At 48.2% G+C, this 71,589-nt stretch overlaps 1 protein-coding gene and 1 pseudogene across 1 annotated transcript; one reads left to right on the top strand and one right to left on the bottom strand.

Annotated features, from left to right (window-relative positions):
• Positions 1–31,008: 31,008 nt before the first annotated feature.
• On the bottom strand, positions 31,009–32,227 carry LOC134761641 (FUN14 domain-containing protein 1-like; annotated as a pseudogene).
• Positions 32,228–34,212: 1,985 nt separating this feature from the next.
• On the top strand, positions 34,213–63,588 carry PXDC1 (PX domain containing 1). The gene is made up of 5 exons (XM_002816374.6): positions 34,213–34,889; positions 48,060–48,151; positions 49,012–49,129; positions 58,550–58,661; positions 62,470–63,588. Exons 1-5 carry the CDS (start codon positions 34,634–34,636, stop codon positions 62,585–62,587), a joined length of 696 nt encoding a protein of 231 aa, XP_002816420.1. The 5' UTR covers positions 34,213–34,633; the 3' UTR covers positions 62,588–63,588.
• The last annotated feature ends 8,001 nt before the right edge of the window (positions 63,589–71,589 follow it).

Genomic DNA, 71,589 nt, shown 5'->3' with positions numbered 1-71,589 from the left:
CCGCAGCCTTATTTGATCACATCCATTGTGCCATACAGAAATTACTCCATTTTTCTTCTACATCTTCCTTCTATATAGTTTTGTCTATAAAAAGCTAATGGTAATGTCAGGCCACTGTCCTTTGGAGGGATGAGGAAGCTCTTCTCACACACAGCTCAGAAAATGATTTACAGCAAAGACCCACCTTGGAGGCCCCTCAGTATACATTTGTGCTGATGCAAGCTGCGCTTGGGAGCCATTTCGATGGGTAAAAATGCTCGTTTCTAGTGTTTCCAAGACACCATGAACCAGATTGCCTCGTGGTGAAAAGGGCGGAGTAAATATCCCCAGATGAACGGTTTTTAAATAATCGTGTAGGGAGATTTGCTGTAGGGAGATTGAATAGCCCAGCTCTTGGGGCAAACTGGAGATATGAACCATTTGCAGGCAGGCAAATGTTTACTAGGTTTAAAGAGCAGGAGGTGCAGCTAAACAGCTAGAGAAACACTTGTGTGATATTCCCACTGTAGGAATGCTTCCCTAAAGGAATGATATCTGGGATCATTGATAAAACTGGGAAATTAAAGAGTAAGTTTCATCCATTTATTTGCTATACGGCCTTGATGACAATGCCTCACTTTGCTCATCTGTAGAGTTTGAGTAATAGTAGTATACCCACCCCTGAGGGGTACAATCGGATCATGCACACAGGACTTTCTTGGCACCGGTGCAGGGCACACAGGGCACATCGGAAGGGCTTGGTAAATACCAGCTGTTAATAGTGTATCATTTAATGACTTCCTCATGATTGGTCCCTCCAAATGTGTGAGAGTGACACCTGCTTCATCCCTTCCCTGGAGATGCTGTCTGTCTCCAATCACTGAGCCCCTGCATGTCCGGGAGGTTGGAGAATCCACAGAAATCCTATCCAAGAGGCCTCTTCATTGCTGTGACTCTGATTGTGCTGCCTTGGGGCCTGAGGTCTCTCCTAAGTCACAGACCTGCATCCAGCTCCCTGTGTCAGCCTTCACCCCAGTGTCCCCAGAGACCTCAACATCCACATATGCCACACTGCCATCGTCATTTTTTCTCCCCAGTCTCTGCCTATCCCTGTGGTCTCTGTCAGAGAACGGCGCCCTGGCTTCCCAGCACCCTGGCAGGAAAGCTGCATGCACATTGCTTCTACTTACTCTCCCTTTCTCTCTCCCTTGCTTTTCTCTCACCAGCAGGTCACTGGGTTGCCAGGGGTTCTGATTCCTCCCACCTGCCTCTTTTAGACTCCCCACCCAGAGCCCTTTAACACTGACTGCCAGTCCGGGTGCTGGTATAAGAAGCTGGGACTCTGCACACTCTGTGGTCCACGGCTCCTGCAGGGTGGGGCTGATGTCACCTTCACAGGACTTCCACCCAAGGTTGCAGCCTTGAGAGGCTTCCTCCTTTCCCGGCCTGCTCCCCACTCTCTCACAGGTAGGTCTCCCCAAGATTAATTCCTTGATAAAGCTCTTGCATGTGAATATATGTTTCAGGGTCTACTTCTGGTGCACCCGACCTCAGGCACCTCACACTCCGAGTAGACAAGTCTACATGACATCAGGTCAGTGCCCTCTGTTCTATCTCCACTCCATGAGATCCGCCCCTCTGAAATGTTCTTCCTTGCTTTTCTCGCTGCTGGGCCTACCGATACTCAAGGCCCCTTCCAATGGTGCACCCCAGGAAACCTCTCCCGGTCGGCTCACCCTCCCTCTGGCTTCAGCTGAGTGCAACTGGGCCGTGTGCTGTCCACGACCTGAGGCCCTGGGTGTATGGTCTGCACTCAGCACCGACCCTGCCATGTCAGGGAGGGAAGGCATGAGTATCCCTCCACCCTACTTGTGTACACAGGTAAGAGCATGTCAATTTACTTTACATCTTCTCTTTGTCAAGCTCCTGGATCATTCCAGTTGCTCAGCAAACCTTTTTTTTCAGCCCTGATAAGAGTCAGGGCTGAAATTTCCCATGTCCCACCCAGTAAGGCCATGGAGACACTGAAAACACTGGTGCGTTCATGCGGGTTGGCACTGTAACCTTGCCACCCGGCCCCTCCCCAGCCCCCCTAGATCTCTCCATGAGCCCACTTTTAAAGGGTGACCTTGTCACAGCAGAGAGCTTGGGTACCTGCCCGAGCATCTCAGCAAATGGCCAGTCCAATCCTTCTGTGCACGTGCCTGGCACGTTGTTAAATATTTTGTGGCATAAGTTCTATTTTTGTTGATAGTTTCAGGTAAGAACAAACAGAAGCAGACAGCATCATTACCGCGGAGGTCCCCAGGGCCGGCGCACAGCGACCCGTGCCTCTTGGTCCTTTCCTCACCAAATCAGCCCTGGCGCCCTGGCAGATGAGATTCAGATGCTCAGCACCCCCACAGCAACAGTGAGGCAGCTCTGGCAATAAGCAAAAATGGTGGGCGGCAGCCTTCTGGAGTGCGCCGGGTCCGTGACAGTAGGGAAAGAAAGCTTTCTACCTAACACCTCCTCTCCTCCAGGACAGTTTGAACAAGTGTGGTCTGGACCCAGAGCATTGGAAGGAGTCTGCTGCCAGCCAAAGGGCAAGCTGTTGCCCCTACTGAGCAGCCCTACAGAGAGGCTGGTACATCACATGAAGCATTTTTCCAGGTCATGCCAAAGTTGAGATCTTTTTCCAAGCAGGGCACAAAGGATTTCTACTTAGTGCTTTAAGAAGGAAATCATCGCTGTTTACCTTCAAATGCAGACACCCTGAGTAATTTCAGGCTGGTTTGGACACGCAGACTTTGAAGCAGAGCACAGTAAAACAGTTGATAGAATTAATCAGGATATGAATCAGTGCAATTTGTTAGATACTGCAATATTGGCTTTTATGCTAATTTTTAAATGGCAGAGGCCATCAGGGGCTGGTGGGGACCAGTGTTCAGTGTCCTGTTGCTAGGAAGAGAGGGATAACATCACAGTCTGCAGTCCTGGGCAGATGCATTTTGGGGCCTTATATTGGTCGTGCAAATCTCAGCAGGTTTGGCAGGACAGGACGGCTACTGTCGTCCCCAGCTGTGGAAAGTTAAAGAGATCAAGGAGGCTGAGTGCGGTGGTTCACACCTGTAATCTCAGCACTTTGGGAGGCTGAGGCGGGTGGATCACCTGAGGTCAAGAGTTTGAGACCAGCCTGACCAATATGGTGAAACCCTGTCTCTACTAAAAATACAAAAATTAGCCAGGCATGGTGGGGCACACCTGTAATCCCAGCTACTCGGGAGGCTGAGGCAGGAGAATTGCTCGAACCCAGGAAGTGGAGGATGCAGTGAGCCAAGATTGTGCCACAGCACTCCAGCCTGGGCAACAAGAGCAAAACTCCGTCAAAAAAAAAAGATAGCTCTTATTATTTTGAGATACGTCCCATCAATTCCTAATTTATTGAGAGTTTTTAGCATGAAGGGTTGTTGAATTTTGTCAAAGGCCTTTTCTGCATCTATTGAGATAATCATGTGGTTTTTGTCTTTCATTCTGTTTATATGCTGGATTACATTTATTGATTTGCGTATATTGAACCAGCCTTGCATCCCAGGGATGAAGCCCACTTGATCATGGTGGATAAGCTTTTTGATGTGCTGCTGGATTCTGTTTGCCAGTATTTTATTGAGGATTTTTGCATCAATGTTCATCAAGGATATTGGTCTAAAATTCTCTTTTTTTGTTGTGTCTCTGCCAGGCTTTGGTATCAGGATGATGCTGGCCTCATAAAATGAGTTAGGGAGGATTCGCTCTTTTTCTATTGATTGGAATAGTTTCAGAAGGAATGGTACCAGCTCCTCCTTGTACCTCTGGTAGAATTCGGCTGTGAACCCATCTGGTCCTGGACTTTTTTTGGTTGGTAAGCTATTGATTATTGCCACTATTTCAGCTCCTGTTATTGGTCTATTCAGAGATTCAACTTCTTCTTGGTTTAGTCTTGGGAGGGTGTATGTGTTGAGGAATTTATCCATTTCTTCTAGATTTTCTAGTTTATTTGCATAGAGGTGTTTGTAATATTCTCTGATGGTAGTTTGTATTTCTGTGGGATCGGTGGCGATATCCCCTTTATCATTTTTTATTGCATCTATTTGATTCTTCTCTCTTTTTTCTTTATTAATCTTGCTAGCGGTCTATCAATTTTGTTGATCCTTTCAAAAAACCAGCTCCTGGATTCATTTATTTTTTGAAGGGTTTTTTGTGTCTCTATTTCCTTCAGTTCTGCTCTGATTTTAGTTATTTCTTGCCTTCTGCTAGCTTTTGAATGTGTTTGCTCTTGCTTTTCTAGTTCTTTTAATTGTGATGTTAGGGTGTCAATTTTGGATCTTTCCTGCTTTCTCTTGTGGGCATTTAGTGCTATAAATTTCCCTCTACACACTGCTTTGAATGCATCCCAGAGATTCTGGTATGTTGTGTCTTGGTTCTCGTTGGTTTCAAAGAACATCTTTATTTCTGCCTTCATTTCGTTATGTACCCAGTAGTCATTCAGGAGCAGGTTGTTCAGTTTCCACGTAGTTGAGCGGTTTTGAGTGAGATTCTTAATCCTGAGTTCTAGCTTGATTGCACTGTGATCTGAGAGACAGTTTGTTACAATTTCTGTTCTTTTACATTTATTGAGGAGAGCTTTACTTCCAAGTATATGGACGTATCTCAAAATAATAAGAGCTATTTATGACAAACCCACAGCCAATATCATACTGAATGGGCAAAAACTGGAAGCATTCCCTTTGAAAACTGGCACAAGACAGGGATGCCCTCTCTCACCACTTCTATTCAACATAGTGTTGGAAGTTCTGGCCAGGGCAATTAGGCAGGAGAAGGAAATCAAGGGTATTCAATTAGGAAAAGAGGAAGTCAAATTGTCCCTGTTTGCAGATGACATGATAGTATATCTAGAAAACCCCATTGTCTCAGCCCAAAATCTCCTTAAGCTGATAAGCAACTTCAGCAAAGTCTCAGGATACAAAATCAATGTGCAAAAATCACAAGCATTCTTATACATCAATAACAGACAAACAGAGAGCCAAATCATGAGTGAACTCCCATTCACAATTGCTTCAAAGAGAATAAAATACCTAGGAATCCAACTTACAAGGGATGTGAAAGACCTCTTCAAAGAGAACTACAAACCACTGCTCAAGGAAATAAAAGAGGATACAAACAAATGGAAGAACATTCCATGCTCATGGGTAGGAAGAATCAATATCATGAAAATGGCCATCCTTCCCAAGGTAATTTACAGATTCAATGCCATCCCCATCAAGCTACCAATGACTTTCTTCACAGAATTGGAAAAAACTACTTTAAAGTTCATATGGAACCAAAAAAGAGCCCGCATCACCAAGTCAATCGTAAGCCAAAAGAACAAAGCTGGAGGCATCACACTACCTGACTTCAAACTATACTACAAGGCTACAGTAACCAAAACAGCATGGTACTGGTACCAAAACAGAGATATAGATCAATGGAACAGAACAGAGCCATCAGAAATAATGCCACATATCTACAAGTATCTGATCTTTGACAAACCTGACAAAAACAAGAAATGGGGAAAGGATTCCCTATTTAGTGCTGGGAAAACTGGCTAGCCATATGTAGAAAGCTGAAACTGGATCCCTTCCTTACACCGTATACAAAAATCAATTCAAGATGGATTAAAGACTTAAATGTTAGCCCTAAAACCATAAAAACCCTAGAAGAAAACCTAGGCATTACCATTCAGGACATAGGCATGGGCAAGGACTTCATGTCTAAAACACCAAAAGCAATGGCAACAAAAGCCAAAATTGACAAATGGGATCTAATTAAACTCAAGAGCTTCTGCACAGCAAAAGAAACTACCATCAGAGTGAACAGGCAACCTACAAAATGGGAGAAAATTTTTGCAACCTGCTCATCTGACAAAGGGCTAATATCCAGAATCTACAATGAACTCAAACAAATTTACAAGAAAAAAACAAACAACCCCATCAAAAAGTGGGCGAAGGACATGAACAGACACTTCTCAAAAGAAGACATTTATGCAGCCAAAAGACACATGAAAAAATGCTCACCATCACTGGCCATCAGAGAAATGCAAATCAAAACCACAATGAGATACCATCTCACACCAGTTAGAATGGCAATCATTAAAAAGTCAGGAAACAACAGGTGCTGGAGAGGATGTGGAGAAATAGGAACACTTTTACACTGTTGGTGGGACTGTAAACTAGTTCAACCCTTGTGGAAGTCAGTGTGGCGATTCCTCAGGGATCTAGAACTAGAAATTCCATTCGACCCAGCCATCCCATTACTGGGTATATACCCAAAGGACTATAAATCATGCTGCTATAAAGACACATGCACACATATGTTTATTGCGGCATTATTCACAATAGCAAAGACTTGGAACCAACCCAAATGTCCAACAATGATAGACTGGATTAAGAAAATGTGGCACATATACACCATGGAATACTATGCAGCCATAAAAAATGATGAGTTCATGTCCTTTGTAGGGACATGGATGAAATTGGAAATCATCATTCTCAGTAAACTATCGCAAGAACAAAAAACCAAACACTGCATATTCTCACTCATAGGTGGGAATTGAACAATGAGAACACATGGACACAGGAAGGGGAACATCACACTTCGGGGACTGTTGTGGGGTGGGGGGAGGGGGGAGGGATAGCATTGGGAGATATACCTAATGCTAGATGACGAGTTGGTGGGTGCAGCGCACCAGCATGGCACATGTATACATATGTAACTTACCTGCACATTGTGCACATGTACCATAAAACCTAAAGTATAATAATAATAATAATAAAAGAAAAAAAAGATAAATTATTCTTGGCTGAATAAAGAATAAAACTCTATATACACACACACACACACACACACACACACACACACTTTATGAGAGGCACATGCTCTGAAATTGTGTAAAAATAGTATTAATAAATTGATGTGAATGTGGCTTCAAAAGTAGATGAGTTCAGTTATGAGTTGGAATTTTCTTCCTGTTGGCTGAAGTGGGTTAACTTAAACAAACACCGCTCTTGCAGTGAAGAAAGACCTGCATTTCCATCACAGGTAGGCAGCCTTGGATGAGATGAACAAACACTTGGCACATGTCAAGTCTATCAGCATTTAGTCATACATGTAGTTACACATCCTTGCTGATTTCATCTTATTTTGTTTTCCTGGAAGGGACCTTGAGCTGCTGCATGAAAATTACACGTTAGTGGTGGGAAAAAGAAAACAACAACACAAAAGTGGCTTTTCTTGACTAGCTGTCAGTAGTGGGAGGGGTGCTGCGGAGTCGGAAACCATTTCTCCTGTGGCTGGCAGTTGCCACTTACGGATCTACTTATTTGGAGGAGAAAAGAGTTGACACAAAAGGCTCTCTCTGAAATTCTGTGCATAGAACAAAGCGGCACATGGCGAGATGTAGAATTCCATTAGAGGACGGCCCCAGCCCTCGCTGTCCTTCACAACGACCACCCCACAGGCGCATGAATAGAAGCGTCAGCCACCCACAGCCTCAGTGCCCGGCAGCGTGTCTCCAGGAAGGAAAGGCCCGGGCACAATGCATTTCTCTCAGGTTTGGCTCAGCTTCCCTGGGGGATTTGCACCATCACAGAGAAACCTGTCTCCTCTAGGGACCCACAGTTGGGGAGGCCACTCCATGCTGTCACCCCTTCCTGTGACTCTGAAACATTTCTTCCTCCCACTCATTTCTCCTAGATGATATTTTAACTAGTATTTTCTTGATATTTTAAATAAACAATTAAATAAATTCTTGAGTTTCAAGTTCCCCTGAGCAAAAATATTCAGTGCCTCAAACTCAGCAGAGGCAAAAAACAAACTCACTGATGTCTCCAGCATCCCCTCCTGCACTCCCTACTTGGGTCAGAGGTGTCAGCACAGCGGCGAGTCAATCTCACAGCCCCTGCCTTTGGGCTTCTCCCAGGTCCCTGCATCTTCCTGTTCCCTGTCCTGGCCCCTCTCCTCTGTTTCCATTGCCATGCCCTGAGTACACAGCCTCTGCCGGCTCTCCTGCGCCAGCCAGAGACTGTCCCCAGAGGTGCCTCCTCCACACCACCAGGTGTCCACCAGGACAGGTCTGACCCTGCTACCCCCACCCACCCCAACAGAGGGTGGGTGTGCACACACACATTCAACACACACACAACATACACACCCAACACACACACACAATTCACACAGAATACACCCAACACACACCATACCCAGCAAGACACACACCAACACACAACACACACACAACACACAACACAGCCAACACACACAACACACACCCAACACACACCCACAACACACACATGCAACACACACAACTCACACACAGTACACCCAACAAACACACTCTATACCCAACAGCACATACCCCAACACACAACACATGCACACAACACAGCTAACACACACAAACCCAATCAATACATCACACAATACACACCCAACAAACAGCCACGACACACACACACCTCACACACAACGCATACCCAATACACACACAACACACACACAACACACCCAACACATCCAACACACACACCCAACACACACACATCACACAACTCGCAACACATACCCAATACACACACAACACACACATAACACATCCAACACACACAACACATACCCAACACACATACGCAACAAACACAACACAGCCAACACACACAACACACACATCCAACACACACTCAACACACATCACACAACACAACCAATACAAACAACACACATTGCACAATACATACCCAACACACACCCAACACACATTCACAACACACACCTAACACACACCCAACACACATACCCAACACACACAATACACACCCAACACCCACACCATACACGTACCCAACACATATACACACAACACATATGCAACATACATCCAATACACAACAAACACATCACCCACATACATACCTCACACCCCAACATGCACATCCTAATACACACACCACACACCAACAGGACATCACACACAAAACACACACATACCCAACACACACAATACACCCAACACACACCTGCAACATACACACCCCACTACACACACAACACACATTTCCCAATATACACAAGACACAATACACTCAACAAACACAGCACATATACCCAACACACACATAACAGATACATTCCCAACACACACAATACCCACAATACACCCAACAAACACACACCATACCCAATAACACACAACACACACAACACACATGACATATATAAGACACATACAACAGTACACCCATCATATTCAACATACATCTGTAATCTCAGCACTTAGGGAGGCTGAGACAGGTGGATCACACACAACCAACACACAGACAACACACACATACATACATACATACACACACACACACACACACACATGCCCCTCATGATGTTCAGAATAACACCTCTAAGCCATCCCAGCCTGATGTACAAAGCCCGCCACAGCCCAACCCTCTCCAAAGATGACACATTTAGGGACTATTTGAAATAAACTATCGCTTGCAGTCAGAAGACGTTTTCAGTGGAATATTTTGTGGTTGTGTTTATCTGTTCTGTAGGCAACAACAAAACATATACACACACACATATATACACACATACATACACACATACACACACGCATATACGCACATACATATATACAAACACACATATATATGCATATACACACATACAGATATACATGCACATACATATACACACATACACACAAATACACACACACATACACATATACACACACGTATGAAGTATAATACATCTGTGTAGGGAGAGAAGGGGAAATTGTTCAAAGGCGGGCTGTCTGCCCTTATAACTATGGAGTGGAGGAAGCGGTGAGGTTCCCATGGACTCTAGACACTGATGTAGTAGATCTACTAGCTCGCAGTCACCATCTTGGTTATAACTCATCACAGCAGCTGTAATCCCTGATTTATCTATCTGTGACTGAATGAAGATTCTTCCAGGGCAGGGGTCACGTCTTCATCTGCGTGTACTGGCTGGTCAGTACAGGGTGTGAACTGGGCTTGAAACCCCTATAATCTATAAGGAACCAGGATCTGAGGGCTCTCCTGTACTGGGGAATGGAATGGGGAGTGGCACAGGGTTGTGGTCCTTAGTAATTTGGGTGTGAACCTCCATAAACCTGCATTCGCAAATAGCTCCTAAAAGTAAGTTGCGGTAAGCTTCCAAAACCCTTCAGGCAGAATGCTTTTTGGATATGGGGGTGCTCCTTAAGCCAATCCGCAGCAGTGTGGACTTCTTGGAGACATTGAAGCAGGGGCAGGCCTAGGGGAGATGGCTGGAATCTTGTGATGGGATTTACAGTCTTAGAAAGGCCTGATTGTCCCCAAAATATCTTCCTCTACTAAACTTGTCATCACATCTGAAATCCTCCCTCTGGTTGTGGCTGTGGTTCTCAACCCTAGCTGCACCTTAGACTCACCTGCAAAGCTCAAGCCGGATACTCGAAGCTTCCACCAAATATTCGAGTTCCATGGTCTGCGGTAGGACCTGGGCATCAGTTCTTTAAAAGCTCTCCAGACGATTCTAAGGGGTGGTCAGGATTGAGACCCCCCGCTCAATGACACGCCAGGAGCCACAGAGCGGTGGGTCCTCTTTATGTTTCTCCACCAGCATTCATGAGATTGTTTCAAGAGAGTTCCTATTACTGAGCTGCCAATGGTACCTGCTTCCATTTTCATTTTAAAATAATAAATATATGCAATAATTATTTCAAGATTGTCTCCTTAGAGCTTGCTACCTCTAAGTACTCACGAGTGAGGCCCTGTGGCCCTCAGCAGACGAAGGCTCAGATTTTGCCATTCAGTTTGCTGAGTACAGCCAGGTGGAGTACTTCTCATAGCCACAGAATTTTATTTTATTTTATTTATTTATTTTTTTTAAGACACAGGGTCTCATCTGGTCTTGAACTCCTGGCTTCAAGTGATCATCCTGGCTCAGCCTCCAGACATTATTCTTAGCCTTAGTTTTATATGGATTAATTTATACCCAAAATGGACATTGGCTAAATAAATAACTCACTTGAAATACCGACATTTATGAAGAAAATAATGATTATGTTATTTTCCGATTATATTAAGTATTCCTCAAATATTTTACCAATTACATTCACTGAATTGAAGCTCTTAAAGGACATCAGTCTCTGGTATCTCAAAATCTTGTCTAAAAGAGAAAATATAGTGATTCTTCTATCCAATTGCTTTTCTGTTTATTAAAAATAAAACCCAACAAAAGAGACATCTCTCCTACCATTTTCAGACAAAATATAAAAATTTTAGAGAACTGAGTTCATGATCCATTCTTGATGCCCTAAGGATGATTCACTTCAAGCTGCATTTTACCATTTGTTGTTTGCTCAAATCAAACACAATATAACAGGTCATTTTAAGAATGGTTTGTCAATAAATTGTGCTTTCTCATGTGAAAGTGGGGCATGGTGGCTCAGGCCTGTAATCCCAGCACTTTGGGAGGCTAAGGTGGAAGCATCACTTGACCCTAGGAGTTGGAGGCCAGCCTGGGCAACGTAGCGAGACAACAAAAAAATTAAAAACAAAAATTAGCCATATGTGGTTGTAGCTACTCAAGAGGCTGAGGCAGGAGGATACCTTGAGCCCAGGAGTTTGAGGCTGCAGTGAGCTATGCTCGCACCACTACACTCCAGCCTGGGTGACAGAGCCAGACCCTGTCTTAAAAAAAAAAAAAAAAAAAAAAAGAGGCCAGGCACGGTGGCTCACACCTGTAATCCCAGCACTTTGGGAGGCTGAGGCAGGTGGATCACTTGAGGTCAGGAGTTCAAGACCAGCCTGGCCAACATGGTGAAACCCCGTCTCTACTAAAAATACAAAATTAGCTGGGCATGGTGGCTCATGCCTGTAATCCCAGCTACTCGGTAGGCTGAGGCAGGAGAATTTCTGGAACCCAGGCGGCAGAGATTGCAGTGAGCTGTGATCACACCACTGCACTCCAGCCTGGTAGACAAAGCGAGACTCTGTCTCAAAAAAAAAAAAGAAAAAGAAAAAATAATGTCAAATTTGTCAGAATCAAAATGGAGTCACTTGTGTCAAACCCTGACAACATGGAGGTGGGAAAACCCATGAAGGAAGGGTTTTCATGCACAATTGTCTGATAACAAAAAGTATCACAAAAAAAAAAAAAAAAAAAAACCTGCCCAAATCAGGCCACTGCAACCTTACACAAAAAATAACTTCTGGGAGGAAATCTGCCCAGCAACTGCCTTGGACTGATGCCACCCTTGTTATTGAACCCTGTAGCCAAGGATAACTGTTTCAACACAACTTATGTAACCCTCATTTTGCTTTTAAAAGCACTTGTTTTCCCGTGCCTGTCTGAATATGCCCATAGTTTATCATGGCACACATATTCAGCACTGCGATGCCCATTCCTAAATAAACTCATTGTCTTTGGAGAAACTTCCTGTTTGTTATTCAGACTCACACTCATGTAAAAATTAAACTATGTCAAATAGCACAAGCCACTCACTAAAGTGAGAATGCATCAAATTATGATCATTAATATTACATTCAAAACACTTTGGAAGACATCTTTTAATACACTGATCTAAAATAAGATACTAACATTAAGGTGTGCTCAATGGCACGTAAAAATACTTCCATCTTAAAGGAAAGTTTTCATATCATACATTACATGAAAGAGGTTCACAGCCCACTTTCGGGAAACAGCGTCTTTTCTTTAACTCGATTATTAGAAACACACAGTATCTTGTTCAACAGAGACTTCAGGTTCCCACCCACACCCACAAAACAGTATGCAACAGAAATGCCAGGCTCCTCTATTTTGTTTTTGAGACAAGAGTCTCGCTTCTTCACCAAGGCTGGAGTGTAATGACGCCATCTTGGCTCATGGCAACCTCCGCCTCTCCGGTTCAAGCAATTCTCCTGCCTCCGCCTCGCCGGTAGCGGGGACTACAGGAATGTGCCACCACACCCAGCTAATTTTTGTATTTTCAGCAGAAAGAGTGGTTCACCCTATCGGCTAGACTAATTTTGAACTACCTGACCTCCAGTGATCCACCGACCTTGGCCTCCCAACATGCTGGGATTACAGGAATGAGCAGCAGCATCCAGCCAGACCCCCATATTTTTAATAAGCACCCAAAATAATGGTGATGAATCTGGTGTAGCAAACACCCTTGGTACAAAGCAGATCCTAGTGTATGTAATTAGTGGATTTTTGGTCTCACTGACTTCAAAAATGAAGCCACGGACCCTCACGATGTTACAGTTCTTAAAATACAGCTTATCTGGAGTTTGTTCCTTCTGACATTCAAATGTGTTGGGAGTTTTTCCTTCTGGTGGGTTTGTGGTCTCGCTGGATCAACAACAAAGCTGGAAACATTCGCACTGAGTGCTACAGCTCTTAAGGCAGCACGTCTGGAGTTGTTTGTTCCTCCTGGTGGGTTTGTGATCTTACTGGCTTCACATGTGAAGCTGCACACCTTCAGAGTGGATATTACAGCTCCTAAAAGCAGTGTGGACTCAAAGAATAACCAGCAACAAAACTTATTAGAAACAGCAAAAGGACAAAGTTCCCACAGCTCAGATATAATACCCCAAAGATTTACTGCTAGTGGCTTGGACAGCCTGCTTTTATTCTCTTATCTAGTTCCACCCACATCCTGCTGAATGGCCCATTTTACAGAGAGCTGATTGGTCTGTTTTACAGAGAGCTGATTGGTCTGTCTTGACAGGGTGCTGATTGGTGCGTTTATAATCCCTGAGCTAGACTCAAAAGTTCTCCACCTGCCCAGTAGAGTAGCTAGATACAGAGTGTCAATTGGTGCATTCACAAACCCTGAGCTAGACACAGAGTGCTGATTGGTGCATTCACAAACCTTGAGCTAGACACAGAGTGCTGATTGGTGTATTCACAATCCCCTAACTAGACATAAAGATTCTCCAAGTCCCCACCAGATTAGCTAGATAGAATGCCGACTCAAGCATCCACAAACCCCAAGCTAGACACGGGGTGCTGATTGGTGTGTTCACAAACCTTGAGCTAGACACAGAGTGCTGATTGGTGCACTCACAATCCCTTAGCTAGACACAAAGGTTCTGCAAGTCCCTACTAGACTCAGAAGCCCAGCTGGCCTCACCCAGTGGATCTCCCACCGGGGCGCAGGTGGAGCTGCTCTCCAGTCCCGCGCCGTGTGCCCGCACTTCCTCAGCCCTTGGGCGGTCTATGGGACCAGGCGCCCTGGAGCATGGGGCGGTGCTCCTTGGGGAGGCTCAGGCCACGCAGGAGCCTGCGGCGGGGCGGGGACTCAGGCATGGCGGGCTGCAGGTCCTGAGCCCTGCCCCGCGGGGAGGCAGCTAAGGCCCGGCGAGAAGTCGAGCACAGCAGCTGCTGGCTCAGGTGCTAAGCCCTTCACTGCTCGGGGTTTGCCGGCCGACCGGCCGCTCGGAGTGTGGGACCTGCCAAGCCCATGCCCACACGGAACTCTAGCTGGCCCGCAACCGCCGAGCGCAGTCCCAGTTCCCGCCCATGCATCTCCCTCCACACCTCCCCGCAAGCCGAGGGAGCTGGCTCCGGCCTCGGCCAGCCTAGAGAAGGGCTCCTCAAGCACGGCCAGAATGGGCGCTGAGGCCGAGGAGGCACCGAGAGCGAGCGAGGGCTGCCAACACGCTGTCACCTCTCACTAGGGGCAGAAAGAAGCCGGAATAGCATGTTTGCTGGCAGGGGAAGGAACTGGCTAGGTAGAAGGGGGCCAGATCTGAACGTAGTCCTGCCCTGGAAGATCCTAGAAAGCTGGGGTAAAGACAGGAAGAGCCAAAAGGGATGAATGAAGGATTAGGCGAGGCTTGAAGATGCAATGCAGTAGACCCAATTACTTCTCTCAGATGTGTCTCCTATTATGTGACCTTGGAAAGTTACTGACCTCAGGTTCCTTGTCTGTATAATGGGGATTTAAAAAAATCAATGTCCTCAGATTGCCATAAGGATTAAGTAAAATCATCTAGGCAAGGCATTTAAACCCAAAGCAGCTAAACATAAACTGGGAACCCAAAAAGAGGCTGAGAATGGTTCTGAAGAGTGATTTTGGCTGTCTTTGACCCGTCTTAGTGAAATTATATTTTGTGAAACTACCTACCTGTATGTTTTCCTGTTCTTTTAGGGATGGACAATTTCTTCATAAATCCCACCAGTCTTGGATCCCATGTCATTTCACTAGGCTGGTCCTTCAATAATTAAACAGTCTCTCCAAGCCTGGAAATTATTATTTTTTTGAGGTGGTCAAGTTGGAGCATTTAGTGAATAAGGCTAGACAATGCTGTGTTTTTAACATAGTTTCTGCAGGATTTTCTGTGTGAAGATGATGTTCTAGAGAAAGGGAGTTTTATGTTGCCAACCTCTATTAAGTGAGCAAAGAAGCGAGGTTGGAGGTTGGGAGCTGCACATGCTGAGATCTTTGATTTAATTCTCACTGAAAGCAATCTTTTATTTAACATCTTTCCATGATGAAAATGTAATTGTTAGCTAGGCTTACAAATTGGAGGTACAATTCTAAAGACCATAGAATAACTCACTGGAATCATACAAGCTGGTAATGAGATTAGAGGCTCAACTCTCAGACACCACAGGGAATAAACTATATATTCAAATGCCTTCCTGTATCTTTCAGGAAGCCAGGGATGGGCTTCCAGTGCAAATAGATGTTATGCAAATACAGTGTGCGTATATTAGAGAAGTGATGAAAAATAGAAAGAAAGTAATCTTGAGACCTCTCTTTTCCTTAAAGAAAAGATGTGGCTGTTTCTGAATTGCTCCCCTCCAAGGACGCCTCTGCCCCCTCTCCGGCTGGCTGGCTTTGCGGAGATTGAAGGGGAAGACCTGGGAAGACACATGCAAATGAACCCCGCCGGGCTGCTGGGCAACCAGGGTGCTCAAGATGCAAACTGAGCTGCAGCAATAAAGTCAAAAGGAGGAGAAAGAATGAAATGGTGGTTTTCATCTTTATCCCTTGTGGTTAGGCATGGTTCCTCTCAATCTATTGTTAGACTTGATTGTGTTTCTGTATCTCCACTTGCCTTTCAGACACAATGCTCTTCACTGCTTAAAATTATTAGTATATTCCAGCAGCAGTTCCTACAGCAGAAGCATGCCGCATGGTGGTAATTCTTTGTGTCAGAAGAATGAAATCGGGAGTTTGGGACATTTCTGTTCATAAAGTTACATATCCGTGGGTTCTGTCCTTGATGTTTTCTCTCTCTAGTCTATATTCTGACTAAAATCCAGCATATGAAATGTGTAAGCGAATTTTATAAGAAGAACATGAGTCATCTGCTATGAGAAATCCAATGTGCCATTTAAAATTTACCAGAAAGGTCTAAAGCCAGTGCCTTTCAAATCGTGAACTCACCTGGGCTTGGTGGTGCAAGTCTGTCATCCCAGTTACTCAGGAGGCTGAGGAGGGTGGATTGTTTGAGGCCACAGTGCACTATCAACATGTCTGGAAATAGCCATTGCACTCCAGTCTGGGCAACACAGAGAGATGTCATCTCTAAAAAAAGCATTTTTTAATATTATGAACTCAATCTGTAAGTGAGCCCATTACCATGAAGAAAGTTCCCCTTTAAATGGGTGAGGCTGGGCACGGTAGCTCACGGTTGTAATCCCAGCACTTTCAGAGGCCGAGGCAGACGGATCACCGGAGGTTGGGAGTTTGAGGCCAGCCTGGCCAACATGGTGAAACCCTGTCTCTATTAAAAATACAAAAATTAGCCAGGCATGGTGGTGCATGCCTGTAATCCCAGCAACTTTGGAGGCTGAGGCATGAGAATCACTTGAACCTGGAAGGTGGAGGTTGCAGTGAGCTGAGATGGCGCCACTGCACTCCAGCCTGGGCAACAGAGCAAGACTGTCTCAAAAAAAAAAAAAAAAAAAAAGTGAGAAAATGGGGAAAGTAACAAATGGTCTGATGTCTGGGTGTGACCCCAAACCTTATTTCCCAGGTAGCATTCTCTAGAAGGGATAGAAACCATGGCCACCTAGTGAGTGTTAGGAAACACTGTGCAGAGCTCACACTGATCTCAGTCAGGGATGCAGTGGTGATTGCTGACAATATGCTATTAGGTTGGTGCAAAAGTAATTGCAGTTTTTGCCGTTGTTTTAGTGGCAAAAACCGCAATTACTTTTGCACCAACCTATACAAACTCCTTCTACTTTGAAAACAAACTGTGGTGGAATTAAATATTGATGTGTGAACTTATCGGTGATTACCAGATGATCAGTTTCTAGAATATCATCTTTCTTTTCCCGCAGTCACCAAGAGCCTGATGATTCATGATCTCTTAGGCTAACAAATCGAAATTTCAAAAAGATAATAGAAACCCTGACTACTTAGTTACTTCCCAATGCACAGAGTACTTGCTTATCTTTTTTTTTTTTTTTAGAGATGGAGTCTTGCTCTGTTGCCCAGGCTGGAGTGCAGTGGCGCGATCTTGGCTCACTGCAACCTCTGCCTCCCAGGTTCAATCAATTCTCCTGCCTCAGCCTCCCAAGTAGCTGGGATTACAGGCGCCTGTCACCACACCCGGCTCATTTTTGTATTTTTAGTAGAGACAGGGTTTTACCATGTTGGCCAGGCTGGTCTTGAGCTCCTGACCTCGGGTGATTCGCCTGCCTTGGCTTCCCAAAGTGCTGGGATTATAGGTGTGAGCCACAGCGCCTGGCCTTTGTTTATCTTTATTTAAGAAACAGTCAGAGTATAGAGGAATTCTCTGCTCATATTGATGCTGTTCTTACTCTATTTGCTAGCTGGTAATAAAAATATGTTGAAGGAATGAGTGGTGAAAGGATGGAAAAATGTGGATAAAGAGGAACATTTGCAGGGAAATAATATATTACAGTTACAGAATATATTTTTATTACAGTTGGATCAGTATATTTTTTAAAAAATGAAAAAATATGTAAAAAAACTGCTTAATTGGGTAAATAGTCATAGGTTTTGCGTCTGGATTTATAATTAGCAAACTGAAAAAAAAAGACAACTTCCAGATCACCAATAAAGTTACTGATGCATTTAGGAGTTTCATTTCCTTAGGAAGTGTGCTCGTTCATAACATGTTGTCATAGAAACTTTTTTTTTTTTTTCTGGGACAGAGTCTTGCTCTGTCTCCCAGGCTGGAATGCAGTGGCGCAATCTCAGCTCACTGCAACCTCCACCTCCCTGGTTCAAGCAATTGTCCTGCCTCAGCCCCCTGAGTAGCTAGGATTACGGGTATGTACCACCACATCTGGCTAATTTTTGTATTTTTAGTAGAGAGGGGGTATTCACCATGTTAGCCAGGCTGGTCTCGAACTCCTGACCTTGTGATCCACCCACCTCATCCTCCCAAAATGCTGGGATTACAGGCATGAGCCACCGTGCCCAGGAAGAAACTTTTTAAAAGTGTTGTTTTCCAGCCATTTTGTTGTTCCACTGAACGGCCTCGGAGAATACCCTCCAAGTACTGGGTTAAGAAGAGAGAATACCAAAGTCCCCCACACCTTCGCTTCCCTCCTTCCCATGCTCCCCAACTAAGAGAACTGTGTGTTCATCCTTCCTCAGACAGAAGAGTTCCTGGAAATGCCTTTTGTTTGAAAACACTGACTGTGCCTCACAGCTCAGAGCTAAGAAAAGAGGCCAAGTCTGGCTATTAAGGAATAACCCTTGTGAAGGAGGCGTTGGTGGAAGACACTGTCTGCTTCCTGTACAGTGGAGAGTCTGATTTGGGATAATTTGGGATATGGGCAAATATGTTCACCCACCTTACTAAAATGTATTTAACTTGATATTGATATGAAACAGTTACTAAATATTTGAGAATGGCCTGAATAATGTGCGCCGGCCTGTCCGTTTTCCTGTAAGTCTCTGATTTGAAGGAGGGTATTCCCAGATTCGGTGTCATTTTCCCCTGGGCAGTCACCCTTCCTCATTTCTTACACCTCGTGAACGAAAATGAAGAGACACAGACATAGCCAAGTGAAATCCATCGGCTATGCCCAGTTTCTCCCCAATATCCTTAGCTATTAATGTCATTCATTTTTTGGAAGCCACTTCAAATCCTTTTTGGAATAAAATAGTTACTATACATCATTGAGCAGTATGTGTGCAGTTGCATTCTAGGAGGAATTACATTTCTTCTAATGTTGGACTCAACATCATTGGAATTAATTCATTAGAAAACACTCTTTTCAATTCCATTTTCTCTCGCTTTGAAAAATACAGACTATGTGTCAAACCTGTTTCCCTGAAAGGGGCCAAAAGCAGCAAAATTAATCACCAAGAGCTATTTTCATTGAATATAAAGTTACATAAAGGCCTCTGAAGACCAGACAGTGTTTAAACTATATGCGGGTGTGGTTATGGATGTGAAATACGTGGATAGCATGTGAACACTGGCTACATGCCCGAAGCATGCCCACACAGCCGCCTGGGTAGACGAGCTATCTCAGAGGGATTGTCTTTAAGCAAAACCATCTGTCACTGTGGTCCAAAAGGCACGGCATGAGCTCTGCCATAGCAGCGACTTTGGGGTTGAGCCTGTCTCTGAAATGCAGTGTACTGGCAAACTGAGAAAACAATCTTACTTACTGTCGGACTGGGATTTGCTGACGCTGAACTTGGAGTAGAGTTTTAGAAGGAGTATAATCAGCATCAAAAGAGATGCCAGTCTGCTGAACTTTAAAATAGGTTATTAACAAAAAGCAAAATCTGCAGAGTAGTCTGCAATTGCATAGCTTCCAAAGTATAGCTGTGGGTTAGCCCAGAGTTGGTCATCAGAACTAGCACTGGTTCCTAGAATATATACAGGGGGACAGGAGTAGGAGTAGCGACAAAGATCTTCAAGCATAAACTTACACACACACACACACACACACACACACTCTCTCTCTCTCTCTCTCCTTGCTCAGAGGTCTATATAAGCATTATAAGTAACTTTAATTATTTTAAAAATAAGAAACAGAAAATGTTCCAGTTATTCTTAGTTCTTCATCAATCACTGACCCAAATTGGATGTTTTCGGAAAACAGTTTATATCTCCTTATAAATGTATTTACTTATTTTTTGAATCTTGGCCTTGTGACTTCTGCTCTGGCCTGAGGTCAGGTCGTTTTGAGTGTTTGAATTAGAGAACCCCTGGGAAAAGAACTTCAATTATTTTTCTGTCTGGATGAGTGTCACAACAATTCATCATAACAACTGGTACGAATGCACGTAATTCTGTAAAAGTCGCTCCTTGAACCAAGACATTGGCATTTGTTCCATTGCCTTGAGCTTTTTTCTGGCTTCAGTTCACCAAGCCCTTTTTGCTTGGGCAGAATTTAAGCCCCGTGGGTGAGGTATACACAGTCACAAGACAATGAGTAGCAACAATTTGACAATTAGCTGAAATACTTGGGAGGTGCAGACAATTAAGGTAAGTAATTTGGGCTGCACTTGGAAGCAAATATTCTGGCCAACTAGAGAGAAGGAGAGAAGGGTAAAATAGAGGCTTTCATTGAAATGCCCATACCTGCATTAAGCAAACCTGAGTGAACATACAAATACACACAAAAGCCAAAAGGGAATCAGGATGTGATTATTTATTTTAGAAAGAAGGGTGACGTGGGACTGTAATGTTCTCTTGGCTTGTAGTAAGATATCTTCAAACATCATCTAGATGTAAATTTTCCCCCACTTCCTTAGACTAACCTTCAAGAAGAATTAAAATTGTGTCAGTGATAAAAAGAGAAGCCAGGGTTTCCCATCTCTCAATAATGCTCTTGAGATTCTAATAGGCCACAGGAGGGAGAAAACAAGAAGTTTACCCTGGAAAGAGAGGAAAGGAAGGGCCTAAAGTCACTGGGAGGGTGTGGAAGGGAACATGGTGGCAGGGGTGGCTTTGGAGGTGGGTGGGGAGGGACTTGGGAATGGAGAGGGCCGACTGGCAGCCAGCATACACCAACCACCACCTCATGGAAGCCAAACCATGTCTGTGGATCATGCATTGCAGGCAGTGAGAAGCTGCTTATCCTGTCCTTACTGGGCCAGGACCTCCAAGAGCACCCACCTGCCCACTGCCTATGGATGGTATGCCCATCTCTGCCCAAACACCTCGATGAGCCCCCTCACAATGGCCTCATGTTACTTGCCTTGAATGGCTCAAACCATACAATTGCCTCCAAAACAGCATGGGTCCTTGCTATTCAGAAATGCTGTTGGGGACAAATCCAAGCTCCTTTATGTGGGTGAGGCTAAGTGGTGAAACATACCACCTGCTACAAATTCATGTCCATTCAAATAAATGTATAGAAATTTAGTCAAACCATATCTTTCCAGGAGCCTCTCTGCTCCATCAGGTAAGGGACAATGGAATTCAGCCTTGGTTTTCTGAACCAACAGCTCTTGCTCACCTAGTCCTAAGTGGCTGAATGTGTGATCAGATTGAGGCTGCAAAAAATGAACAAGATGCCAGACACATAGATATGAGCAGATATCAAATGAGGTAGACATCAACCCAAAACTCCCTCCACAACTCCTTGAATGAGGCTGAAGGACCTCAATCCCTTTTTCACACACTCACAGAATAAAATCATGACTGGGTACCAGTCTAGAAAGTCTCTATGTTATGTGATACTACTCATGCAAATACAGTCAGGACAACATCTCTGCCCTGCAGGGCATTAATGATTTTACAACCAACATTCACTACAGTTAAATGATCACTAAAGTCCTTTTCGGCTAGAATGTTAAGTGATTCTATTAAAGTTTAGTTGAATATCTATCTTGGGGCATTTGGGTGTAAAATGCAATATTCTGGACTCAATTTGCTGAGGGGCTGTTGTGTGTTTTGGTGAGGGGCGTGCAACAAGCCAGGGCGTCTCAGGAATAAGGAGGCTTTAGAAACAGCTGCTGCCACACTCGTCATCACCCTGTGGATACTTCCATGAAGCTATATTACAAGTTCATGGCTCAATGAACTTGTATTACATACAAGACACAGTGTTGATTAATTTTGGTTCTTTTTCTTGACCTTTGACTCAGTGAATAATAACCAGTTTGGGACTAATTTAATGTGCTTCATAAAAAAAAAAAAATCATAGCCACGAATGCCTAAATAGTATCTGAGCCCTAATATCACTGTGAGAATGTCAGCAGAAATAAACGGTTTCTCAAGGCAGACAACAGGTTCTTGAAACCATGTTTAGATTATCTGTTTATTAAAAGGAGTAGAAATATAAATATTATTATCCTTCTCCAACTTTTTCTTGGGAAAATTTTCAAATATTCAGAAAAGTTGACAGAATAGTATAATAAAGGCCTAAATCCTTTTTCTTAGATAGTTATTCACGTTTTGCTATATATGCTTCCTAGATTTACCTAATTATTTACTTATTTATTGCGAAGCCAGTTGAGTTTTTAACATCACAACACTTCATTACCGAGAACTTCAGCATATAAAGCCTAAAAACAAGAACATTTCCATCACAAAATACCATTATTGTACTTAAGAAAATAAACACAACTTCTGAAATATCATTTGTATCCAGTTTATATTTAAGTTTTCCCAGTGGTCTAATAATTATTCTCTATGCTTATTATATAGTTTCATTTTTATGTACTAGGAGTGACTTCACTGACACTTGGCTTCACTCTGTTGTCAGAAAGCAGGACTTGAGAGGCTATTCTAATACTGAAATTATCATGTTGGTAAATGCACTTCTAAAATCAGTTACTTGGAGGCATTTTATTTGAGAACAAAGTTTACCTGGCAGGATCACTAGAAATCTATGTTGGTGAACTGTCTATATGTATAGGCATATAGCCAACAATTAGCAAATGTTACCTTGAAATTTTCTCAGCCCAGATCACCGTGGAGCAACCTGACGGAAGATGATGTTGGAGTCTTGATGTTCTGCTGTTCATGCATTAGAACAGCTCCCCGTCTACTGGAAATTTCAGTTGCAGATTCTCTTCATGCCATGACCAAACGGACGTAAGATGTTCCTCAGATGTTGTTGTGAGGATTATCAGACAAGAATTTTTACGTGAAAGGATGTCCATTCTACAATCCAAGTGCTCAGTTACTACTTTTAAAAGCACGCGGAGGCCGGATGCGGTGGCTCACACCTGTAATCACTTTGGCAGGCTGAGGCAGGCGGATCACCTGAGGTCAGCAGTTTGAAACCAGCCTTAACAACATAAAAATTAGCTGGGCATGGTGGCCGGCGCCTATAGTCCCAGCTACTTGGGAGGCTGAGACAGGGGAATTCCTTGAACCCGGGAGGCGGAGGTTGCAGTGAGCTGAGATCGCACCACTGCACTCCCGCCTGGGAGACAGAGCGAGACTCCTTCTCAAAAACAAAAAAGCACGTGGATATGCCCTCAACCAACAAGACAGGATACCTGCACTGCCCCTAGCCAGAGAACACAAACTTCACCATTTGCTCCTCTGAGGACACAGCAGTCTACGGAACATAAAAAGGCCCTCCTCACAGGATTTACATGCTAGTGAGGATACAGGTCATGACACACGTTATCATAGCATTCACTCTGAAGAAACACAAAACACGTTCAGAAAGAGAATGATGGGTGGGTGGGTGGGGGGAAGTGGGCCCTTTCAGATGGGTGGCCAAGAAGGGCCCCTCTGAGGAGGTGGTAAATTATAGATCAAGGAGGGAGCCATTTGGGAGTGTGTCCAGAATTGGCAGGCTCTTGCCCTCACTGACTTCAAGAATAAAGCCACAGACCCTCATAATAAATATGACAGTTCTTAAAGGTGGCGTGGCTAGTGTTTGCAACAAGTTTTACAGGCCCTTAAAGGCAGCATGGCCAGTGTTTGTTCCTCCTGACATTGCGACGTGTTGGGAGTTTCTTCCTTCTGGTGATTTCATGGCCTACACTGGCGAGAAAAACCGAAGACCTTTGCCATTAGTGTTACAGCTCATAAATATACCGTGCCCCCAAAAAGTAAGTAGCAAAAAAATTTATTACAAAAAGCAATAAGAACAAAACCACCATACCGAGAAAAAGGACCATGCCACGTTGCCGCGGCTGCCGCGGGCAGCCTGCTTTTATTCCCTTATCTGGCTCCACCCACATCCTGCTGATTGGTCTGTTTTACAGAGAGCTGATTGGTCCATTTTGACAGGGTGCTGATTGGTGCGTTTACAATCCCTGAGCTAGACACAGAGGTTCTCCACCTCCCCACTAGATTAGCTAGATACAGAGTATCAACACAAAGGTTCTCCAAGTACCCACCAGAGTAGCTAGATACAGAGTGTCAATTGGTGCATTCACAAACCCTGAGCTAGACACAGGGTGCTGATTGGTGTGTTTACAAACCTTGAACTAGATACAGAGTGCCGATTGGTGTATTTACAATCCGTTAGCTAGACATAAAGGTTCTCCAAGACCCCACCAGACTCAGGATCCCAGTTGGCTTCACCTAGTGGATCCTGGGGCCGCAGGTGGAGCTGCCTGCCAGTCCCGCGGCGTGTGCCCGCACTCCTGATCCCTTGGGTGGTCGATGGGACTGGGCGCTCTGGAGCAGAAGGCGCTCGTCAGGGAGGCTCAGGCTGCGCAGGCGCTCATGGCGTGGGGGAGGCTCAGGCATGGCGGGCTGCAGGTCCCGAGCCCTGCCCAGCGGGGAGGCAGCTAAGGCCCGGGGAGAAGTCGAGCACAGCAGCTGCTGGCCCACGTGCTAAGCCCCTCACTGCCCAGGGTCGGTTGGGCCGGCTGGCCGCTCCGAGTGCGGGGTCCGCGGAGCCCATGCCCACCCGGAACTCGCGCTGGTTCACAAGCGCCGCGTGCAGCCCCGCTTCCTGCCCGTGCCTCTTCCTCCACACCTCCCCGCAAGCTGAGGGAGCCGCCTCCGGCCTTTGCCAGCCCAGAAAGGGGCTTCCACAGTGCAGCTGCGGACTGAAGGGTTTCTCAATTGCGGCCAGAGTGGGCGCCAAGGCCGAGGAGGCGCCGAGAGCGAGCGAAGGCTATGAGGCTGCCAGTACGCTGTCACTTAGGAGGACGCAGGGCAGAGTTTCAGGCTGGCTCTGTCACCCATGCTGGAGTGCAGTGGCATGATCTTGGCTCACTGCAACCTCTGACCCCTCTGAGTTCAAGCGATTCTCCTGTCTCAGCCTCCTGAGTAGCTGGGACTATAGGCGCCGCTACGATGGCCAGCTAATTTTTGTATTTTTAGTAGAGACGGGGTTTCACCATATTGGTCAGGCTGGTCTCGAACTCCTGACCTTAGGACCTGCCTGGCATATCTAGGAGGAGTGGACTAGAGAATGTAGGAATGTGAGGGATGAAATGGAAGACTGGGGGGACGGCGTCAGGCACAGGCCATGTAGAGGCCTTGCAGGTCAGGCGAAGGTTTTGAAGTTTAACTCGAGTCAGGAAGCGTTGCAGGGAAGCCATTTGCAACCCACATTTAGTAACTGAATGCACTTCGATGGTGTGCTTATCCATGGACCAATTTTCCTCTGCTCCTTTTTCTCTTCTACATTTTCCTAGGATCTAAATTCTAATTTATGCATTTTTTTATTGTATATATTTTGGCAAGTCATCTTAAATCTTTTGTGGAATCAAATAAGACACATCTGTATCTACATATTTATAGCTATGTCCCTATCTATCCATGCGGTAAAAATTTTAAAGTTATATTACTTGTTTGGGGCTTATATTACTGGTGAATATGAAAACTGATGTCTGCTCAACACATGTCAGAACAAAGTTCAGGCACAGAAATTTTATTTCTATTCAGAATATAAGAAAATGCTGAATCAAAGTATAACAATGATCTCTTATTTAATCTAACCATACAAAGGGATCCCATGTTTGTCATAATGTAATAGTTCCAGAATAAATATTATTGGCAAGCATTATGTCACTATGTCTCAAGTCAATGTTGATCTCAAAATATTTCAGATTTGAACTCCAAACTTTCCTTATTTTTCCTACATAGTTTCCACAAACAAGCTCACTAACTGCTCATGATAGCCTATAGAAAGTAGGCTGAGTGAATGTCTCAATGCGCTAATGAATGTAAAAAAAAAAGTTTAGCTTCAACTCCTAAAATAATGTTAAATCACTTCATGTATTAATGCATTCATACCATTAGGGAAAATACAGTGGGTTGTGGAGCAGGTACAAATGCTGTGACTGTCCATAGGCTGTTTGTTGAATAACCCCACAGCTTACATATTTAAGAATGTTTACTGGAATGCCAGTATGTGAAAAGCATAAAACTCCAGCGACCCACGCTCGATCAGTCCATAGGATTATTTGGTGCTGTGACTAATGTTGATCATCTTGGGTTTTCATTGATTCTTAGGAGTCCGGGTGTTCAAAAATGGCAACTTAAGTTTAGCAAATAGCTCAGTGGCAGCTTAAGTCTTCAGTCACAAATTCCATCCTTAGAAAGCTGGCAGCACGAAACATAACTCATACTGGCAAGAACTTGCAGAAATCAGATAGTCAGGAATGAGGTTGGGAGTGCTTTGGAGTAGCAAGGCTGAGAAGGAATACACAGATAAAAACATTCATAGAGAATTCACATTGCCGAGTGTCTCAGTGGTCATCTGCAGTCCCCCCTTCTCTGTAGTTAAGGAAACAGTGAGTACAAGTGCTGGGCCATCGCCACACAGGTAGTTCATCTGCAGTGACAAAAGAGAAGTGACCAAGGAGATAATTCAGATAATAACTTGCTTACATGAATTTTCAAATTACTGTACTAGTGCTTGTTCATTGTATTAAATTTGGAAAACACAAAAGTACACATAGAAAAGTCAGTAACCCCATTTTTCGGAGATGCTCACCATGAACATTTTACTGTGACCCCTTCTAGAATGGTTTTTTTTAAGGTGATTTTAGGCCTAAGATATTGTGTCTAGAATTGATGGGTTCTTGGTCTCACTGACTTTAAGAATGAAGCCACGGACCCTCACAGTGGGTTTCACAGTTCTTAAAAGCAGCATGTCTGGAGTTGTTCATTCCTCCCGACCGGTTCGTAGTCCCACTGGCTTCAGAAGTGAAACTGCAAACCCTGGCAGTGTAGTGTTACAGCTAATAAAGACTGTGGACCCACAGTGTGCAGCAGTAACGTTGATTGGAAAAACCAAGAACAAAAAGCTTCCACAGAGTGGATAGGAGACCGCAGCAGCCTGCTTTTATTCTCTTATCTGGCCCCACCCACATCCTGCTGTTTGGTCCATTTTATAGCGAGCCAATTGGTCTGTTTTACAGAGAGCTGATTGGTCCGTTTTGACAGGGTGCTGATTGGTGCCTTTACAATCCCTGAGCTAGACACAAAAATTCTCCACATCCCCACTAGATTAGCTAGATACAGAGTGTTGATTGGTGCATTCACAAACCCTGAGCTAGACACAGGGTGCTGATTGGTGTGTTTACAAACCTTAAGCTAGATACAGAGTGCGGATTGGTGTATTTGCAATCTCTTAGGTAGACATAAAGGTTCTCCAAGTCCCCACCAGACTCAGGAGCCCAGCTGGCTTCACCCAGTGGATCCTGCATCAGGGCCGCAGGTGGAGCTGCCTGCCAGTCCCGCGCCGTGTGCCCGCACTTCTCAGCCCTTGGATGGTCGATGGGACTGGGCGCCCTGGAGCAGGGGGCGGCTCTCATCGGGGAGGCTCTGGCGGCGCAGGAGCCCATGGCGAGGGTATGAGGGGATAAGGCTTAGGCATGGCAGGTTGCAGGTCCCCAGCCCTGCCCCGCGGGAAGGCAGCTAAGGCCCGGCGAGAAGTCCAGCACAGCAGCTGCTGGCCCAGGTGCTAAGCTCTTCACTGCCGGGCCAGCGGGCCGGCTGGCCACTCTGAGTGCGGGGTCCCTGGAGCCTACGCCCACCCGGAACTCGCGCTGGCCGGCAAGCGCGGCGCACAGTCCCGGTTCCCACCCGCGTCTCTCCCTCCACAACCCCCTGCAAGCTGAGGGAGCCGGCTCCGGTCTCGGCCAGCCCAGAAAAGGGGCCCCCACGGGGCAGCGGTGGGCTGAAGGGCCCCCCAAGCGTGGCCAGAATGGGCGCCGAGGCCGGGAGGCACCGAGAGCGAGCAAGGGCTGCGAGAGCCCCCAGCATGCTGTCGCTTCTCAATGAGCCTCCAGTAAAATCTGGATTTGATGATGGGTTGTGAAATTTTCCCCAATGTCCCATTACTGTCCCTTCACAAGATCAAGGGACAGCATTGTTCCCGTGGGAAGACCAGTGTTGGCTCTCATCTTTCACTCATCCATTTGATAAGTATTTAGTGAGCGTTTACCATGTGTCAGGCACTGTGCTGGGCACTGGAAATACGAATAGGAATGAGACAATTCTGTAGTCCCTGCCCTCGTAGAGATTACACCCCAGCCAGGAAAACAACAAACACTCATTATAATTATGAACCAATGCAGGGCACCAGGAGATGGTATAATAGTGTCTCCTGACACATCCCAGACCAAGCGAGGCCTACGCTAGGATCTGCCTTGCTGCTCAGTGGCCGGCAGATGGTCATGAGCTCTGGCAGCCCAGCAGAAACGCAGAATCTCAGGCCCCACCCAGGCCTCCTGAATCAGAATTTACTTTGTAACAAGTTCCCAGGAAATTCACAGGCACTGGAGAGTGTGAAAACCACTGGTCTAAAGGAAGAATGGGAATGAGCAGTCCAGGGCAGGGGTGGCAGGCATTCCACACTGAGGGCCTGTGAGCAGGTCCCTGGGGAAGGCACAGGGCCGTTGGAGACCATGAACACCAGTGCGCTGGAACCCGGGCCGGACCAGTGAGTGGATTTGCAGGGGCCCGGGCAAGCAGGGCCTTGGTGTGGGACTAGCCCTCCACCCAGGGCCTCTCCAGACCCTCTTGCAGCCTTGTTTCTTGAATCTAAGGAACAAGGATCTCCTCCCTGTCCCCTTGGGCTGTTGTGAGGATCAAATCAGTTACTGTATCTGAAAACATTCACAACTCTGAGGTTCCATCCCTTTTGTTTTGAAGAGAAACAGAAAAGAGCTGTAGTTTTTTTTTTTTTTTTTTTTTGAGACTGAGTCTTGTTCTGTTGCCAGACTGGAGTGCAGTGGTGCGATCTCGGCTCACTGCAACCTCCGCCTCCCAGGTTCAAGCGATTCTTCTGCCTCAGTCTTTCAAGTAGCTGGGACTACAGGTGTGCACCACCACACCCAGCTAACTTTTGTATTTTTAGTAGAGATGGGGTTTCACCATGTCCAGGAGGGTCTCAATCTCTTGACCTCGTGATCTGCCCGCCTCAGCCTTCCAAAGTGCTGGGATTACAGGCGTGAGCCACTGCGCCTGGCCAAGAGCTGCAGTTTTGTGGGAAGCTCACTGAACTATCTTGCCGTGTCTAGAACAACTGGTGAGGCAGAACTCAACATGCAAATCATGGTGCTCTTGTGAACAGCTTGTCAATCACATGAGGCTCCAAACTCCTTGCAAGCACAGACAGTGATAAAAAAAAAAAAAAAAAGACCCTCTTTAGCTCTCCCTTTAGGGGTTGGGGGAGGTAAAGTAGGTGGGGTGGGAGTGGGGGTTACAAATAGTGGAACCTGTGGGGTTAGGGTGCCCTGAGGCGAGCATCTCCTCTCCCACCCCACACTCACTGCTCACCTCCTGGCTCTAGAAGTTAATCTTTTTCAGACTATAGCAGCGCGGAGTTCCCTATTGTGTTGTCAGATGCCAGATGAGTAGGTCACAGACAGAGAGCTGGATGGATGCCTCCTGGGCTTTTGCATTGTCTTGCTGTTCACTTTGAGGGCTGGGGAGAACACACAGAACTTAAAAAAAATCTAAATCCAAACAAAACCACCACTGAAGAAAAATAAACAGGACACCCCAACACCCCCTCAGAAGAAAAGGCCTTGGGTTTCGTGAAGTCTTTTATTCTCATTATTTACTCTTATTAATCGGATTGAAGTATCTGGTTTCCAAAGATCTTACCTACAACAGGGCTCCTCCTTGGCTACACCTTTGTAATTCTAAACCAGGCTTGGAAGATGCGCAGGTGACCCAGAGAGCTCCTCTTTGTTCTCCATTCTATTATGTAGCCTCCCGCAATGAACCAGCTCATCAGCTGGATTTACAACCCGAAACCACTCGTCTCCTCTGTATCTGTTACTGACATTTATATAACACAAGTCCTCAAAGGTGTTTACTGCACACTTTCAGCCATGTACCATTTTATTTGTCCTCACAACAGTCGTGGGCTTTTTAATTTTTGTTTGAAATTCCCATTTCACGGAAAGGCAAATGGAGGCAAAGAAACATCAAGTGAGCAGTTTGAGACTATATGATTGGAGTTCATCAGTGGCTGGGTAGGAACAATAGTTAGAAGTAGTCAGAACTTCTAATACTCACTTCAGAGATTCTTTTATTATCATCATTATTAGAAAATTATTTTTTGTCTATTTAATATCTTTAATAATTATATCATTTCTAAAGCTTTCCACAAAGGGGCATTGCAGTTCTTCAATTTATTGCAAACATATCTTTAAAAAAAGTCAGTCCTAATATTGAAGCTATAATACAGATTTTAAAATTATTGTCATTATACCATAAACCATAATGAAGAACATTTTATTTATTTATTTATTGAGACAGGGTCTCACTCTGTCACCCAGGCTGGAGTGTAGTGGCGCAACCTCAGCTCATTGCAACCTCTGACTCCTGGGTTCAAGTGATTCTTGTGCCTTAGCCTCCCGAGTAGTTGGGATTACAGGCACCCTCCACCACGCTCAGCTCATTGTTTTGTATTTTTAGTAGAGACAGGGTTTCACCATGTTGGCCAGGCTGGTTTTGAACTCCTGACCTCAGGTGATTCTCCCTCCTTGGCCTCCCAAAGTGTTGGGATTACAGGTGTGAGCCACCGCACCAAGCCAGAACATCTTTTTTAAATAAAAAAGGATTAATATTTCACCAGGCAATAAATGTAGCAGTTTCTTTTCTCTCCATATCTACAACCAATGGTGATATTTTATAGGCTAATTCTAAAGAGAAGCAATTTTTTAAAAATGATAAAAGCCACGTTTTGCTCAGAACTACTACTGTTCACATACCATATAAGTTGTTTTACAGCAAATACCAGTTTGCCAGGCTCCAGATGGCAAAATGCTAACTTGTGAGTTCAGTATTGTCCAGCTAGTTGTTTTTCTGAGATCTGGCAGCACGTACTGTTGAGAGAGGACACTGTGTTGCCGCCACTTCTCATAGCTAAGTCTACTATGGTAGACCATTCATGTCCTTAAAATGCAAGTCTTAGCAAAAAGCCTCCCACAAATCCACTGGATATCACAATGTTCTGTTTGATAAGGTCAGTTGCTTCTTCAACTGTATTGTTGATTTCATGTGCTGCTTTATTTGCTCATTTCTTAGTCTGTCTTTTTTTTTTTTTTTTTTGAGATGGAGTCTTGCTCTGTCACCAGGCTGGAGTGCAGTGGCGCGATCTCGGCTCATTGCAACTTCTGCCTCCTGGGTTCAAGCGATTCGCCTGCCTCAGCCTCCCAAGTAGCTGGAATTACAGGTGCCCACCACCACGCCCAGCTAATTTTTGTAGTTTCAGTAGAGACGGAGTTTCACCATGCTGGCCAGGATGGTCTCGATCTCCTGACTTGGTGATCCACGCGCCTCAGCCTCCCAAAGTGCTGGGATTACAGACATGAGCCACCATGCCCGGCCCTTAGTGTGTCTTTTTGCTTTGTGTACGTCTCTTTCAATTCTCTTCCAGTCAATCTGGAAGTCACTGCAGTTGCTGCAACCTTCCCAACTTTTGGGAGCAAAAATCCTGCATACCAGCCTGTCACGCCACACATTCCAATCTGGGTAGCTACTGAGTATTTCTCTGTAACACCATAGGTCTCCAACTGGGGCCAAACACTCGATTCCACCGCTGATGTCTTCTTGCATACTCAGTTAAATCCAACACTTCATAAGAGTCGTCATCACTTTCATATTCTTGGGGGCTGGGGTTAGAAGTCACCATGATACCACAGGTGGCCTATTTTGGAGTGGTCCTGCCTGCCCTCCTCTTCCTGACACTTTCAGAAAATAAGTAACAGAAAAATACTGAGAAGAAAATAATAATCTTATTAAGCAAATGGGCTTGTCACCGGTGGAGGATGTCCAGGTTCTTGGCATCTTGAACAAAGAATTGGACAAAACGCACAAACAAAGCAAGGAAGGAATGAAGGGATTTATTGAAAACGAAAGTACATTCCGCAGTGTGGGAGTGGCCTGAACACAGGGGCTCAAAGTCCCCGGTTACAGAATTTTTGGAAGTTTAAATATCCCCTAGATGATTCCATTAGTTACTTCACTTACGCTCTATGTAAATGCAGAGGATGAAGTAAAGTTACAAAGTCATTTACAGCATACGCCCTATGGAGTGGATATTTCCTGTTATAGCCGAAGTGTGAATTGGCCTTATGTTCCCTGCCTCCTGACCCTATTTTCCTGCCTCAGGCTCACTGCTCAATCAATGTACACAGAAGCAATACCATGGTACTGCCTTTGAGAAAAGAAAGGCGTTATTGCAAGACCAGCCAGCCAGGAGACAGGAGGCAGATTCAAATCTTCCTCCCTGATTTGGGGTCTGGGGCAAGTTTTAAGGAAGCAGAGGGCGAAGGAAAGGACTTAGAAATGTTGGCTAGGCAGGATCTGTTTGAAGGCCTTCAAATTTGGCCATTTATGGTACGGTATGTTGAGGTGGATTTTAGCCCCTATCTTCTGGGCCAAGAGAACCTTCCCTTCTGAGAGTTCGAATGTTCGGGTACCAATCATGTCCCAGTCTTCTTCGTTGCAAGGAGACGAATAGTCGGTTCTGGATGTTTGTCAGAGATCAAACATTTTTCTATGGTGCATGCGTGGGGCTTTGTGACTTAAGAGTTTTGGGCTCTGTTATACCTGCAAGGTAACTCAACATTGTTATGAACAGAGTAAGCCCCGTTTGGGCTTGTCCTGTGGTTACAATGGCACTTATTCCCACCACCTAGAGTCAAGAGCTGCTGGCACACTGGCTGTTTACTTCCAGTTCCCACGGCCCCTATTCCCCTATACAAAATTACACAGGAAACATGCGTTCATTTAATTAACAAGTTTATATAAGAACATCATAGACAAAGCAAAAGTCTCTCTTGACACTCTACATCTTGACCTGTTCACCGCCCCAGACCAGGTGAGGAACTCTTAAGCTATGCTATCTGCAAGTCGCTGGCACAGTCCGAATAAAAGCTGGTCGTGCTGGGGTGGGGGGGGAGGGGGTGTCATCTGGGTCGGGACTGAGTCGAGGCAGGTGGGACTGAGTGGTAGGGACCTGGGGGGACATCTGGGTCGGGTCTGAGTCCAGACAGGTCACCTGCCTTGGGCCTCCAACATTTCCGCGCAGCGCTGGGCTTTAGAGGCTTTCTAGAGCGCTGCCGGGGCGGGGGTGGGGTGAGGTGAGGGGCTCACCCTGGCTCTCCCACCCCTGCCTACACGCTGTGAGGTCACTCGATTCATTTCTGGAACTAACTTGTAATTCTTAAACAAGTGCTATTAATTGTCTTCCAACTAGGAACGGCCTCAGGAACGCGCCGCTGAGTCAGTTTTCAGGGCAGGCGGTTTCCCCAAGTCCACTCCTGAGGCCCCTCAAGCGCACCCACGGCGTCCGGCTTTCCAGGGCGCTCTTTCCCAGGAGACCTTCTTTTCGCCACTGTTTTCTCCCCTCTTCCCACTTCTCCGAGGGCTGCCCCGCGGTCTGTCCGGCCGCGTCCCGGGCCTTGGCGCGGCTGAGGCATGACCGGAATGCGCGGGAGGACGCGGGGCACGGAGGGAACCCGGGGCACGGAGGGAAGCCGGGGCGGGCCGGACTGGCCTGGGTCCTCGTCGGGGCGGGTCGGGGCGGCGCTCGGCCCGGCCCGCGCCCCCCGCCCCCCGCCCCAACACTCGCAGCCCCGCCTCCGGACCCCCGGTAGTTGCCATCCCCTCGCGGGCCGGGTGAGGCGCGCAGCTCCCAGCCCTGGGAGGTCCCGAGGATCGCGAAACGGAAAGAGAAAAAAGTCTGCGCCGAGCGCCTGGCAAGCAGGGCCCGCCCCGCCTCCCTTCCCGGCTGGTCCAGTCACCGACCTGCGGCTCCGGGGCCGCGAGAGGAGGCGCGGCGGGCGCGAGCGCTTGGGACGCGGCCCGGCTCCCGGCCCCGGGGGTTCCCGTGGCCGCAGCAGCGCGGTCTCTGCGGAGGCGGCGGGGGCGCGGCCAGCCGGACCTCTTCCTTTCCAGGGCGGCCCGCGGCGCCCGTTCCGCGGGAGGCGGGCAGGAGGCGGACGCGGCCTGGCCTCGACGTCGACTACCGCGCCGCCCGCGATGGGAAGCGCCTTATAAAGCCGCGCCCGGCCGGCCCGAGCCACTCGCCGCCGCGCCGCCCCGAACGCGGGCCGCACGCAGCCTCCTGGAGTGCCGGGCGGACCCCGGACGACTCCGGCCCGGACGCATCGCGGACGACTCCGGCCCCGGACGACCCCGGCCACGGACAGACCCGGGACGACCCCAGCCGGGGCGCGCCTCCTGCGGGCGGGCGGGCGGGGCCGGGGCGCCCTTGGCGAGGGCATGCGTGCGACATGGCCTCGGCGGTGTTTGAGGGCACGTCGCTCGTGAACATGTTCGTGCGCGGCTGCTGGGTGAACGGCATCCGCAGGCTCATCGTCAGCCGGCGCGGCGACGAAGAGGAGTTCTTCGAGATCCGCACGGAGTGGTCGGACCGCAGCGTGCTCTACCTGCACCGCAGCCTGGCGGACCTGGGCCGCCTGTGGCAGCGCCTGCGCGACGCCTTCCCCGAGGACCGGTCCGAGCTGGCGCGGGGGCCGCTGCGGCAAGGTGCGGGGCCGGGGACGCGGGAGGGGCGCGGGGCCGGGGACGCGGGAGGGGCGCGGGGCCGAGGCAGCCTTGAACTGCACGAAGGAGGCGGGGAGGAGACTTCAACCGAGATTGCGACTTCTCCCTCCTGCCCGCCCTGGACAGGGGACACTTGGACCCCGCGCCCCCAGACGAGGAGTGCCCGGGCGGCGGGGTTAGGGGGACGGGGAGCCGGCCTGCCCAGCCTGGGGGCGTCCCCGGCGGAGGAGCCAAATGGGGCGGCTGGAAAGGGGCCGAGGCCGGCAGGGCGGGCGCCGGACTGTCCCTGAGGACGAGTCACTTCCGAGGAGGGCGGGGGCGCCCGGGGCTGAGCGGCTCACGGGGTCGGCCCGGCCCTAGCCCCTGCCCGGTACCTCCCGAGGGCCGGCGGGCGGGCGCACTGGGAAAGCGTCTGGGAGCAGTGAACCGCAGGGTCCGAGCCGGGGGTCGCGTCGGGTCTGGCAGCCGCCCCGAGTTCTCCCCGCCGAGGGCGCGCCCCTGGTCTTCGAGCGCGAGGTGCCACGCAGCCCTTCCGTCCCTCCTCGGAGGGGCCGCCCCGCCCGCGGCTGCCGCGGACAGCCAGGGCCCCCCCGCACCCCCGCCAGGGCTGGTCCCCATTCGCGTTTGATCAGCTGCGCCGCCTCCTCCCCGGCCTTGTGACCGTCCTGGCTCGCGGGAATTCTTGTTTTCAGAAACCGCGGTGGCTTCCCTTTTCCTACGGCTCTGCCCGATCTTTCTTTTGGAGGCCAAGCTGAGGGGGTGGAAGCCGGGAGGACGCAGGAGAGAGGGACTGGAGTTGAGACGGGAAGAATTGCGGGGTGGAGGGGGCAGGCCGGGGAGAGGGGCCGCCTGGGAGGGCCGGGAGGGGAGAAGGGGCGGGAAGACTGGAGGACTTTCGAGCAGGTCCCACCCGCCTCCATGTGTGACCACCTGTAGCTCGGAGCATTGGGACAGTGGCCCAGCAGCCTTCCTTTCTGCAATCCTCCTCTAAGCAGAGACCTCCTGAAAGCTTGGGGCCAAGTTACTGAAGCAGAGGGTGGCCTGTCCAAGTCTCCCCAGCCTCCTGTCTGGCTGCGGTCTTGAGATAACCTGTGCTTTCCCCTGGCGATGGCCCCAACCCCAGTGTGAGAATTACGTGGATAATAAGCTCAGTTCTCATGACACATCTTTTGGAAGGGCTCCCACAGCCAGCGAGTTGGGGCCCTGAGGGAGAAGGCCCGCCTTTCAGGCCTCCCTCTGCTCCCCAGAGCCTCACATTTATAGCTGTTCTCCAGACAGTTGGGTGTGATTTCAAGCATCTAAGCAGTTTTCCTTGGATTTGCTGTTTGTTATGATATTTTAAATTTAACAAATCAATGCCCAAATCAGGAAAGCATCGTGAAGGAAGAGCGGTTTATTCAATGACCTTTCCTGGAACGAGGCTTAAACACACTGGAGTCCCTCAGCCTCACTGTGGTCAGGCGTCTGAGCTCCGTGACCCCAGGCAGGCTGGTTGCAGCAGGATCCCCGTGGGGCTCCCCACCTGTAACTTTGTACTTGTGGCCTCTGACGTTTGTGAGGACTGAAAGGCATGATAGAGGATCTAACAGGAGCAGCTTCTCCATAAATGCCAGTTGTCATTGTTACTATCGCATCAGCTGCTTCTGGCTGGGGTTGGGCCAGACGGTGGAAAGAGGGTGTGGTTTCAATCGCATCCACGCTGGTGGAAATACCTCACCTGGAGCAGGAGGGAGGGGCGTGTGAGGAACTCCACTTGCCCTGCACACACCCTGGCTCCGCCTCTTTTGCTGTCATCCTAGTTGTGCTGGGTCCGTTACGTGGTCACAAGTTGTGTGGACACGCAAGAGTGGCTCCAAAGAGTGAAGAAAGGTTGAAGACGCGGGCGATTACCGTGGAGAAAAGACTCAGAAGGGATATGATAGCTGCCTCCAAGTACCTCAAGGGGAACAGAAATCAGAAATAGGGGTCAGAGTGATGGTGGCAGGGCTGGTGGGCGGTGAGTGTGAGGTCCAGCGGCTGGGTGTAAAGGACTTTCTAACAGCACACTGTGGAACTGTTGGAGCTGCTCTCTCTGCTGGGGACAGTCTGGCACCCCCTGTAGGGGGTGAAGAGGGGAGCCTGGGACCAGAGCCGGGACCATAAGCCCTGCCTTCATTCTAGTCCTTGGTTTTCTGAGGGGCAGTTAGTTGGTCCCTGCCCAGCACCACTTGAGTTTTGTTGTGCAGCGCCAAGGAAGTCCTTTCCCTTTCTTTGATCCTTTTAAGTCCAGGGAAATTGTTTGCCAAGTAAAATATATCCCAGTAATGTAAAAGCAGATTGCACCTTATTTCCATGCAGATTTATTATTTGCATAAAAAGATTATCTGGATATACAAACTATAAACACAAAAGGCAGCCAGATGTGTGTGCTTTGCTGTGCTGCAATGCCAGCTTTTCTCTGCATAATTCCCTATCAGATTCTCCAGTTTACATGTATTGAACTGTTTCTGGGACTGGTTAGATTTGCATTCTCTATTTCCATTTTAAGAGATTTGTGAGGAAATCTGGATTTCTGAGCTTCTGCTGGCAGTGGGCTGGTGACTCTTGGAAGTGTCTGACTGCACACCCTTGGAGGGTGTGGGAGCCTTGGCCCCACTTGCAGCTTTGAATCTGCTAGCAATTAAAGGGATGCTGAGCCCTTTTCTTGGTCCCTTGAGTACTGCAGTGGGGGAGAATGTGCTTTTTCTCTCTCTGCACACACACACTGTGGAGTGGTGCTTGGAGGCCATCCCTGGGCCTTGTATGTGTTGCAGTGACACATCTGTAGGGATATGTCAACCCCTGCCTGGGGTGGAGGCACAGTGCTCACTAGCGCACTCTCCTGGCCTTCTGTTTGGGTGAGGTCGGACCTGGCTGACCTCAGGACTTGCCCAGCTTCTGTCCTCTCGCCCCTTTCCTCGCACTCTCATCTCCCACCCGACCTTCTTCTCCATCCAGATTGGATATGCCCCTCTCCCTTTCTTGTCCCCCAGCCCTAAGGGAGGGAGCTAGCTGTTTCCTGGGGATATTGTCGCCAGGTTACCAAGGTGTTCCGTTCTTGTGTTTTCCAGACTCTTAACACCAGTGGGCCCAAGTCTTTCATTTCAGTCCCCTCTGTGCGATACCTAACATGGTTCAGGGTTACCCTTTATTTACATTTCTCGCATCCAGGAAGGTTTATGCTTTAAAACATAAACATGTTGAATTTCCTTATTGGCATTTTGAGGCTCCTAGACTTTTTTGATCGTTGTTTCTATAGTTTCAGGCTTTGTGATGTCTGAGCCAACCAGGTCACCACTGCAGCAACAGATTGTGTTCCCGAGTAGTCAGGTGGTCTTTCATTCTTAGTAGCTGTACAATCAACATTTTGCTTTTACATTCATTCCATCAAATATCTGCATAATGCCTACCACATGTATAGGTGACGGTGGCACAGCAGTGATTAGGAGACCAAGAACATCCCTGCCCTCAGGATTCTTATATTCTGGTTGGGAGAAATCTAATAGTAAACAAGATAAACAAGTAACAAATACATTAGATAGTGATACACGTTCAAAAGGAAAAATAAGTAAGCAAAGAAAGGGGCTCCGACTTACGGGAGCAGGGGAGGGGTTTTGCGTTTAGACGGGTCGATCAAGGACAAGTGACCTTTGAAGAGAGACATGAAGGAAAGTGGGGATCAAGCCATTGGGTGCCTGGGGGAGTCGATTCTAGGCAGTGGAAGAGCAGGTGCAAAGGCCCTGAGGCCGGCATGTGCCTGGTGGGTTTGGGGAGTGAGGAGGTGGGTGGTGTGGAGACTGTTGCTCAGGAAGGGAGGGAGGAAGCTCGTGGTCACATTTGGGCTCTTATTCAGAGAGGGCTGTGAGCAGAGAGGTGATTTGGCCTGACTCAAACTCGGGCTGCTGTCCTGAGAAAGAGTGGGGGAGGCAGGGAGGCAGGTGCTGGGCCCTGGTGCAGCAGAGCAGGTGGGAGAAGTGGGTGAACGCTGATTTGCATTGAGGGAGAGCCACAGGGGCACTGCCGGGCCAGACGTGGGGTGTGGAGGAGTGTGCGGATGACCCCAGAGTTTTCAGCCTGTGGTGCAGGACTGGCAGGATTGCCATTTGCTGCCATGGGGGAGTCGGCAGGAGAGCTGGCGTCGGGGAGGAGGTGGCTCAGGAGGGCAGCTTGGGAGGCGGCATTTTAGCATTTTCTCTTAGTAAGGCCATGATCACGAGCCCGCCAGCCCGTGTGGTGCTCATGTACCTGCCTGTGCTCACCTTCATCACCAAAGGCGTTCATCTACCCGCATGCTAGGAGACAGTCTTCTTAGACTTGAGATCCGAGTACCAGGGGACTGGCATCTGGGACATTACTAGAAAAGGGCTGGACACAGATGTGACCGCCAGACTCTCACAACCCTGATAGCTTGAGGAAGATGCGTGCTTTGATCCCAGGGCCTGAACCTACTCATGCTGTTCTCGGGTGGACAGTGAGGGGAGAAGCCCTGTGTTACTCTGAAACATAAGGGAGAATCCCACCGGATGGCAAACTGCAAAGCCACGGAGTTTACTTTCTTAGTGACAGTGGCTAAAAAATGATCATGGGCCACACCAGTCCCGGGCAGCAGAGCAGGGGCACAGAGGCACCATCTCTGCCCCATCCAGTGGGCTCTTGCAAGTGGGGTGCTGGGTGGGCCTGCCCTTTGCCTTCAACCACAGCTCCACCCCCATGCAGAGTTCACCTGCGTCATTCTGCCCCACCCAGAGGGGCAGTTTTACTTCTCAGGGGACTTGGATCTTCTTTTCTGACTCATAGACCTATTTTTGACTCTCTTGACCTGGCCAAGTCACCCTGCACTGGGGGTGCCCTGCCAGGGCTCCCATGGGGCCACCCACCTTCACACAGCCTCCTCTTCCTCTTTCTTCCCTCTGTTTTGCTTTTCTTTCCCAAGCCCAAACCCCACCGTCCGCTCTGCTTCCCCCATGCTGCTGTACCTGGGATCCTCTTCCTTTTCCGTAAATGGCCACTGAGCTGCATTTGGTTTGCTGCCCCCGACAGATCTTAGACTGAGCCCCTGGGCCACAGGCGACACCTGAGTTCACTTTCTAGCTGGAGTCTGGACACTTCCACAGACAGACCTGCTCCCAGGGCTACTGCCTTTCACAGTGGCAGTTGGCACTGAAAAGCTGCAGCTTTCTCACAGAACAGGCCAGGGACTCAGCTCAGGAGCACCTTGATCTGAGCTCCCTGCTTGGTGGCGAGAGGAGCTGAGCGCACACCATGTGTGGTGACATTCTTCTGCAGACAGACACCTCTAGCTGTGCCCCCTCTTGCCCCATCCCACAGGAAATGGGGACATCAGACAGACCACGTAACTCTTTTGCCAACTTACACCTGCAAGGGTTTCTTCCCATTGTTAAGAAACCTTGCTGATGTTTAACCTAGACTCAGCAGAAAACACATGGTAGACAGCGGGTGCAGAGGGGGAGGGAAGAGCTTGCAGTTCATACTTTGATAGGTGGCAGCTCTCAGTCTCACCATAGAAGATCAAGGCCCTGCCAGATTGCTGGGTCACCCACCTGGGACACAGCTGGGTCATGGTAGGACGGGTCAGCTTGGGGGTCAGCCACCTGGGACACAGCTCAATTACAGTGAGAAGGGTCAGGCTCAGGGATCTCCCCACCTGAGAACACAGTCAGGCCTTAATAGGAGGGGTCAGGCTCAGGCTGAAAGCACTGGCTTTGGACCCAGACAGGTGGGGTTGGGGGATTGGATGCTGGCTTTGCCACCTGCATGTCATTCCAGGCAAGTTCCTCAAGCCTCAGGTGCACTGTTGATGCTATAGCAGTAATAATATCCGCATGCAGGGCGGTTGTGAGTACCGAAAGCAGTGGTATCCGTAGAGTGCCCAGCACCAAGCTGGACACATATGGGCTGCTGGCTTTGGGACCATTTCCTCTTTGCCCTGGCACTTGCCATGTCCCCTTGATGACAGTGGTCTGCGGTCTGCGGGAGAGTGCTGGAGGCTGGCTCCTGAGAGTAGCGAGCCGCTTGGCAGGACTGGCCCACTCATGTGCCCGCCCTCTTCTGGGTGTGTCCCCCCCATACCCACTGGGAGAATACCCCTGCCCTGGCTAAAGAGAGAGCCCACAAAGAGGGAGGTCACCAGCAGACTTCAGTGGGATCCCTACGGACTAGGCCTGTGGCCTTGCTGGTCCAGAAACTAGAGTTGGTGCTGGGTGTGGGCCAGGCTTGGTTTACCTAAGAAAGATCCTAAGATCTAGGCTTGATCCTAAGAAAGAATTGCTGGCCATGGTGGCTCACGCCTGTCATCCCAGCACTTTGGGAGGCCGAGGCAGGTGGATCACTTGAGGTCAGGAATTTGAGACCAGCCTGGCTAACATGGTGAAACCCCGTCTCTACTAAAGATAGAAAAATTAGCTGAGCATGGTAGCGTGCGTGCCTGTAGTCCCAGCTACTCGGGAGGCTAAGGCAGGAGAATCACTTGAACCCTGGAAGCGGAGGTTGCAGTGAGCTGAGATTGCACCACAGCACTCCAGCCTGGGTGACAAGAGCAAGACTTCGTCTCAAATAGATAAATAAATAAATATAAGAATTGCCAAGCGCACAGAGTTCTTGTGGCCAGAACCTCCATGGGAAGCCGTTGCCTCCTTGCCCCTCATGGGCAAAGCCCTTTCACGGGATTTGTGAGACCCTGCTTGTCCTTTTCTGGTCTCAGCTCTCCCCATCCCTGTCCTCCACCTTCCCCATCTCACTCCCTCTTTCCCCAACCCCTTTCACCCTTATATCTGCTCACCCTTCAGGCCGCCTCCTGCCTAGGAGTGGGGGGATCCCCTGCTGTGCATCCTCCTAGCACCCGGATTTGCCAGGCAGGGGACACTTTGTGGTCTGTGTTTGCCTCCTGTTGGCCCTCCTGGCTAGCATGACGTGCCGGGAGGCCGGGATCCCATCTTGTTGGCCATGGTATCCATGCCCAGCCTGGTGGAGGAGGAGCCATGGGTGCTTTGGGAAGAGCGACTGAAGTGTTTCCTTCCTGCCTGAGTGGGCTGCTCCCCCTGCTACCTGTGATGCTGCAGGACGGACTGGCTAACTGGATGGCTGTTGGAGAATGTTGAGTCTAAAATTTAGGAAGGGGATTTGGCTTTTAGTGGGGAGAATAATGAAAAGGCCTAGAGAAGGCAGGATTACGGGAAGAGCAGAGCAGAGCTCAGTAAGGTTAAGTCAAACACTTTTTTCCCAGTCGCTCTAGGAGCCACCTCCCAGGTACAGAAGGCAGCCGCTGCTGCAGAGGGAGGAAGAGAGGCTTCCCTCAGCCCCCAGCTTGGGTCCTCCGGGTGTTCTGTTTTTTCCTCAGCCACTTCCATCTCTTCCTCTTGTGTTCTCAGCTCAGCTTTTCACTCCTGAAAAGATGTAGAGGAGAGGTGGCTGTGGACCAGCTGCTGGGCGCCCCTGGTGCATCGCAGGGTGGAGGTGTCAGGGAGGCCTTCTGTCCTTGCGTCCACACAGCCGCAATCTCGCTCTCCTTGTACAGTTACACCGCATGACATTCCGCAGGCAGAAGCGTGTGAGTCTCGGATAGCGAAGAGCAGCCTCAGGTTCCCAGGGAGTTAGAACTTCCTTGGGTTGCTTAGTTATGCATTGAATAACCAGCTAGTCAGTTCTTAACTCGCTGCTTCTTCAGTATTGACTGCCTATTTAGAAAACAGGTACTTAGGAAGTTTTAAAGGTTTTCCTAAAACATTTTAGATATTTAGTTTCCAAAATGTGTATTATACTCAACCTTTAAAGAATGTGTGTCTCCTATGCAGCACACAAGATGAGGCTGCGTTCCCCACCACCTCTGCGTCTGTGTAGTGTGCTGATGGGCACATTTGTTAAATGGAAAGGAAACAATATAAATGTAATTTATGGTTTGACTCAGTTTGTTAAAGCTCACTTTGCAGAGCATTTCCCCGGGGCCGTCTGTTGTGTGCGTGTGGGAACGCGTCCTCTGAGTGCTCAGAGAGGCCTGTTCTTTGGGTAGTGGACGCTCTTTAACGCATGACCTCCCTGCGCACCCGAGCAGCATCCTGCCTTTAGTTTCAGAATTGCAGCAGCAGGAAGCCCTTCTGCTAGAGTCAGATGGCCAAGGTCCTCCCTGGAGGAAGCTGGGCCAGTTACCACAAGTGTTGAGCCCAAAGCCTCCACTTCCCAAAAAAGTGGGACTCTGGACCCAGGTTTCTGAGATTCGGAAGCGGTGTTTGTTAATGTTGGCTCTCACTGTCAGATCTTTGTGCTGCCTCCAGCGCTTTCAGTTCTGATTCCAAGAACAAATCAGGTGTTTGTGTTTGCACAAAGCAGCTAATCCCCAAACTGACAGATACAACGCTGTGTTTTCAACTTTCGAGGCCTAACTCCTTTAGGAAGAAAAGTGACGCTGGCAGCCCGCTGTTGATACTCAGCCCCCAAATATGTGTCCAGTTGGCCCACTGGAATTTATATACAATTGTGTTACCAATTTTTTGGGTTCAAATTCTTAATTGTTTGGCTACATCTGGATGAAATTCTCATGTCACAAATTGTGTAGGATGATATTTTTAAAGTTGAGGTTGTATTAGTGATTCTTCATCAGAAATTAGAACAGTTTCCGGGGCTGTGAACTCTGAGGCTAACTTCCTTAAGCGTGCATTGCAGTGAACGCCATCCTGCTTTTTCCGCAGAGTGCGCGCGCCCCCTGCTGGCCAGTCCTGAAAGAGCCGAGTGAAGCGGCTCTGCTTTCCGTTTTAAGGTTCGCTTGGGAGAATAGGCAACCCTCTTCACCTGCCTGCGGTATTCATCCGTGCGATCTCAGACAGTAAAACTAAGTCGGACAGGAACCCCACAGAATTGTCATGGCATCAACAATATTTGGAATATGAAAACCAAAAGTTTTAGATGTTCTAAAATTATTGTATTTAAGTGCAGTTTTGAAAACAAGTTTTCAAGTCGTTGCTTATGGTAAACAGGTGACATTTGGAAAACAGGTGACATTTGGAAGCCAAAGCACTTGAGTCACAAAGGAAGAGCACAACAGGTAGGATAGAAAGAAACGCAAATGCACGCAATAGTTTGCTTTGGGGGAAGCAGTACTTCTTAAACTCATAGTTCTTGTCTGTTCCTGGAAAATAAAGCAGTGTCTTCAACGTGGATTCTGCTCAGAACTTTTTCTTTATAAATTTGAGTATTTGTAATTTGGCATGCTGGCAGCAGGAGTTTGAGGTTTCCAGCGGTGAAACTGAGAAACCTTAGTGAATATGAAACAATCAGAAATTGCAAGATGAAGATTTCTTTTATTTCTGCACTGTGGTCCCAGTGGACAGTTGTACGGTTTTTTTTAAAAAAGTGTTTTCCTTCCACATTAAATACACCCATCCGTTTGGTGTATTTAAAACATTTTAAAAACAATTGAAGGGGAGTAGGGAAATACGAGCGTTGGCATTTTAGGAAGGCCAGGCTGTCTGTAGTCTCTTGCCGGTGTCACTTCTTGACTGGGGGCGGGGAGGCCTTTGCTGCTCAAGGCAGCCCGGTGCGGCATTCTTGCGGCATTCTTGTCGCTGTGCTCTGGAGCTGTGGTGGTAGCAGCCGGAGCAGCAGCAGCCCAGCTGTGCTGCTGTCAGTCAGGTGGGTTTCAGTAAGTTCAGCAGAATTCATCACCTCATGAATCAGCTACGGCCCCTCCTGGGGAAGGGACCAGCGCTCGTTGTCATTCAGGTGAACTGTCTCCGTGGAGAAAGGACCACAGTGTCCTGAGAAAACTGATCCAGATTGCCAGCTTGGTTGCCACCGGGAGCCGGAATGGGGAATTAAATAATGGATGTGCCCTTAACTAAAATCCTAGAGCTTAAAAAATAAGTACCCATCATTTCTGTTCTTGCAGGGAGGGATTCCAGCTCTTCACTTTCCCCATATAAATTTTCTCAGGCTCCTTTTGTTTGGTTGTTAAGCATGTTTACATACCCAAGGAACACAATTTGGCTTCCATTCAGAAACATGAAAACAGGTGAAAGGAAGCAATGTGGTTCTGCACATTTCCACAAATAAAATCAAACCAGCGTGGCTCAGCAGTTTTAGTGCCACTTGGCCCTCGAGACTGTCCTTCGAGGCTGGTGACCGAAGAGCCTGCTGCTGGTCGGTTTTGTCTGGGGTTAGGCTGAGGTGATGATGAGAAGACTGAGACTGGGGTGCTGCCCCAGGGCAGCTGGAGCACACACAGGAGAGTGACTAACACCTGTCCGCTTCTGTCTCATCTGATGCAAGTGTATTTTGCCAGCACAGCCAGCGAACATCGCATCCCTTGTGTGGGCCAGGCACTGTGCTGGTTGTTGGTCACGGGGAGATGAGCCTGCGGTGCCTCCTGCCCTATGGCTGTCACTAGTCTCTGGGGAGACCCCCAGGCGAAGGCACAGTTATTGCAGAGGAGCAAGAGGCTGTAGAGGGTGGGATGGGCTTTCCGAGCCCACAGGCAGGAGCCAGTCCCATCGTCACAGAGCAGGTGGCTTTTGCCTAAGTGGGCTTTGCCCCATCATGAGCCTGGAGGTGGAGGAGGCTGGAGGACAGCTCACCTGGAGGCTGTTGGGAAGCGAGGGCCTCTTTCTCAAGGTTGGCTTGAGGGTGTGTTTCACAGGGCACAGAGCTGGTGAGGTAGGTGGGCTAGGATCAGGTCATGAAGGATCTGCATGCCCAGCTAAAATCCTAACACGGTTTCCAGAGGCCTGACCAGATACACTTGCCTTTCTGTAGTTCAGTCTGGAAGATGGGTCACAAAGAAGATAGCGTAGGCAGATAAAATACCGGACCCAAAGTTAAGTTTGAATGTCAAATAAACAGCAAATATGTTTTTAGTGTAAGTCTGTCCCTGCTATTGCATTATCCATTGTTTATCTGAAATTCATATTTAATTAGGCATCATGTGTCTTATTTGCTAAGTCTGGCCATACTAAAAGGAGATCAATGTACCGCAGTATATATTTATCTCCCTAACATTACCCTTGGAGGTTATCAACCCAACCAAGAGCTGCACATTAATTAAATCAAAGATGTAGCCAAAGATATGTCAGCAAAGCAAAGATAAAAGCATTATAAACCTCTACAATACCTGTACATTGTTAGGTCATGCTTTCTGTCCTACGAAATGGGTATACATGTGCTGGATACATTGACTTTGCAAGAAGCCGATCTTGTAAACTGAATACAACTACTGTGCCATTCATTTGATCAACTGGAAGCTAGTATTCTAGCTGTAATAAAAGTTGAAATATAACAGTAGTTTTGCTTGTCTTAGAATAAAGAAGCACTTTGTGGGAATGAGTTATGTAATTGTCTTCTCTTTAAAAACAACGTTTTAAGAATTTTGAATTGGCCTCCCTTTCCTTGGTAGACTTCCCTGAGCAAGCAGGGGATCAAAGCATTTTGGTTGAAAGAGTGGTGCATATATACATCTTGTAGTATATAAATATTTGAAATTCTATGTAGATTGCGGTATATAAATATTTGAAATTCTAAGCAAGGAATTCAGGGCTTGGGGAGGAGGCATCCAGAGAGTCTGGTACTTTTGTTGTTTTCTCTTTTTCTTCCTTCTCCACCCTGCTTGCCCGGCATGCGGGGAGGTGGGGTGAGGCTGGGGAAGACGGCAGAGGGTCGTCCAGCCCCTTCCTCTGGTGACGGCCAGGGCATCGTGCTTGGGCGTAGGCACAGGCCACATGGACAGACGCCCCAGGGTTTTCCAGTGGCTGAGTCGCAGACCACGGACCCTGCCCCTCTTGGACCCTTGTGCCCTGCACAGCTGGCCGCCTGAGCCTGTGTGGCTGAGGTCAGTGGAGGGGACAGGGTCAGACAGCCCCATGGATGCCTGCTGGGATACCAGGTGAACCAGGCGAAGGGGCACCTGGCACGTGCTTGAGGAAGTGGGGAGAAGGTTCTTGGCCTCCACTGATCCCCACTGACCCCAGTTATGGGGATGCCCCTGCGGTAATACACTCTTTCAGAAGTGCCTTTGACCTATGTCTGGGAAGCCCTGGTGGGAGTTTCCATGGACTCTATTCTCTGGGGCCTCTTAATTTCAGTCAGGAAGTTTAAGAAATGTTTTTTTAATCTCTTTTATAGACCTATTCAACAAATTGCTTGAATACTGAACAGGCTTTTCCCCTGTAAAACAAAATCAGACCAGAACTTCTGAAAAACTTAGTCTCCGGACCAATCATAATAGGTTGGTGCAAAAGTAATCGCAGTAATCACAGTTTTTGCCATTAATAGTTCTGGGACTTAAGCCTTTGTGGTTTAATCACCACTCACAGGCACGTTTGCGTCAGCCTCAGTCACACAAGTGCGGGGGAGACGCCGGTGTCCTTGGGCACCTACTTCCCCATCCCTGCAGAGCCGAGGGATAGAACCTGTGATGGGAAGACTTCTGCTCTGCACTTCTCATGGGGAGATAGAAAAGCACCCGAGCCTTCATGCCTCGAGCTATGGTATTTTAAAAATAAAATATTGTACTGCCTGACAGCCACTCGGGCATGTGGTGGCCACGAGAAGCACAGAGGCTCAGATTCCTGGAAAGGGGCATGAGTCATGTCCACTTTGGTTTTCTCAGGCAGAGATCTGACTTTTTTCCTTGTAAACGTGGCATGTAAATGACTGGTCTAAACAGGGGCTCCATTTCCAGGGGTCTGTGATCTGAGCAGCCGTGGCCAGCAGAGTGAGTCCTACCCTGTGTTATTGGGGGTGGGCTGGTCCTGGGCCAGCACCCCTGGCTGTAGCCACCACACTGGTGGGGCCTGATTCACCCTGGGCTGAGCTCTGGCTGTGACCAGGGTGATTATGGAGTTTGCCAGGCTGCCCCACTTGGAGGGATCTTACACCTCCCATCTGCTTTTCAGATTGACAGTACCAACTGTAGCACAGACTTAACGGATCATTGGGTAGGTGAAACATCGAATGAGGCTTAGAGCAGGACTTCCAGAATGGGGCTATAGGTGCATAAGGCTGAATGAATATTCCTGACGTCTCATTACAGACGACGGCCCTGGCGGTTCGTGGGCACCTGTTGTGTATTGAATTGGGAGCACGTTTCCTGGTGTGCTCTTCTGACTTTGAGCATTTCTGTCTCAATTCTAGGACTGGTTGCCATAAAGGAAGCCCACGACATAGAGACCAGGCTTAATGAGGTGGAGAAGCTGCTGAAGACGATCATAAGCATGCCCTGTAAAGTGAGTGCGGCCAGGCCCCGGGCTGGGCAGGGAGGTGGGAGGCGCTGGCACCTCCCAAATGCGAAAGGCGTCCATCCCCCAGAGAGTTGACTTGCTTGCTCCATCTCACTTAGCCGTTTTGTTCCCTCCCTGGAAGTACCAGGTGATAGGGACGGGGTAGAGGTGTGCAGGTGTAATCAGGAGAAAGAAGGCTTTCGTGGGCTCCAGTGGCCCTGGTTTTTCCTCCCTGGGGAAAGAGTGAAAATGAGGGATGCAGGGAGGCATGGGTGGAATGGCGTGGGGCCTCTCTGGCTGCAGGGGGCCTTTGCTTTCTGCCTCTGCTCAGAATCCACTGCCTTGCTGAGGGGATTTTAGAACAGACATGTGGAAACCAAGCGGAACGTTGGCGTCAGCACAGCGGGGCACATTGCCCAGATTTGACCATCAGCTCCCTTTCCATGTAAGCCTGCGGGCTTCGTTGTGAGTGGTGGTTAAGAACCTGGACTTGAGCGCCAGGTAGACCTCCTTAGCTCCTGGCAGCTTCCCTTTCTTTCTGGCCAATGGGGAGAGTGGACACAGCCTACAGTTGACTGTAGAGGGAGGGAGGTGTGAGTGAAACTGGCACATCGGAGCCATGATTCCCTCCACTGCCCAGGTCGCTGAGGCCTTGCCTTTCAGCTGCCCAGGCCATGAGCACGTGAGGGCTGTGCACTGATGGCAGCCCCGCCCCTGCGGCCAGCCAAGGGAGCATCTGGACATTGATGGGGCGTTTGCATCACACAGGCTGCCTCTGCGGAGGAGTGGGGCCCCTCTGTTGGTAGACAGACAGGGCCAGCGTGTAGAGGCTGTTCATTTTTAATAATCCCTGTATTTCTCCCTAGTATTCTAGATCAGAAGTTGTGCTCACCTTCTTCGAAAGATCTCCTCTGGATCAGGTGTTAAAAAATGATAATGTACATAAAATTCAACCCAGCTTTCAAAGTCCAGTCAAAATATCAGGTAAGAGCTACAAAGGAGGCGTTGGTGGGAGGGACTGCTGTTGAGGCTGAGGCGTCACAGAAACCCTCACAGTTGGCTGTCTATGAGGCTGGGCCACACTTTTCCAGAAAGACAATCCAAGAGAAATGTGAATGTACAGGGAGAGGCTGTTGCCTGATTCCTCCAAGCGGTGTGTTTCCTCCTGTGGTTTTCACTCTTGCTGCGTCCTCAGGGGTTTGTTTGGCATGTAAATTGGAACTCACATAAGAAATGGTATAATGATGAACAAACACGTTGATGATAGAGTTTGAAGCAAACTATTGGAATCCACCGGTCCGCCTGCGGAAGTGAGACAGCCCATGTCACGTGGCATTGAATTTGGTTCTTGCTTTTAGGGGCAGCCATAACCAAAGGGACGCACCGGCTTTAGGTCTCCTTAGCGTGGATGTGGGAATGTGGCTTCTGGCGCAGGAAGGAAGGAAGGGGAAGCTGGGGCCTCTTGGCCAGTCCAAGTTTGGTGACTTACTAAGATCTGGGTTGCAGGTGTCATGAGAACACTAGACTTGTTTTTTGCAGCACTATTTTGACAAAGGCTGATGAGGAGGATTTTGTAGGGAAAAGAGCTCTGTCCTGGGAGTCTCTAGGACTGGATTTTCCCAAGCAAGTGGCAATCACCTTGTGACATAAGAAGTGACAGTTGTGTGCGATCTTGCCATGGTCTGCCTGGTGGACAGGGAGGGAAGGGGAGACTCATGAGAGGAGACATGGCTCAGCCAGAGGAGAGCACCTCCATGATGTTGCATCTGTGGGAAGGAGAGCAGGGGGCCTGTGTCCGTCATTCTGTTTCCGAATGGAGGAGGAAGCAGGGGAGAAGGAGGGATGGAGGACTCAGAAGGATGTCAAGGGAGAAGAGCAGATGAGAGGGGGTCTGAGCCCAGAGCTGACTCGGAATGGGGAGACCAGAGGACAATGGGGATGGGTGACTGATGCTGTTGGCTGTGAACGTGGCCTTGCTGATTACGGGCCACAGCACAGGTGGGATTCTGAATTGTGTGCTTGGGAGAACTGGGTGGGGTGGGCAGGTTCTGGAACCTGGAGTGGAAGATGGTTTTGTAGATATTAATAGGATTGTGTGTGCACAGGGTGGTGGCATGCCTGACCCTGTCTGTGGCTGCTGCTTTGTTTTGTTTTTTACTTTTTTGTTTGTTTTTACTGACACATAATTATTGTACATATTTATGGGGTAAAGTGTGATGTTTTGATACATGTGTATATTGTGTAAAAATCAGATCAGAGTATTTAGCATTTCCATTATCTCAAACATTCATCTTTTCTTTGTGGTGAGAACATTCAAAATCCTCTCTTCCAGCTATTTTGAAATACACAAGGTGGTACTGTTAACCCTGGTCACCCTACTGTGCAGTAGACAGCAGAGCTTATTCCTCTCACTGTCACTTTGGGCTCACTGACCAGCCTCTTCCAGTCCACCGCTGGCCCCTCCCCAGCCTCTGGTAACCACTGTTCTACTTGCTGCTTCTATGATCTCCCCTTCTCTAGATTCCACATATGGGTGAGATCTTGTGACATTTGTCTTTCTGTGCCTAGCTTATTTCACTTAACATAATGCCTGCAGGCTCATTCATGTTGCCACAAATGACAGCATTTCATTCTTTTTAATGGCTGAATAGTATTCCATTGTGCATGTGTACCACATTTCCTTTACTCATTCATTGGTTGGTAGACACTTTGGTGGTTTTCATTGTGTGTTCTTGGCACCTTTGTCAAAAATCAGTTGGCTGTATATCGATTTATTTCTGTGTTCTTTACTCTGTTCCATTGGTCTATGTGTCTTTTTATGCTAGTACCATGCTGTTTTGGTTACTGTAGCTCTGTCGTATATTTTGAAGTTGTATAGTGTGATGCCTCTGGCTTTGCTCAAGATTGCTTTGGCTGTTTGGCATCTTTTGTGGTTCTGTATACGTTTTAGGATTGTTTTGCTTATTTTTGTTGTTGTTGTTTTGTTTGTTGGTTTTGTTTTGTTTTGAGACAGGGTCTCCCTCTGTTGCCCAGGCTGGAGTGCAGTGGCGCAGTTACAGCTCAAGTGATCCTCCTGCCTCAGCCTGCCAAGTAGCTGGGACTACAGGCATACCCCATCATGCCAGGCTAATTTTTGTATTTTTTGTAGAGATGAGGTTTTGCCATGTTTCCCAAGCTGGTCTCAAGCTCCTGAGCTCAAGCAATCCATCTGCCTTGGCCTCCCAAAGTGCTGGGATTATAGGTATTAGCCACCACGCCCGGCCTAGGATTGATTTTTTTTCTATTCCTGTGAAGAATGTCATTTATATTTTGATGCGGATTGTGATGAATTTGTAGATCACTTTGGGTGGTATGCTGCTTTTGATATCTCCCTAAGATAGCTTCCTATGTGCCCTTAGACAACAGCAGTAAGTACAGGAGCCCCTTTTTAGCTGGCACTGGGTCTCCAGAACCTTTATAGGAGAGTGAGGATGGCTGGGTCCTTTATCCTGGCTGAGTGTCTATGGATCCTCATCTCAGAGGGCTCACAGAGGGCTCTGGAGTCCTAATTGTCTATTGCTCTGAATTTTGCATTTTGTAGTGCGGAGCATGGGGAAGCCTGGTTCTTTAGTCTGAGTGGGGAGAGTCCTAGCACCAGTGTCTCTGTTTTGGTTTGTTTTGCTCTATTTGGGCAACCCAGAGATCAAGGAGCAGCAGAGTCCTCTTAGTGCCTTGCCTTGTGGGAGGTGCTGGCCCCCGAGTGAGAGGGACAGATTAGAGCTGCCTGGAGCCACCTCTGATGGAGAAGCTCCTGAGGCACAGTGCCCAGCACATGCTTCAGCCTGCCCTGGCCTCCCGTTTCTATCAGCGATGTGGATGAACACATGTCCCACGTGGACCCTAAGGGGCGAGCATAGTGAGACAAAATCTAACAGGGAGAAACGTAGAGTCTCATGTTGTCGTTGAAAGTATGTTTTCTTTGCCTTTTTGCAAGGGCTTGAGGACAGGTTTCAGCCACGGCTGTCTGTGGCCTTCAGTGTGTGATGGAGGTGCAGTGTCCACGTCTAGGAAGGCAGGGGTCCTGGCCTCCTTATGCAAGTCAAGACTGTCCCCGGGATGCAGCAAGATGAATTATTGCATCCAGAGAAGAGGGTCTGGCGGGCAGGGGTCAGAAGAATGGGAGGAAATGTGGAAGGGCAGCTAGGAGGAAGGGGATGCCACCTTCAGATGTTGGTGGGCTGCCATGGGAAGGGGTCAGGTAGAGGCTGGCACTGGGCCTGTGGGTAGAAGTAACTGTGGGTGACTTTGGCTCAGCACAGAACACGTTCTAACATCTGGGGCTGCCTAACCATGGAGTCTGCACCAGCCTGTGGCTAACAGTCTCAGTGCAAAGTCTGGGGGCCCAGAGGTGTTACTGCAGGAGGCGGCAGGCGGTACGGCCTCTTGCAGCCTTGTAGAGCCGAGGGTCTCAAGTGCTCTGGGTGTTTCCTCCTCTTCCTCTGCCCTGCCAGTCACTGAGTCTGGTGTTCTTTCTCTGAACCCCCCAGACCTTCCGATCTCTGTTCCCAGTCTAGCCGGCCCCTCACTGTGTCTAAGGGAGCTTCTTAATCTAGAGCAGTTGTGCCTGCCTGTGGTGAGGTGGTACACCCACCCACACCATAGCAGATACCTCCCTTCAGGAATGCTTTTTAATGAAATTACTATTGACAATAAATAGCCCCAACATCCCTTTGAGAAAATGGCTCACACATAGGCACATCGTGTTCTCAGTCTTGGTCCCATATTTGGCATGTTTCTGGATCTGTGGCTCCCCAGGCTGAGGCACGGGGTCCAGAGAGTCCTGGTATCACCTGAGACTGTCCACATGGCTTTCTCTCATGCCTCCCCCTTTCTCCAGGATATGAACCCGAGGACTGAGCCAGTCATCCCAAAGCTCTGACCTCTGAGGCTCATTAACTGTCTTAAAAGCTCACTCTCACAATCAAGCCCAAGTTCTTGGTCATTCTGGGCATTCAGAGCCTAGCCCACGCAAGCCATTTGATGTTGTCACCTCCACTCCAGAGCCTCGGCCTCCTGCAGGGGACTGGCCAGCCGTTGCATGGACTGTGGCCCTGCAGGGTCCTTCTTGCAAACCTGCCTGTCCACTGCTGTCCTGGTTGATTCCATTCATTCCCGGCTGAGAGCCCACACCCACCCTCCTCCTCCATTTCTTATGCCACTGACATACGTGTAGGGAGGCGGTGCCATGGGGAACAGGCACTGTCTGTCTCTGCTCTCATGATGTAGGCTGGGGATGGGGACCTGCAGGCGCCGAGTGCCTTGGCTTCTCTAGGACAGTTTAGTTGTCAGGAGCTCCACTAGATGGCGCTCGGCGCTAGCAGGCGCGGCGACTGTTTCCACATCCTGGGGCCACGGTGAGGACAGTCAGGATGGACTGCGTCCCTTGGCAATGCTTCCAACCAGTGCAGCCTTAATCATTCTTTGTCCCAATGCTTATCAAATGTAAGAAAGCAGGACTCTAGAGCGTTCTGCCCCGTGGCTGCAGCTGTGTAACATAAAAGGAAATGCAAACCTCGGCTTCGATCTGGCAACTTGGACTCATCAATCTCAGCCACAAAATCTGACCATTCAGGTTTAAGAGGCCTGGAAATGAATCACAATTTTATTTTTCATTAATCTGGCTTCTGGCCAATCTCAACCTTAGTTTTACTATGTAGGGATAGCCCAGTTAGCCAGTTAATACAAGGGCACTGCTTTGGGTTTTGTTCCGTTGCTGGAGTACATGGGAAATACAGTGGGAGAGAGGAGGTGAAAGGGAGGAAGGCTAGAGTATGAATGCTTTCACGGCTGAGACTGCATGTCTGCTGAGAAAAGGAATAGAGTTATTGAAGTGAGGGATTCTGATGTTTGTGGGGCTATGAAAACATAGCTGCATCTAAAAAACAGAAAAATTGCCATCAGGCAAACAGACACATTGGTAATTGTTGCAAAAAAGATCCATTGATTGATAGATGCAAAGATTTGTGAGTGAAACTTGGAGGAGAAACAGGATTTGCATAGCCTCAAGGCATCCTCCTTCAATTATTAACTACAAAAGGAAAGGTGGTAACTTCACTGTGGAAACAGCTGGCAGAAGCCTCCCCACCAGGCACTCCACAGCAGCCTCACCAGCAGCAGGACCTGTCAGCATCACCCCCACCCCCATATGCCACTCCAGGTCTCATGCAGCGTCACTGTGTAGGATTCCTGCCAAAAATGCATCACCTCGATCGAATCACTCTGAAACTGCCAACAAACCCAAATCGAGGGACATTTGCTAAAATAGCTCAGTCCTCTCTTAAGAGTGTTATAGTCATGAGGGACAAGGAAAGATGGAGGAACCGTCAGAGGTCGTAGAAGACCAAGACAGAGCAACTCATTGCAACAAGGGATCCTGGATTGGGGCCCCCACGGAAAAGAGGAACATTGGTGGAAAAACTGTTGAAATTCAAGTGAAGGAGGTCTTTCATTTAGTTAACAGAATTGTGCCAACGTCAGTTTCCATGGAAGAGCAGGGCTGTTTTCATTTGGAAAAATATGAGTGTAAAAAAATAGCTTGAAAGTCAACTATTTCATGGAATCAGTCATGTATGTGATTAAAATGGCTACATTGGTCAAGGATTCTTGCTATAAATACTAAGCTGACTTCTAAGACATTCACGTTGTATGTTTGAAGAGAGGCTCAGATGCTATAATTTTTCTTGAATTACAACATTTTCTTCTGTTCTTTTTTATTTACATCATAACAGATGTGAGGACATTACTAACAATGATCATAATAGCTATGAGGAAGTGCGGACCTCAGCCTTGATACGGCTACTTGGACTCATCAATTTCAGCCACAAAATCTGATTATTTAGGTTTAGGGGGCCTGGAAATAGAACACTGTTTTTCATTAATCTGGCTTCTGTATAATATCAACCTTATTTTTACTAAATAGGGGTAGCCCAATTAGGCAATTAATAAAAGGGCACTGAATGATCATGATAGATCACTCAAGACTTTATTGAGCCCTCAGCATTTGCTAGATTCTTTACATACATCATCTCAGTGAGTCTGCACAATGGCCTTTGGAATGGATACCTTTATTCCCATTGTACAGGTGAAGAAACTGAGCAAGAAGTAACCTGCTCTCCAGGCATAAGTAGCAGAGCCTTCCCCAGCTGCACAGTCTGCATGCTTTCCTACCTGCTCGTGCCTCCCGAGGAGCCAGCATTCCCCACTGCAGACATGCCATGCTTGCTAGTGCTCTGGCCGAAGGCACATGGCAAGTTATCAGTGGACTTTGTTACAAGTCAGGCTCCCTGGTCCCGTAGCAGTGAATCTCAGTGCAGCCTTTTGCTTGAAGGTACAAGTTCATGGTCTACACCATGCTCTTGTGAAAACTGACCCGGGAGGTCAACTCCCATTTAAATATCTGCTGTCCGTGGTTGAAACGGGGCACAGACTACAGGCTTAGCAAGATGATCTCCTTAAACCAGTGGTCCCTACAATTAGAGGCTTGCTAGAGTTAAATGTTTTTTCTTCTTTTTTAAAAAACTGTGGACCTGTTCTAATTTCTACAACTTTTCTTAGGACTTTTTTGTTAAAGTGACCAAGTGAATAAAAATGTAAACTGTTACAGAATCTGTGCTCTATTTTCAACTAGCACAGGCATGTAAGAGCTGTGTACACTTCCTTCGGTTTTAAGACAATTTGCTTTTCAATAAACCATCCCTTTCTGAACCCGCGTTGGGAATAAATGTTCCAGAGGTTGCTGCACACCTGCCAGCTGTGTAGCCTGGCTTGCCCCAAGGTTTTTCGAGGTTCTGGGGCTGAGAGCAGAGATGGGATCCAGGAGGGAACCGGAGCTTCTCGGGGATCATCTTTAGTGAAATGCAAGAGTCTAAGCGAAGTCCCTCTCTGGGCCGGGCTTGAGACAGCAAGGTCCATGCAGGAGGCACCAGACGTACCTTAGTGTCCTCCAGGGCCCAGCCAGCCTTGCAAATAATTAAACCACAAGTATGTGCATGAGGCTCCTTGTCATAGGCAATTAAGGAATGATTGCTGACAAATCTATTTTTTGGGGGACTGGTAATGACTCCATTTTATAGAGCTCCAAATTTCACATTTAAGAAAGATTAGGCATGTAAAGTAACTCTTCAGAATTTTATTCAGAAGTGATTTGCAGCAGTGACATTTGTTTTAACTTGCAGGCCACCACCCAACCAAATTCCCTTTGCAGAATGGGTGGGAGAAAGGGGGATGGGGCTTGTCAGCTGGCTGTATGGAGGTTGCTCTGAGGTTTTATGTGCTTCCCAAGAAAGACAGATTTGGGTCAGAGTTAATAAAAACAATAAAGGCAGTGGTTCTGTGCTGCCACCCATTTTAGATAGAGGGGCGAGGGAATCTTAGTTTATCTTGTTAGGATATAGTAGTTTTCACAGTCCGCCTGTTCAGTGAGGCTTTGGTAAGCATCTTCTTTCGCCCCTTTTGCACCTGGAAGTGTGGCTGACCCCAGACTTTGGGCACTGATTCCTCTTTGCGTTGCAGAGCTCCTTCTCAGGACCTGCAGCCCTACCAGGTGGTACAGGGAGGAGGGCAGAGAAGAGCTGAGGACTGATGTCCCCAAGAAACACCAGTGACCCCTTCTCCAGAAAGGCAGGTGGAATTTTAGCAATGACCTGATGAATCTGACTGATGAATCGACATTTTGATCCTATGGGGGACGAGGAGGAAATCTGTTTTTCTTTCCTCATTTTTGTGTAATTTCCCTAATTCTCTTCGTATGGAAAGCAGTTCAAAGAACTGAGAACCAAATACCTAGAAAGATTAAACAGAAAGTGACTATTTCAGTTACCAAAGAAAGCAAATCCATACACAGGAATAAACCAGGCTAAATTGTGGTAAGGTGTAAGAAAAAATAAAGGAAAACAGTCCCCCAAGCAACTAAGGCATCAGATGGGGCAGCAAGCGATGTTCCTGTTGGGTGTGGTCTGCCAGGGGAGAGGGAGGGCTGTTTGGAGCTGTGCCCTGAATGGGAAGAAGATAATCCCTTGGATTTGAGAAGGCACCAGGAATTTGGAGTATATTTTAGGCATGACTTTTATGGGGTGCATAGAGGTTCTGATTCGAAAGAACAGACGAAGGTGGTCCTGGTCTTAGAACTGTGGTTAGGAGATGAGCAGGCTCACGGACAGCTGGAGGACTTTAGCGCCAAGAACTGGCCATGGCTACCAGATCTCATCTGCCAAGCGAGGGGACGGAAACGCGGTCCCTCAGAAAATACAAACGAACGCTGCAGCTTTTTATACCTAGATGGACCAGATGGCGTGATGCGATCCAGGAGTTCATGGGGTTTCAGAGTGAGAAGGATCCTCAGAGATAATACAACTTTGAAATTTTCCATTGGAGGAAACTGAGTCCCAAGGCCATGGAGCTCATTGTCCTGGCTCCTCATCCTCCATTCCAGCCCCTCCAGCCAAGGACGAGCGCAGACTTCCACCTTCTCTAGCTCACGCCGTGCGGCCAGTGTGGACTTAGGAAGTCGTTTTTCTTTGCTGGCTTTTCTAAATTACCCAAGTCTGTGCTTATTTGGAAAAAAAAATCATTTACATACAGAATTTTATAAAGCACAACAGTGAAAGTCACCCTTTGGTTTAAAACGCACACTGAGAAGTAACTCAGGAATGGGCAACCAATATTGTATATTCTCACTTAGAAGTGGGAGCTAAGCTATGAGGATGCAAAGGCATAAGAATGATATCACGGACTTTGGGGACGTGGGGTGAGGGATAAAAGACTACTTATTGGGTATAGTGTACCCTGCTTGGGTGATGGATCCACCAAAATCTCAGAAATCACCGCTAAGGAACTTATTCATGTAACCAAGACCCACCTGTACCCCCAAAACTATTGAAATAAAAATAAAATGCACACTGATTTCATTCAGTCAGAACAACAACTCAGGGCAGTCAATATTGTTACTCCTGTCTTAGCCACAGTGAGAGCTCAGCCAGGAGAGGTACCCTGGGCAGAGCCACGCGTCACTGCCACAGATCTGCTCTCACACGCAGACTCACAGATTTGAGCCCAGTACTCCTTCTTTGTACTCCAGCTTGAAGCCCGCAGCGAAGGGCGTATGGAGAGCGTACTCAGGCAGCCAGAGCATCTTTGTCTGGGGAGAGATACACAGCAGGCCTGGCTCCTGCGGGGGTTGACCTCTTCCCTGACTTTTTGCAGCAGAGCTCTGATTGGGTCTTGGGTGCACAGCATTCTCTTACAGTGTGGAAGAGAGGCATGGGCAACAGGTGGAGGAGAAAGCAGGGAGATGGGAGTAAGCTCCACACTCCAAAACCTCAAGCACCGACCCCTCCTGAGGACTCACCTTGTTGCTTTGATTTTCAGAAATCATGAGGTCCAATGGATTTTGTTTAGCAAATACCGAAACAATAGTTATTGACCACAGTATACCAAACGGAAGAGACCAGCACCTGGGCGTGGACCCAACAGAGCATTTGTAAGTATGCTGATTTGAATATCGTTTCATAGACTGTCCTGAGCCATTTGCCTTGTGGGGTGGGGGCTCACTGTTCTTATGGAAGGAAGTGGGTGCCCAGAGCCACCCAGCAGTTCCTACCTACATTTGGGCACTGATTTTAGAAGTTTGCCTTTCCCAGAGTCTGGTGAGATCTTGATTAGTAAATCTGTGGAGGATGGAGTTGCTGGCTCTGAGGGGCATTTAGGAGATGTTGCAGGGCTAGGGGCCTGGTTTGTGTGGGGCCCTGAAGGGTGTGATGCTGTCTCCAGGGCCAGGAGGGCCACATGCCTCACACTCCATGGTCCTGATTCCCTGAGATGGGGACATGTTTGCCTCATGGCTGCCTGCCCTGTGCTGAAGATGTAGGATGTGTCTGATTACTGAGGCTGGACAGCCAAAGCCACCACTGTCTTCTCCGCTCTTTCTGTCTCTGATTTGACTGTAACACATGCTCTAGAGAGCCCGACACTGGGGTCGGCAGCACCTTCAGCCTTGGCTCTCCTCCAGGCATCTTCTTGGTGAATTATGGGGGCACCAGGGTCCCCAGACAGCTTGGGGTGGACAGCCAAATCCAGACTGCTTCTTGGCTGTATGAGCTCAGAAAGTTATTTAACCTTTCCTGACTTCTCTTACCTTCACGGGACCGTTCTGCTGTCCCACCATGGGCTGTGTTGAAAACCACAGATGATGAGTGTAAAACATCCCGCTTGAGAGTCCCACAGAGGCAGCTCTGGCTGCAGAGTCTCCCTATGGGCCCAGGAATGACATAGCCTGGGGATGGTCCAGGTCTTGCCCCACCCATTTGTCAGCCCTCCATAGCAGCAGATTGAAACTAGAGCCGGCCACATGTGCCGAGACCCACATCCGGGCCTGTGGGCTGCTGGGCTGTGACCCTAGCATGAACCTGGGCTCCAGCCGGTGGCCTGGGCCTCCTCTGCTGAATCCCTGCTCCATGACTGAGCATGGGGGGGAGTCCCTGTCAGGCTTGTGAGACTGGCTCCTGCTAACAGACCCCACCTTTACCAGTGTGTCTCTCGGGTAGATGGTGCGAGAATCCTTCCCAATAGAGGGGTCATGAGCTGCTGGTGGCAGAGGCTGTGCCAGTGGGGCCAAGGCTGCAGCTTTCCTGACCTGCCTTGCCCCTTTGTGTCCCTTGCCCTGACCCCACTGTACATAGCTCATTCACTCATTACCTGTGGGTCCCCCATGCCAACAGGCTGGCACCGTTGGAGGTACAAGGCTGGAGTGTAATCATGGATGAAAGAAAGAGGCCCTTTAGCTTGGCAGGGGTAGTTACTGGCCAGGCACTGTCTTGGGGAGAAGACAGATGGAGACCCTTCCTCATCACCAGTTGTGCAGGTTCTGAGTCTGCAGTGTTTCCAAGGGGACCCCTTTCTATATCCAAGAGGCCCTTGGCACCCTGGAATGACGCCAGATTTAGGAGGCAGGTTCAACTGTGAGCAGGCTGGAGCTGAGGAGAAACACATGGAGAGAAGAAAGCCGGGCCAGAGGTGTGGCTCTTGCAGCTGCCCGGGACTGTGTGTGGACAGGAGTGACAGGTCTTGAATAGGCGGCCACCTGCTCCGGGTCGCCTGACTCACAGGGAGAGAGGGCCGAGAAAATCTCCATGACCCCAGAAAAGCCTACAAAGAAACGCCTGCCACCGTGGGGCTCGGGAGCATTTGGAGGGAGTTCCGACTCGGGCTTGCCGGGCCTCTCTCTGGCTGCTCAATCTCGGGCAGCGCAGTGGAGTCGATGATCCAGCTCCAGTGTCTCACAGGGACGATCTGTTTCTAAACGGCACCGGCTGTCGGGTGGGGGGTTGACAGCGACCAAGAGCACAGAGAGACGCCGTTTGTGGAACTGGCGGCTTCACCTCCCTGCGTGGCTGTCCTCCCTGGCACCCGAGGCTGACCGTCTGGCCGGAGTCTGTGAGCCCAGTGCCGCCGGGCCCACGGCAGGGCCCCCACAGCAGAGTCTCAGCAGGCTGCCCCGAGTCTGGCCCCAGGGGCAAGTGGGCACCAGTGCCGGGGCCAGAGACCCACCTGCACTCAGGGAATGGATGTATCTGATAGAGATGGGGCCAGTGGGGACTTCTGGGGCTCTGCAGGTGACAGTCTCAGCTGGCGAAGGGATTGCCCGGCTTCTGGGAGGTCATCCAGGGCCGAGGCACTGGGCGGTTCTGTGGGAACCTCAGGGAGCCTCAGCCCCGTGACTCATTTTCCCTGAGCATCCCAGTCCCCCTCCTTCCTCATGTCCTCAGGGTCGTCCTGTGATCTGGGCGGGGAGGACGGGCAGGTGGTGGGACACTGTTTGAGGTGGCGCTGTGGCTCCGCCCCTTGCCTGGCTTGAACCTTTTGGCACGCCCAAGGTTCCCCCTTGGGTTTCCATCCAGCCCTGGTCTGGGGAAAAGACTTCATTCCCTGGATGAAGTTGGAGAGCTGCTCTGTCTCCGTGAGCCCCCATAGCTTTCCCACCCACAGCTAGGGCTCTTTGTGCCACGGCCTCTGTCCCAGCCTCGTGTTGCCAGGACCGTGAGCATAGGGAAGCCGAGGCGGGGGCTGACACCGCACTCCAGGCCTGGCCGTGGAGTCAGAGGGGAGGCCTTCCTCTGCAGCCTCAGCCTTTCTTATCCAAATGCCTTAAAGCTGTCTTCACAGCCCCGTCCCTTGAGGTCAGCGGGATTCGCACAACGTACTAGGTTTGTGGGGGACATGTGCTCGCCCTGCCTTGTGTGTCCGGCCAGGGGCCCGGACTGTGCAGTAATCTTGGTCATGGCAAAGCTTTCCAGATATGGCTGAGTTCCCACAGTTGTCCACTGGCCAGGGCCACTTTCAGGCACTGGGGGCGGCATAAGAGGCAGCCCCGAGGTGGCTCCCAGGAGGGCGGGGCAGCTGCTTGCCCCTGTCCACACTCCCACGTGGCCTGCCGGGTTTAGGCTGATTCACAGGTTGAGGAAAATCCCACAAGCCTTACAGCTCTGTCCCCCTTCCTGGGGAGAATGTCCTTCTTGTGCTTTTCTTTTTGTTATGCATTTTTTAAAGACTTGGAGTCTCTTTTCTTAACGTAGGAAGTCTGCCTGGGCTGCAAAGGGAATAGAAACAGTTCCAGTGTGTGGGGAGTCAGTATCGCGGGCTTTTACGTCCCCTTAATGTTTGGGGTTTGTATTCTTCCCTAGTTCTCCACACCCCGTGTAAGTCCCCCACATTAGGATGCTTCTCATCTGCCAGATCCCGAATGAAACACGTACCCACATGCAGGCTTCCCTGCTAGAAGGTGTCTCCCGCCGTGACCTCCACGGGCCTCGCTGGCTCTTCTCCAGACTCCTGTTCCCTCCGCAGCCTCCCGTGTGTCTGTGTGTCATCTCTGCTGTGGTCAGGCTGTGAGCTCGTGACCACTCCTCTCTCAGCTGTCCCCAGGGCCCAGCACGAGGCAGGCGCCTCTTCCCTGAGGGCAGACCCTGCCTGCCTGGTTCACTGCTGATCCCACAGCGTGACGCGGTGCTGGGCACAGAACAAGAGGTGAACATCAGCACTCCATGAATGAAGGAATGGATGAAGGCCTCGCTAAGGGTTGTCTAAGCAAATACAGACAGCAGTCTCCAAGGCAGTGGAAACCAGAAGCTCTGGCAGTCTCAGAGTAGGAGCCAGCTCACCAGTTAATTCGTAGCCGTGGTTCTTTGCACACTTACTAGTGGGCATTGAAAGCCACGCTCACGGGCCCGGCGGGTGTTTGGTGTTGATCCCAACAATGAGCCATCCCTCACCTCTGTTTCCTCTAATTTCAGATTTGAGAATGGCAGTGAGTTTCCCTCAGAGCTGGAGGACGGGGACGACCCAGCAGCCTACGTCACCAACCTGTCCTATTACCACCTGGTCCCCTTCGAGACAGACATTTTGGACTGAACCTCTCTATCAGGCCTCCCCCGCCTCAGCTGTTCACTGCCAGCTCTGATGCTGTCCACTGTGCTGACCCCCATGGTCACAGCTGCTGCCCCAGCCCTGGACCTCCCAGATATCTCAGGCCCCACTGACGCCAGGAGGCCTGGGTATCCTGCAAGTGGAGCAGCAGGGGCTCCTAGTGGGCCAGGCTGACCGCAGAGTCTCCAGCAAGCTGAGGTCACGGCTGGAGGCCACAGGGCCTGTGTTCTGAGGGTCTTCACTCCCCGCTTGGTGCCCACAGGGCTGCGCACTGCCAGGGCAGGGACAGTTCCTGTGGGGCTCGCTCTCACTGTTACTGCTTCCTGGGAGGTGCATCCCTCTTGGTCAAGTGGCCTAGCGCTCCCCCCAGCCACCCTGACTCCCCACCATTCCCTCCCACGGCAAACGCACAAAACGTCTTGAGGGAGATTTTGACAAGTCGCCCATTCCAGATGCCACAGGCAGGGGATGTTTAGCAATCCAGGATTTCTCTGAGAACTGGGATGGGCGGCTTTTTTTTTTTTTTTTTCTTTTTATCTTTTATCTGGAAACTGGGTTTGGGTCAACCCCAGGAGTGTTTGCAGAAGGCCCAGCACAGTGGGGGGGTATCAGCTGCAGGGCGGGGAAGGCATTGCCGACCAGATGCCCGTGTGAGCTTGCACTGGCTGTTGGTGGTTCTTCCCAGAGGAAAGGAATTTGTTCCCAGCCTGCCAGGTCTCGGCCTTCAGCGCAGGTCCCGGTGCTGCGGCCACACCGCCCTGGGGTGCTCTTTGACGGAGCTGCCATAATGAACTTGACGGGAATCACGAGGGAAGCTGGGGCTCCCCTGCCCACAGGAGAGGATCCCCGTTCTTCAAGCTTCTCTGCTCAGTGTCTACTAACGACCGACATTTGCTAATGTAAATAATAGTAAATTATTGAGAATTCTAATTCTTTTACACAGTCTGTTTTTAATCTATTTTAATTAAATAAAATCTGTGACTCTACTTTGATCTGTCCAGGATGTTTGTGTGTAAAGGCGTGGTTCTTTCTGTCCCCTGCCTTGGGACAGGGTGGAAACTAAAACTGACTCCTGGGGCCTGGTCCCTCCCCCTCTTCCTGTCACATTCCATGAGTGAGAAAGTGTGTTATGTTCTTACCCTAGGGAAGTGGTCTGCCCAGATTGGAAAATGGACACAGCTTGTTTTATTTTGGAGGGAGAAGGGGGCTGACTTAGGCTTTTTTCTTTTCCTCCATTTTTCTTTTTGGCAGCCAGAGGAATTCTCTTTGATGACCCAGCTGCAAAGCACATGGACTTTCCTTTGGTTTTGCATTTCCCTCTGCCTTCCAGCTGTGTTGTTTAAAGCATCTTGATTTCAAATAGGCTAGTAGGTGGCTCACTCCGGGGTTGACCAGTTGCCTTTCATTTCTGGACGCATCAAATTCGGTTCTGTGCAAGGATGAGGCTTCCTGCTTAGTAGCTAAGATTAGAATTGATCAGCATGTTCAATTAATGCCCATCTGACCTTTAAGGATTGATTCACGGATTCGTCTCATCCGTTTCACAGAGGTGCTTCTCCCCAGCCATTCGGTCACTGTGATGCAGCTTCCTTGGCCACCTCCTTGCTCAGGCTGTGTTCCTCTGTCAAGACTCAAATTTGGCTCCCCAACCTCATCCCCTGCTCAGCCTTCACTGAAAAAGTTTCACTCTTACTAGTCTGTGCGCAATGAGGTCTTGCCAGTAGGGGTGCCATGTTTGGACATCTGTTGTCCTATTAAGCACATCAGAGCATTCTCTGGCTTCCTTTTTTTTTTTTCTGGAAAAACATAAGTCTTGTAAGTCCATTTTTTATATTCCCACACTTGAAAGAGCCATAAGTACAAATAAATGTTTCTTTAGGTGCAAAGATACATGCTTACTGGCACTCAGCATCACTGTTGGAAGCAGTATGGAGTGGTGGCGGCTATGGCAAACGGGCGCTCAGACGCTGCATCAACGGAGCAGCTACCACTGCTCAGTTTAGCTGGTTGTTTTGCCTGCAATATGGGCCCAGTATGGCCAGATCTCCTAGTTTTTCAATAAAAGCTAGAAATCTGACTCTTCCTTGTGAAATATCCCAATTTTGAGGTGTTGGCAAAAAATAAATAAATAAAAATAAACAAAAATATATTAGAAACTTGACCAAGTGAAAGAATTGTGAGTTGTCAGCCTCTAAACTGTCATTTCAGAAAATCGATATCGGAGCCGTTGAGGCTCGTGTGTGAATTTTCACCCTTGCCTGCACATTGCTTCAGGGACCGGCTTCTCTCCTAATTCACTCTCAGGCTCTTTGTGCTGCTCTGGCAACTAAGAGACCCTTGGCTGCAGTGGCTTGGACACTGCCCTTAGTCACTGACAATTGTGTGAAGGCTGCTGTCATAAACTCCACTTAGCTACCTTAGGCTCCTGTGAAGTGGTGGGCAATTCAAACAAATTCCTGTTGTCAAATCATTTAAGTCACCTAAGTTTCCTATTTGAAAAGCGCTTTCGGCATACACTATTTATGGGCTGAGGAATCCCTTCTTTGTCTGTTTTGTAATAAATGCTCATTTTCATGTATGAGGCCTGCCTAAAGTGAAAAATGCACAGTGTAAACATTGCCTAGCCCTGCTTGTAATGATTCCTGCAGAATTGACACTCTCCAGCACTTCCCTTGTCGTGGGGAGGCACACGAGCATAAGCTACCTGGTAACGGAGCCGACTGCGGGCTCATTCATAAGCATACAGTTCTCATGGCTGTGACATTTATTAATAGAAGTATACCTGGGGGTGTTGGCAGCCAAACTGCCCTGAGCAATGTGTCCTAACCTTCGCTAGTTTCTCCTGTTGGGGACAGAACACGTTCTTGGCTTTCATTTTAGAAGCATTCTGTCAAATTACAAGCCTTTTTATTGCAAATAAAATTTCTGTCCCGCGTCCTCTGTGTCTTCTGCAGACCAATATTCTCCTCTAGGCCCAAGGACTTAAAATGCAGACTGTATTATTTTTCAGCATGGCAAGGCCAACAGATGAGGAGGTGGCTGCCATTGAAGAGATAGTTTGCTATACAGGCAGATCCCATGTCCAGGGGGCACATATGCCCTGGGAAGCCATGTGAGAAGCACCAGGGGAGGTCAGGAGGCAGAAGGAGAAGGGGAAGGTATAGCAAGAGTCTGTATTGTGGTTTCTATGGGGAGGAGATAGGGAGGCAGACTAAGCAGTCTCCAAGATTGATCAGTTTGATAATTTCAGCAGGCTCCACGGAATAGGGGCTGTCCCTAATTGTCTTGTACCTGGTCCTGGGGTGATTAGGGCAGACGGATGGTGGGCCAGAGTATGGAAGCCAGTAAGGGTGGTTGGATGTGGGCTCTGGATGGATTGTGTGCATGTGCCAAGCAAACTAACAGATGAGTCCTTTATCATCTCTAGGAACTGGCTAATTCCTGGAGGGACAGTCCAAGGTCAGCATGACCCCATAATGTCAAAGCATCAAATACAGAAGCCAGAAACCATGGTGATGACACACACCAATCCCTGTGGACCCCTGGTTGATGGAGAGATTTGATTTTATCTTTTGCGGGAACACAGAGAAAACCAAACGTGGCCTGTATGCTTCATGCAAAAAACCTTCCAACACGAATGAGGCTCTGTGTAGATATCAGTGTTGCTTTTTAAAATTTGAATGGGTGATATATTCCTGCGGTCCAAAAATTAAAAAGCTTTGAAAGGTTTTGTAGAAAGTATCACTCTGCTTCCTGTCCTTATTCTACCCCCCAAAATTGATTAGTTTCTGGTATATCCTGCCAATATCTCTTCATGCAAATGCCAAATGAATGTAAGCATACACTTTTTAGACAATAGCTGAAAGAATTCCTCTGAAGTCTATATAATTAAGCATTCATGGTCAATAATAACGTGTCTTGAAGCTATATCTATATCTTCATCTGTCTTATCTACCTGAAGCACTTTGGAAATAGATGATCTGCTCAAACTTGATAAGTTTTGCTTCTAAAGGGCTTGGTCGATGTGCAGTACATCATACCTTAAATAAGTGTAATTTTATTAGGATTCTGGGCAAAGCATTACACTTTCTGTTTTTTGCTCCTGTCTGTTTTGGGGGTGGAGGTGAGGATGGGGTGGTGGGGAGGTGGCCAAGGGTGGTGAATTTGCCACAGGCCAAGGGGATGCTCTTGGTCTTACAGATAGTAACCTTGAGAGCAAACTTCTCTCCTGTGGGCACACTCATATTAAACAGTCTTGAGGCAGATGTCCAAACACCAAAATAGCTGCCCATTTATGTATTTACAATAGAAATAACTGACCCGAAAATCAGAATACTTAGAAATCATGTCCTGCCAGAGTGTTTACTCCCTACAAGTGGGAAAAGTCAAATAATGATCTAAATCTGGCTCTGCTAATACAGAAAATGTAATAGAGGGAATTAATTACATTAATGCCACTGGAAATATTATTGTGCAAAGACTTTGGAGTTTTCACAGAAGGCATTTTCACATAAAAAAATCAATAAATAAGCAATTTTAAAAAGTGAATATACCATGCTTTTTCTTTTCCTTGTGGACAAGTGAAAACTTGACATAGGCAATGAGTTTATTGGAAATCTCTGAGTTGAATGAAGAGACAACAGGAATGAATTCACCCATGGAAGTCTAAGCCATAGTATCTCTCATGTCAGAGTGGCCTTGCCTATAGTGTGACTGAAATGTTCAGATGTGGCTTAGGAGGGAGGACCCTCTTCCTAGTCTTAAAGAGTCCCAGCTCACCAGGGAAACATTTCTCCAGGAGGAGTGTGATGGTGGGAAGACAGGGCACTTATATTTCCATGCTCTAACTCTGTCCTCTTGGATGGAACTATTATGGCTGACTGCTGGATTAGATACTCAAAGTTGGTTGGCTTGGTCTAGATTCTTCTCCACCAGATAGTGCTTGATGGGCAATGAACAAGTTTGCTTCTGCAATGAATGCTACTGCGGCTGACTGCCCTTCCCCTAACACATTCTTCCTTAGACACTTCAGTACATTTAGACAGGTCTTACAGCCAAGATTCAAGATGCATTCTTTCTATTCAAAAATAATTTGAACATATCATTTATTCTAATCAATTAAGTGTCAATTTTGGAATATAATGTACAAATAGCAATATTTTATTATGATTTTATTTTATTTTTTTAATGATAGGGTCTCACTCTGTCACCTAGGCTGGAGTGCAATGGCGTGATCATGGCTCACTGCAGCCTTGACCTCCTGGACCCAGGTGATTCTCCCACTTCAGCCTCTCAAGTAGCTGGGACTACAGGTGTGTGCCACAATACCCGGCTAATTTTTTAAAAATTTTAATAAAGACAGGGTCTTGCTATGTGTCCATGCTGGTCTAGAACCCTTGGCCTCAAGAAGTCCTCCTGCCTCAGCCTCCCAAAATGCTGGGGCCGAGAAGAAAGAACAGATCTGGAGGTGGAGATTTTGGAGGATCATAACAAAAGAGGAAATATATAAAGCCATGAGACTGGACTTGATCACCACGAGAGCACTCAGAAGGAGTTCTGAGGACTGAGCCCTAGAGCTCCCCAACATTAAGAGGTGCCAGCAAAGCAGAGTGAGGCACATGTGAGCTTGTGTTACGCAGCAAATGCTAACTGATACAAGGGCTAATTTCCTTCATGTGCAAAGAACTCTTCCTCCTCTTTCTTATTCAAAGAACCCCTATGAATCAATAAGTAAAATAATAATAAAAGGAGAGTGAGAAGAGCCAGGGAATATGAGAAAAGTGAGGAGAATGAGGAGTCTTGGAAGCCAAATGAAGAAAGTGTTTCAAGGAACAGCCAAGGATCAGTGCATAAGAGATAGTTATTATACCTACGATAAGGATGGGAAAAGAATGCCAGATTTGAACACAGCAGAAGTCACTGTTGACCTTCACAAGAGCAATTTTAGGGGAGTGATGAGGGCAGCAAGGACATGATTGGAATAAAAAGGTGTATAGTAAAAATTCTCCTTCTCCCTCCTATCAATCATCTGCTCATTTCCCAGAACCCCTACCCCCACCCAGGGAACTGCTTTTATGAATTTCTTATTTATACATTGAGAGTTTTTATGCAAATATAAGTATACATGGAAAATATATATTTTCACTCTATGGTTTTTAAATTTAAAAGTTAGCATTCTATGTATACTTCTCTATACCTTGCTATTTTCCTAAGCTATCCTAAGGCTCTTTCCTATCTGTTCTTAAAGAGCTTCCTCATTCTTGGTTGGCTTCTGTACAATGGTTCATTGTGGACATGCCCTGACCAGTTCCCTGTTGATAGACATGTGGGCTGTTTCCAATGTTTTATTGATGATTATACAAACAATTCTTCAGCGAATGACCTTTTCACAATACATGTATGGGTATATTTATAGGGCAATTCTTCCAAAGTGGATTTCTGGGTCCAAGGGTAGATGATAATTTGGTAGATGTTGCAAATTTCCACAGTTTGCATTCCCATCAGCAACATGTGTGAATACAGTTAAGCCTCTATTGATGGAAAGTGAGATTATCTCAAATATTTTGCCATTGCAAAATAAGCAGCAAAGGATACACCTGAATATTCAAAAATTTCTTATGCAAGAGAATATATTTGCAGAAGAGAGATCCTGATTGATTTGTAGGGGTTCTGTCTATTATCATGTGAATGAAATGAGCCCTTGTATCAGTTAGCTTTTACTGTATGAGACAAGCTCCAAAGTGGACAGCTAAATAGCGGTTTATTCAGTTGCCGGTTCTTTGGACCTGCAATATGGGTTGGGATTAGCTGGGTGGCTCTGCTCTTTGGGGTCAGGGTAGGCTGATCTTGGCTGGGCTTGTTGAGGAACAGCTAGGGTGGGAGTGCTCAGCCGGGTGGTTTTTTTCTTTCTGCTCCATGTGGTCAATCAGCCTCCACCTAGCTGGCCTAGGCTTTTTCACAAGGCAACTCATGGTTCAAGAGCAGTCAGGCCCAATGCCCTTGCACAAGTGCTTTTCAAGCCTCTGCATCACATTTGCACTATCCCATTGGCTGAGGCGAGTCAAGTCCAGTGTCCATGTGGTAAGACACTACCCAAGGGCATGGATACAGGGAGGCAAGAACAAATCGGGGTCATTACTGTGATCCATCCATGGTGGCCCACAAAGGCCTAATCTTAATTCTCTGTCATAAGTATTTTGGGTTATCACTCTAGTCCGTTTATTGATAAAGCAAGGGACTGTGCAATGATCCTTGAAGCAGCTGATCACAACAGTTTCAGTTCTGGAATATGAGCTTCCTTACAGTGAAGGTCTTGCCTTCTGTAGAGAGACCACTCGTGATGGTGACGGAGCCATGAGGACCGGGTGCAGGACTGTGCAGGACGTGGAATGGCCTCTCTTTCGTGATTTTAAAAATAAATTTTTATTTTCCAAAGCAGTCATCTTTCCTTCACTCAAAGGGAGCTTAATGACCAGGTATTCCTCTGGCATTCCACACAACCCAGCAGGACAGGTTTGATCTCTGCTGATTTCAGCTGCTAATGTGTTTCGGTGGAAACAGACCGCATCCAAGCCAGGGCCTTCAGAATCATGCTGGGACAGTCAGGTGACTGAAGAGAAATTTTGACTCATTGAAAATAGTCTTCTTGACCCTTGTTCCCATCCAATTTATATTTTTCATTTCATAAATGGAGTTGACTTGACTGAGTCAGCCCAGGAGTCTGCTATTTTGGGGAGAAAAGTCTATAATAAAATCCATGAAATTAGTCCTCTAAGAGTGCAGGCAGAGAGGTGACAGTGACTGTGCAACCCCTGAGGAATGAGTGTTTCTGTGACGTGATGCTGTCACCCACATGCAGGCCTGAGGAACCAAGGAGAGCCCTTGACAGGGGGCAGGAAGAGGAGGAGAAAGAGAAGTGACTTTTATTGAGCACCTACTGCATTCCATGCACTGCACAAGGCACTGTGTATACAGAGACACATAAGATGCTGTCTCAGTCCTGAATAGACATCAGCTAGCATGAAGAAATCCCACAAAAACACAATATCAAGAAGGAAGAGGAGAAGGTGGAGCAGATAGAGAAGGAGGAAAAATAAAGAAACAAAAGGAATTACAGCAAAACAAGGGTAGTGAGAAGGTATGTCAAAGACCAACTACCTGGTGGGGCATTGGAAGATTTTCTTAACCACTGTCGAAAGAGGCCCTGACTATTTCAGTCTCTGGTTCGCCTGCAGATAGCATCAACTCATGGAGAGTTTGAGCTTCAAATCCACTCCTAGTTGCAAGGGCAGGATCCACAGCCTGTTTATCCCTGAGACTGCTCTGCACTTCCTGCTGAGATTTGAGAGTTAGAGTTATGTGACCCGGAAACTTCTTTCTCTAAGCTAAACTCCTTTGGCATGTGATTGGCATCCAGACAAGAGCTGAGCAGCTTAAAGTCCCAGGAACTCCTTCAGGGGCCCTTGGATCTTATTAAATGAGATCAGAGTCCTGGTGTGTCCTGCTCAGTGCCAGCATTCCCACCCTGAAAAGATGCCTTGCACACAGAAGGCGAGAAACAACCACGCATTGAGAGAGTGTGTTATTGTGTCTGGAACAGGCTGACGCCTTTCCCAAGCACCCAGGGTACCCCAGGAAGTCTGAATTTTCTCTGGAAATGATCCCTTCATTCTTTCCCAGCTTGATCTTCAGTAGTCCTGGGGCGGCTGTGAGAGGGTATTTGCTCCTCTCCTTCACTGGAATTTCTCCTCCCTCTCACCAGAAAGAAAAGAAGAATGAGGAAGTGTACATGACAGATTCTCTGTGTCTGGCTTATTTGTTGAAGGAACACATTTGAGGCCAGCACCCAAGGATAAGGGAGGGCCCTGCCATGCTCCCCTGGGGACCGTGGAGGGCAGGGTGTTTGGTTTCTGGGCTCATCAGAAGCAAGGTGGCAGTTGAGGTTTGGAAGATCCCACCTCAACCAGTGGGCAGCAGCCAGATGGCAG

Source organism: Pongo abelii, chromosome 5, assembly GCF_028885655.2.
Source record: "Pongo abelii isolate AG06213 chromosome 5, NHGRI_mPonAbe1-v2.0_pri, whole genome shotgun sequence".
Lineage (NCBI taxonomy): Eukaryota > Metazoa > Chordata > Mammalia > Primates > Hominidae > Pongo > Pongo abelii.
This window is presented reverse-complemented; position numbering and strand designations above follow the sequence as displayed.

What these genes read in the sequence shown, in the direction of transcription:
- PXDC1 (XM_002816374.6), top strand. Translation starts at nt 34,634, where the DNA reads ATGGCCTCGGCGGTGTTTGAGGGCACGTCGCTCGTGAACATGTTCGTG. An exon ending in GCGGGGGCCGCTGCGGCAAG is followed by an intron (nt 34,890 to 48,059) that starts GTGCGGGGCCGG and finishes TCTCAATTCTAG; the next exon opens with GACTGGTTGCCATAAAGGAA. An exon ending in GTGGACCCAACAGAGCATTT is followed by an intron (nt 58,662 to 62,469) that starts GTAAGTATGCTG and finishes CTCTAATTTCAG; the next exon opens with ATTTGAGAATGGCAGTGAGT.